This window comes from Oryza glaberrima, chromosome 3, assembly GCF_000147395.1.
Source record: "Oryza glaberrima chromosome 3, OglaRS2, whole genome shotgun sequence".
Classification (NCBI taxonomy): domain Eukaryota; kingdom Viridiplantae; phylum Streptophyta; class Magnoliopsida; order Poales; family Poaceae; genus Oryza; species Oryza glaberrima.
Window position 1 is genome coordinate 22,817,386 of NC_068328.1, and position 72,089 is coordinate 22,889,474.

The 72,089-nt window shown below is 40.6% G+C and overlaps 3 protein-coding genes and 1 pseudogene across 3 annotated transcripts in view; 1 reads left to right on the forward strand and 3 right to left on the reverse strand.

The window, feature by feature from the left end:
• Window positions 1-3,930: 3,930 nt before the first annotated feature.
• Window positions 3,931-10,763, forward strand: LOC127765900 (uncharacterized; annotated as a pseudogene).
• A 4,479-nt stretch (window positions 10,764-15,242) lies between these two features.
• LOC127765679 (LOB domain-containing protein 38-like) lies at window positions 15,243-17,989 on the reverse strand. The gene is made up of 2 exons (XM_052290621.1): window positions 17,484-17,989; window positions 15,243-16,144 (listed from the first exon to the last, which is right to left on the reverse strand). The coding sequence occupies exons 1-2, from the start codon at window positions 17,665-17,667 to the stop codon at window positions 15,621-15,623; spliced, it is 708 nt and encodes a 235-aa protein (XP_052146581.1). The 5' UTR covers window positions 17,668-17,989; the 3' UTR covers window positions 15,243-15,620.
• A 9,941-nt stretch (window positions 17,990-27,930) lies between these two features.
• On the reverse strand, window positions 27,931-34,228 carry LOC127767553 (BTB/POZ domain-containing protein NPY3-like). Its single transcript, XM_052292927.1, has 5 exons — window positions 34,118-34,228; window positions 32,806-33,296; window positions 30,723-30,792; window positions 28,900-30,084; window positions 27,931-28,813 (listed from the first exon to the last, which is right to left on the reverse strand). Exons 2-5 carry the CDS (start codon window positions 32,865-32,867, stop codon window positions 28,217-28,219), a joined length of 1,914 nt encoding a protein of 637 aa, XP_052148887.1. The 5' UTR covers window positions 32,868-33,296; window positions 34,118-34,228; the 3' UTR covers window positions 27,931-28,216.
• A 36,841-nt stretch (window positions 34,229-71,069) lies between these two features.
• The window catches only part of LOC127767811 (zinc finger protein 1-like), a 1,426-nt gene continuing 406 nt past the window's right edge, over window positions 71,070-72,089 (reverse strand). Inside the window, exon 1 of the mRNA XM_052293260.1 lies at window positions 71,070-72,089. This exon is cut by the window's right edge and continues 406 nt beyond it. Coding sequence (XP_052149220.1) covers window positions 71,351-72,067 — 717 coding nt within the window. The 5' untranslated portion in view covers window positions 72,068-72,089 and the 3' untranslated portion in view covers window positions 71,070-71,350.

Consider the following 72,089-nt stretch of genomic DNA (forward strand, 5'->3'; position numbering starts at 1 on the left):
CAATGGAGCTTCTTCCCCTTACGTACAAATTCTGGAGGAAGGATACTTATGGTGTTAAGGAGCATAGGAGGTTGGCTCAGCTGTCAGCTGGTTGTGGCTGCTAACTAGAGATGTGTGTAATTTGGTGGTGTTGGTTGTGGCCTAAACCTGTATCTGTTGCATTTATTTTCTTTTAGTTTATGGTGCTTGGGTGTGTGGGGGTGTTGTAAATATCCGTATACTTCTTCTTATTACAGTGATACGTAGTTCTCTTGCGTATTCGAGAAAAAATCATGGAAATTCTAGTGTTGGTACATTGTTGAAGTATGTGATGATCAAATATTCAAATATTTAGAGTGACATGTTTCTGATGTTATTATCTTAAATACTTGTGAGTTTTGATGCTAATTAAAAGAGTATGATTGATTACTCACTCTCTTACCAGTTCAACACTAATTCTTGTTGTTTCACGCTTTACATTTTATTATGTTTACGAACTTCACTTAGCAGAGGTTTGTGTCTATTATTTTTGTTATGTTCACTTCATGGTTTAATTTTTTATTTAGTTGGTAATAAACGTAAAGCAATGCCATTGTCTGATTCTGCCTATGCTTCCTGCGCTTGACCAGTAAAAGGAATTGTACTCTTAAGACAAATCAAACAAAATTATGAACCACAGTATGCCTGCAAGTGTACTTGTTTGGGTGTTCTACGGCCGACAAAAATGATTTATTGTTTGCGAGGGCGATAAAAGGAATTCCACTCTTATACTGTTGTGTTCCGGTTGTTGGTTGAGGTCATTCCTAACAGTAGTATTTGTTGTTGGTAGATCATTATCGTGTGGTATGACATATAATATTTTGTTGTGCTTTTGCATGAAGATCCAAGTAAACATATTGGAGTAACATGTATGATAATACACTTTTTTAAAAAAAAGGGCTCCTATATATAGCATGTTTAGTTTATTTTTTTTCAAATACATGTATTGCATGTGCATAATTACTTTAGTAGCATGTAAAGCTAGAAAGGCATTAAGCCGGCTAGAGTCCAGCGGTTCACATAGGGATCAATCCCCAACCTCCGCACTGAGTTTTAGCATTGCAAGGGTATTTTTTTCCTAGTTTAATCGCTGACCTGTTCATCTTTTTATTATTATGCATCCTACTAGAGTGATAACCTAGCTCAATTAAGATGTACCTATGTAACCCATTAGTGTTATGCACACTTCATTAGTATCATCTTCCTAGTTAAGTCAAAGTGGAACCAACTTATAAAATTACCTTACCTTGTCCCTTCAACCATATCACTCGATTAATCATTTTAGCTCTCTTCAACTTGCTCATGGCTAGATCGATCGGTTTGGGGTCAAATAGGAAGAACGTAAATCTTCCTGCTCTGGAAAACGCACAAAATGATGATGAAAGTGTAAGTGAGATGCTATGTATATATCTACCGTCACCACTTCATGAAAGCCAGCCACGGTGAGACATACTCCCTCCGTCCCAAAAAAAGACAAACCCTAGATTGCAGTGTCCAACGTTTGACTGTCCATCTTATGAGAAATTTTTTTATAATTAGTATTTTCATTGTTGTTAGATGATAAAACATGATTAATACTTTATACGTGACTTGTCTTTTTAATTTTTTTCATATTTTTTTAAATAAGACGAACGATCAAATGTTGGATACGGAAACCCAGGGTTTATCTTTTTTTTTTTTTGACGGAGGGAGTACACGCTGAGAAGAAAAAAAAAGCGTTTGTAGGCCAGCTGCCTCCGAGTTTGGCTTTAATAAATCTCTTATTTACAATGAGTACTTTTTTTAAATTGCTAAACACCGTATAAGTCAAGACGGAATTAATGCACGATCAATCAAAGTATTAACTATTAGAGCAAGTTTAATACTACAGTCAACTACAAGCTCCAATTTATCTATAGTCAATCTAATAGCTCATTCATACAATAAATACATGCTACGGAGTAGTACACTATTAATACCTAGTACCACATGTCATATACACACTGCGTTTTGGAGTCCGTGCTACAGCTGACTAATCTGTAGCCCTCTTCTCTTCTCTCTCCTCATTCATCTCCTTAAAATATGTTTACAGCTCCTGTTATTGTACCTGCGAAGCTCGATTTGCGGTAGGGATGGGATATGTGATATGTGAGGCGCACCACTGTTGCTACAGTGATATGGGAGGCGCACCACGCAAGTAGTCCGAAACGGCGTCGCGAGGGAGAAATTTAATAATTTGACGCCTTTTCCCGTTGTGAATTTTGAGAATAACATGTGTAACTATCTTAACTAGATTTCAAACAGTGTTAATTATCAAATCAACGCTTTTAGATCGTGAAAAGTCACATGTCATGGAGAGATGGAGAGAGAAGTATAATAGACCGCATCTAAAATAGGGTATCGTGAACATAATACACTAATACCTTTGTCCCATAATAATTATATTTCTATAACTTAAATTTGTCTTAAAATAGTTGAATAGTGTAGGCTGAGTTCTTTCTCCAACTTTCTCAACGCACTTTCCTCGTTTTCTACGCGCATGTTTTTCAAATACCATGTCCTATACGGAAACAGCCTGCAGATATAGGAGGAGTTCCGGATAAGGAAAGACAACCAGAGTTCTATATGGAAACGACAAGGACTACTCGGATTGTATCCATATTGGTTTCCCTAGTTCTACTTGAACAAGGGGACACCTATGGGTATAAATATAAGGCCCCCTAGGAGGAGAGGGGACACAAACAATCAACACACAATCAACATAGACACCACAAGCTAATACAAGCCAACATACGCCAAGACAAGACGCCAGATATCGACTTCAGGGATAAGCACGGCTAGTCCCCTACGGTGTCTCCAGATACAGTCAAGAGAGACATAGCATTGTCTCTGATCTCGCCGGGCACGGATTCAAGGAGGAAGACTACCCTGTTGTCGACTACGAGTCAGAACTACAGACCGCCAAGTCGACAACAGTTAGATAGGCTACCCCAAACATTGTACTAGTGTGATTATGGTGAATAAGAGCAATACCGGCTTCGGCTAACAGGATGTAGGGTTATTACCTGACAATTCAGGGGCCCGAACCTGTATAAAAATCCCCGTCTCCATCTCTTTTACCTCAGTCTCGCGTATACCCTAGTACCAACGATCCCCATACTATGCAAATACCGGAATCGCGACATCAAACTTTGACACACTTATCATCCAAATTTCTTCCTATTTTACGCTCGATCATCCTTTCAATCTTACTTATACATCATTTAATAAGAGTATCCCCGTCGACAGTAAGAAAATTTATGAAATTCCTCATTTATAAATATAGCACGTCTTATGCATACGTGCACATCACATTTTAATCAATACTAGAAAAAAAAGCCCGTGCGTTGCAACTGGTGAAAGCTATTTTAATCTTATTATTGTTATACATTTTAGTTAAGGTGAAATCTATTGTGTAAACTCGTTTGAATATATTATTTTAAAAAATCATGAGCTTCAATTAGGAGTCTAGGAGTCTGATCGTTATGAGTTTTTTAAAGAGATTTCTTATACGATTCCTTATATATTTCCAAAAACAAACCAACTTAGTCGGTATTTCCAAAAACACACAAACTTAAAACCGACTTATGCACGGATGACGTACCAAAGTACTGGCAAAAACATCTTCAATTTTTATAAGAATAGAGCTAAGTTAGTTAAAATTAACCTTGTTAAGCCTTTGTAGTCATGGTTTTCACGAATTAGATAAGTTTGTGCACCAAAACAGACATTTTATAAGTTTATGTATTAAATTACACCCATCTAATAATAAGTTTATGTATCCCCAACACAATTATATTATTCTGTATGGTAAATTGGTTTATTTGAGACGGTGGGAGTAGATGAGATTTTTGGGTGTGGGGGTTTTGGTAGGCATCGTATCGACCCAAACGAAGGCCTTTGTCTTCCCGTCCCCTCGGCTCGGCGTCCTCCCACCACCCGTCTCGCCCCTCCTTGCGAGTTCGCCCGCCGCCGGCGCCGATATCTATCCCGCGTTAGATCCATCCGTTCGTGTCCCGCGTTAGATCCGTCCGCCCCTGTTGCACTTGATTGTTGTTGCCTGCACTGCACACTGCGCGGAGATGTCAGCGAGGGATGCAGACACCGGCGAGCCGCCGGCGAAGCAGAGGGCGATCGACCCACGAAGCACCCCTGGAATCTCCCTGCCCAAATCCCTCTCCTCCACTGCTCCTGCCGCCCAGGTAGCCTGCTTGATGGTCGTCACCGGGACTAAAATTACTAATCCCCTGATTGAAATTAGAGGATCAAGTGTTGGTGATACCTCGAGAGGCTAACCTGCCCATAGACGCAGAAACTAGGAAGGTCGTGGCGCGGGTCTCCCAGGCGGTCGTCAGCGTCGTCTCCTTTGACGGTTCGTTCTCTCTCTCTCTCTCTCTCTCTCTCTCTTCTCGTACAAACTTGTTGATGCCACCTCAGGAACTGTAATACAATCTTAACTCTTAAATATTACATCATTATTATTATTATTCCCTAGCCTGCAATGAACTTCGATTTGCCAAAAGGATTTATATTTTGAACTTTTGACCAAGTTGGACAAAAAAAGACTACACATTTGTTAACTGTCGGATATGATGCTTGATTCTTCATAAGAACTGTTAAGCTCTTCTATGTTGTACACATTGAAATTAAACTTTTTGACAAAGATTACACCTTTTCAACGAGATACTTGGCCTGAAAACTTTAAACTGTTAATGATAAGACTTTATGATGCAACCAAGTAGGTTTCATTTTTTTGCGTGTTATTTTTCCCCTAATATATGAATATATTATGTCTTGTAGTTGATGGTGATCGACTGTATAAAGCTTCGGGATTTATTATAGACTTTGATAAATCTAGTATGATTGGGACAATAATTTCATCTGCAACTGTAAACATTCATGATCCTGCTTTCCCTGACGTTGAAAAGGTAACATTTTTTTTATTAATTCACATCTGTTTAGTTTTCTGTTACTAAACTTTGATACATAATTTATTGTAGATAAATATCTATCTATTTGATGGTGTCTCTTACGATGCTACCATAATAGCATGTGATCATCACTGGAATTTGTTGGTCTTGTCTGTTTTATTTGACCGTGTTGTCAAAACCATGAAGTTTGTGGAAATCAATGAGAGCAGAACTGCAAGGGATGCCTATCATGGTATAGCAATGCTGCAGCCTCACTCAACCCGTTACAAGCTTTGCCCTGGTGATACAATTATTGGACTTGGTCGACAATCTCAGGAGCCCTTTGGGCTTCAAGCGAATCGTGGAATTTACAGGTACTATAACAGCTAACTAGTTTCTTATCATGATCTTTATGTAAATTCATATTTCAGTTAATTTTTACATGTCACAAAATCAGTGGTTGTTTGGTTGCATGCCAAACCTTTTGTGCTAAGTTGTGGCATACCACCTTTTTGTGGCTAAGAAATCCTTGGCACAAGTTAATCAGAATTTGACAAGGAGTTGTGTTTATAACAAGTTGAGCATTAAGCTAAGATTTAGTTGCCTACCAAAAGGGTGATAGCAAACCAAACACTAGTCTAAGTTGATCAAACATACTTGCCAAAAGGGTGATAACTGTGGCTATGGACTAAACACCAACATTGTAGTTGGAATAGGCATAATTTATCTTAAATATGATCTTATAAAGAACGAATATATAAGAAGTGGTCAATACTTAAAGGAACATACTGAATTGCAAACAAAACGGTAAAACAAGTTTTGGTCTGTTGGATGAATAATTCTCCCCTTGTATATATCTTGTAAAGTAGGAATGGAGAATATAGGCAAGACTTAAAAAACATGAATTGCAAACAAAATAGTAAACAAACTGGTGGGTTGGAAGAATAATTACTAGTATTTTCTTTATATATAGTCGACTACTATAGATAAGGTTAAAGACATTATCATTGAAACAATCTATTTTTCTTATCCCCTTCTTTATTACTAGTGTTGAACGTTGGGCTGATCTACCTAAGATTTGTCAAGAAATGCTGAGAGCAACATTTATAAACACATTTGTAAGTATATTTTTAGTTTCTTCAAATATATTAGTATATTATCCTGTTCATTGCATAATACGGTTGTTTTGTTGTTTCCTTATAGACTGCAATAGGAGGCCCAGCTATAAACAAAAAGGGGAATGTCATTGGAATGCTTTTCCATAGTATGAGTTTTACTCCTTTCTTGCCGTCTAACATCATTTTGAAATGGTGGGACTATTTCAAAACAACCGGGTATGCTTTATGCTTTAAATTAATGATGATCTTCTTAACTGATGTTTGACTGGGGTCAGCGGCTCATACATGCTGGATGAGATGTCGTTCCTGTTTACTTGTGTGTGCATGTGTATGAGACTATCAATTTAGATGCAGGATGAGTGATGCAATTTAAGGAGTACTGCATAAACTCTGCAGTGCTGTGTGATGGTGCTACATGCCATGATGCCAACCTTCTTTCCTCCTCTTTTCCCTTTAAGGAAATGGCTGAGCATATATTCAGATGATTTTTGAACTTTAAAACTGGAAATATTGGACTGAAAAATTCGTCTTCAGACCACCATTCATATCAAAACTAAGGTCCTACATGCTTGTTTATTGTTTTATCTTATGCATGATTTCCTGTATATATAGTTTAAGTTTCTGTACATGATTAAAGGCACTAGGCGCTCCTTTAGTATGTAATTCAGCTAAGACTAGTGAGGCAGTGGCAGGGCCTATTTAAAATTAGTATACTAGTTGACAGAATTTCTGCTATAAGCACACTTCAAGCCAATTTATCTTTCAGTGGTTATGCTGAAACACCAAATTACCTGAATGGGACCTGAGAAGACTAATAATTGCAGCATATTTTTTTTTAGATAACTAGAAAAAATGCCCGTGCGTTGCAACGGGTGAAGTCTATTTTAATCTTATTATTGTTATATGGTTTAGTTAAGATGAAATTCACTATGGGAGTTCGCTTGGATATATATTTTTTTAGAAAATCATGAGCTGCAGTTAGGAGTCCGATCGTCTCAAGTTAGCATGCGAGTTTTTTTAAACGGATTTCTTATATGATTCCTTCTGTATTATCAAAAGTGAATAATCTTAAAAACCGACTCAAATACGGATATGTATTTCCAAAAGCAAACGAACTTAAAAACTGACTTATACACGGATGACATACCAAAATACCGGCAAAAACATTTTCAATTTTTATAATAGTACATATGTATATAAATCTGGCCTCTATATCCATACACATAGCCAAAAGTTATAATTAGGATATTTAGACCCTAAACCTCATAACTGAAAATAAAAGAAAAGCTAAAAGATTAAGCTTCAGATCTTCTTCTATGTCCTTGCTTCAAACTTGCTCTATCCTTGGTGCAACACCAACCCATTACATCACTTTTTTGCTTAGAAACTTTGATGTCAAAATCGCTCTGCCAAAAATATGCAATTTGCTGCTTGCTGAACCCTGTTGAACAAAAACCGCACTGAGGCAGTCTTGAGAAGTAGCTTGATCTACACTCCCTTAGTACATCCCACCCATCAATTGAAACACGCTGCCTCCCGTGGAGTTCCCCACCTTAGGCCCTGTTCGGTTACGCTTGGATTCAATCCGGACTAGGAATGACAAGTATAGTAAGAAATTTATGATAGATACAATAAGACCATGATTTATTCCGGGCCGGGAACCAATTTACTCATGATATGGAAAATAAGAGACCGGGAATTAATCCACTAGTCAAGAGGTGTGGAACTAATCCCGGTCTCTTATTGTCCCTATCATGAGTAAATTGGTTCCTGGCCTGGAATAAATCCTGGTCTCTCATTGTATCTATCATAAATTTCTTACTATACTTGTTATTCCCGGACCGGATTGAATCCAAGCGTAACCAAACAAGGCCTTAGGCGGCCAAACATAAGGAGGGAGGGGAGAAGTGGATCTAGCCCACCCAACCGCCACCTGCCTGTCGTTGCCAGATCCACCAGTGGACGTGACAAGGGGAAGAATGAAACTAGCCCTTCCTGTTGCCCTGCCGCAGCCAGCCACCAGCGACAGCGAGGCGGGGGAGGCTGCGGGATCCAGCAGGCTTGATGAACCTGCTGCTGCCAGTCCCACTTGCCGAAAGAAAGGCTGCACAACATAGTCCTTGAACTAGGAAGGCACTAGGCCCTTCTCCTTCTGGAACTTCTTCTATGCGGAGTACATCTTCCATTCCCTTCTATTGCTAAGAGCATCAAAGTGCAAGCAGACATAAGCGTGGAGCAGGGAAATGGAAGCGTCAGCTTAATGAATTCGCACGGCCAGCTGACAACGAGCCAAATCAGGCCAAGTGCCCTGCCATTACGTGCCGCCGCCTTCCATGTACACAGCCACCATGGCCTTGCCAGCATGCTGCCACGCTGCGGCATTGGACCCTATGCGCCACGTCGCCGCCAAGCGGCCACTGGTTGACTGGCCTCCTCACAGAGCTCTGCCAGAAAGCATCCAGATCTGGATCTGGAGAAAGGGGTAAAGGGGACAGGAGAAAAGAGAAGAGCTGGGGGAAGAGAGGCACCACCGCCGTTGCTGGCAGCGGTGGTATGAGCAATTCGGGGGAGCACTGGGGTTGGGGAGTTGTGGGGTTGCTAGACTGCTGGGGTCAGGGAGTCGTGGGGTCCCAGGAGCGTCTGGACTGAATGAGTCAATTGATAGTCATATATTATTATTCTGTGGCATATTTGATACTGTCCCTGTGATGTAGATCCACATACCTTCATAAAGAATGCAGGTAAGGCCTGTGGCATCAAAGGGTTGATGAGAAGCATCATGGGGACCATCTTGACCAGTCCTTTAGAGAGTTATTTGTGTTGGCCTTACTGCTATTTACTATTCTTATTTCTTGGAAAGCACAGGAAAGATGATATAATTGTTATCTGCAAATGTACTTCACTGGAACTGGGAGAAGGCATAACAGTGCCTAAGGCATAATGTTTAAGAAACATGAACGAACTGGAAAAATACTATCCGTGAAGACTACTAGTTAGTGAGTACACTTAAGTGAAAAAGAACAAAGAACTGCCTGGAAAATAGCTTCTTCCCAACAATGAGTAATTGAGTATGTACTGTCATGAAGGTGCTCAATGGTTGAAATGCAACACTTCTAAGATAAGCTTATGCCTCATATACAAAACAATTTGATGACAGGAACAACTAGGCCTTTACAAAACAATTCGATGACAAGAACAATGATATTAATGACGTAACAGTTCCTGTATTACCAATAATCTACTCGAAAGAGTAGAATTCAAGTTTCTTAAGTATACAGTGTGGTGAATGTTATAATAAAGAATTACTTTGTTGTTCTGACGATGTTCAGAGTAGAGTATCTGTAGCCGAGTCTTCTCAGAACAATCTGTTAGGTGAAGATAAGTGCTTAGTTTGAATAAATTGAGAAACTACGTATTTAACTGGTGCTAAAGTTGACTTAGCCATTTGCCGATGTTATTTATGGTATTATGCATGTTTTGTGCTACTTTATCACGGGGAAACTCTTGTAACATTTGACAATTTGTAGTTTGGTAGAAATTTAGTGGCATTTAATTATCTTGTTTATCGCCATGTTCTTTTACAGGAAGTATTGTCGTCCAATGATTAGTTTTGTGGGGTACAATTTGCATGTTGCACGGTCTTCACGTTGGGTGGATGTTCCAACTTCTTTGCATGAAGGCTTGGATGGGATTCTTGTTGAGATGGTATAAATGCACTCTCTCAATAAACAATATAAGTGCTGCATTTCATAGTTATTCTGTAATTGTCATCTTTGGTACTAATTTTCAACCAGGTATCTCGGGAGCTTTTATCAGCAGGGTTACAAGAAAAAGACCTTATTATTCGATGCAATGGGAAACGTGTTACTACGAATTTACAGGTACCAAAGTATCTTTATTATTATAGAGCAACTTATAGGTGTGACATTTACCACTCATTTATCTCTTGGCGTTTACTAGTTTTGTTGAAATGTGACCAGATATGTTATTTCTTTCACCTTGCAGTCTGCACTCATGCCCCTTTTTTTTTTGTCTTGGCTTTAGTTGTTTGAAGTCTTGGTGGAAAATATTGCGAAAACAGTGGAGGTAACAATAGTCAAGGCTGAGAACTGCAATACTCAATCAATATATCTTCCTGTGGAGGAGGCTATCGAGAAATGCTTCTACCAGTAGTCACTCCTACCCCACGCCCAAAAAAGATTATTTCAATTTATTTTTCGTGTTCTTCCTGTACTCACTATTCTAACTGTATCAGGTGGCTAATTTCACGGTACTGTTAGGATGGACGGCTCTAAGGACCTGTTTGTCACAGCTCCAGTCCAGCCAGACAGTTCACCTAAAATGGGAGTGGAGCTAGGTGGGGCGCTCTCACAAAATGAACTAGAGAGGTGGAGCTGAATTTAGACTGCTCCACAACTCTACTCCAAACCCAACTCCTGAAGTTAAATTTAAGAGTTGAAGCTCTACTAAATAGACCTGTCACTAGTGTAGCGGATTCGACTATGATTTAGGGCTAGTGGACATTTCATGTTTGCTGAATTATTGTTTAATAGCATATTAATAGTCCATGTGTTGTATTGGGATTTTAATTATCATTAACATGATATTACCATTTTTAATTATTGTACATATTTGTTATTACTCACATGTGGATCTTTTGGGCTCCACTCTTTTTCCCTTTCCACAAAAAATAGAGTTGAGTGGTAGGCGATATACCCGTCGACAGCGAGACGCCTGTGGTAACTTCGTCAATCTCAATATATGCCGGCCCAGTCTTTCAGAGGTGTTTATAGGGGTAGAGTGCGTGTGTGCGTTCATAGGGGTGAGTGTGCGCACGTTGTGAGCGCCTGTGTTTGTACCATGTTTCTAAAAGAAAATAGAGTTGGTAAGAGTAATTAACATGTGGGTCCTCGAACATCACATGTTATTTTTATTCCTTAAAAAAAGTTGGTAGTTGGTAGTGGCTGGTGAAGCTGCCATCAAAAGAGACGATGTAAACATTATTGTAGGAGCGTGAGATGAGATCCATGTATTACGGTGATACGGTCGTACTGCCATTTTGTTAGGGCTATACAACACTGTTTATGCCAGGTTGCAATATTGTTTTTCTTTCAACGTAAACCTCGAGAAGGGCATGGAGTTTGTTTTATACCAGGTGAAACCTCGCGTATTGCTGTGGGAATTTAACATGATAATAATAAAAAAATAACATGTAAGATAAGCTAGATAACATCAGATTAAGTAAATTAATGTGGATTATGATAATTTAAATTTAATTAGTATGTAGAATGGTGATTCAAACGTAAACAGTAAGGTGGTAGACTTTATGGAAGAAAAAAAAGTAGGGAGATTTATTGGACCGTAGATTAATCATCTAAAGGCTAAAAACAATTGATATGATATGACTTAATTAGAGGAAAAAAAGAAAAAATATAATTTGTACCATAAATTAATCATTTAAGCACTAACTAAGTGAGGATGAACTATATAATTATATAGGATATCATAAAACATAATAAAGATACACATTGAAATATTATGTGAATTATATTGAATGATAATTTAACATGTTTGTATTTGAAAAGCTCTTAAATTATAAAAACTATAAAGATATAACATGTTTGCATGATGTTTAAATGTGATGATTGTTAGTGGATGATGATGTGGCATCTTTGTATGTTAAGCTTAAGGAATTAGTGGGGGATAACTTTATAGTAAGATAGGATTAATAAGAAAAACGAGTTGACCTAGTTTATTATACAACCATACGGTTAATAATTAGTAGAAAACCAACACAAAAACCCAACTCAACTCAGGCACCGGAGCATGTCCTTACCGACCGGGGGAGGCTGATACGCCCCCTTCTCCAATAGTCGTCATGTACGTATGTACGTGTGTTTATGTACATATGCAAAGTATATAAAAAGTTTACACATATATATATACAATAGAAAAAATATCTGTGCATTACAACATGTGAAGACTATCTTAATCTTATTATTTTTATACGGTTTAGCTAAAGTAAAATTCATTATAGGAATTCGCTTGGATATTATTTTTACAAGTTAGCCGAGTTTTTTTTAAAGATATTTCTTACACGACTCCTTCCATTTTTATAAACGCGAACAAATTTAATAACCGACTCAAATACGAATATGTAATTCGAAAAACGAACTGACTCAAACACGGATGACATACCAAATACCGGCAAAAACATTTTCAATTTTTATAATAGTTCTAAAAGCGAACGAATTTAAAGACCAAATCAAATATGAATATGTAATTTCAAAAACGAATAAACTTAAAAAACTGACTCAAACACGAATGACATACCAAAGTACTGACAAAAACATCTTCATCTCTACTATTATAAAAATTGAAAATGTTTTTGCCGGTACTTTGTTACATCATCCGTGTATGAGTCGGTTTTTAACTTCGTTCGTTTTTGGAAACACAAATCTGTATTTGAGTCAGTTTTTAAGTTCGTTCGTTTTTGAAAATACAGAAGGAATCGTATAAAATATATCTTTTAAAAAACTCACATGCTAACTTGAGATGATTGAACTCCTAATTACAGCTCATGATTTTCTAACAAAATATATATCCAAGCGAATTTAACACCATCAATTTCACCTTAGCTAAACCATATAACAATAATCTCTACTACTTAAAAAATAAGAGGTGCTTCCATCGTCCGTAAAAAAACCGTGGGCGAAAAAAACCGTGCGAAAGAAACTGGGCAAAAAAAGAAAAAAAAACTCTGTCCGATAAAAAAAACGGACGAAACAAACGAAAAAAATCCGCCGGCGAAAAAAACCGTGTGAGAAAAAAAAACAAACATGTCCAATCAAAAAGGGAAAAAAACCATTTAGTATTTGAAAATGTTGTTTGAAGTTGTCATATTTTTAAATTCAAATTCAAACTGTTCAAAAAAAATGTTATATTGAAAAATGACCAAACTAAAATTGTAAATATTGATAAGTTATACAACTTTGTTGTTGATATTTTTTTCATTTGAAATTATTTACTACCCGTAAAATTATTTTGCTATAGTCAACTTACAAATATAAACATTTCATATGAAAAATGGAAAAATAGTCATCGGTGACGGCCTTTAGTTAATGCCCGATAGAGATTAAGTATATAGCCCGTCACTGATGAGTCATCTGTGACAGGCCTAGTTGTTATCTCAAACGGGCCTTAAGTTGGTGCACGTCACAGATGATGGTCATTTGTGACGGGCCACAACTTGAGGCCCGTTTGAGATATGGAATGTTATCTCAAACGGGCCTAAAGTTGTGGCCCGTCATTGATAGGTGTCATCCGTGACGGGCTTAAGTTTTATTCCCATCTAACATGTCTGTGCGACCATATCTCAATCGGACACTTTTCGGCCCGATTGAGATGACTTCCTTGTGACGGCCCGCTATTTCTAAGCATATTAGAGCCCGTCACAGATAGAAGGATCTGTACTAGTGATTGGTCAACTAGCAAAAAAATCTCTCCATTGAAGATTTCAATATTGGTAAGAAATTTAGTGAACCACAATTACTACATTTTTAAATCAGTTCAGACTATATATAACGAGCTAACATTTTTTTCTTCCTCGATAACCATTTCTAAGCTACTAATATTGAATATTTAATGGAACATTGATTCCATAGGTTAATGTTGTTTGCAGGGTGTTCCAATGACACTCAACTATTTACCCGAAAGAATTAAAGCCACAGGTACTTCTAAGTTCTAACATACGCAGTACCATCCTCGCTTGATCTGTTAGTCCATACATAATGACAATACATATGTGCCACCCCAAAGGATCAAAGTCTTCATATCTCTAACTATATTGTGTGATTCTCTTGTGTGACAATACTACATGCACTTCAAACAATTTTAGATGAGACATGCCATATGTTCCAACAGGGACGCACTGGGATGTTGTTTTTCTTCTGTACAAGCATTATTCCTGTTTTTGTTTTTTACAACTCTGCGTGGTTTTGGAATTTTCTAATGACCCATCCTTCAGGATTAATTATTTGCTTTGCAAATATGCCTACAGAGTTTTTCATTATAAGCTGACTTCAAGATATGATTTCATTATTTTTTTTGTTTAATTGATTAAATGTTCTGTTTGCCCCTTCTTGGAAGACATAGATATTTCAATACGGTTTTTTTTATGAGTGTTTTGTCCTACTTGTCATATATACTCATCACGTAGAAATATTATGGATGGCATCCAAACATTGCCCTTAGACATGATTATGTAAGGGCTACCTAAGTATTCAGTGGCAAGGAGGTACCACTTCATGTACTAAATTGTTGCAAGTACATTATGCGATGTGGTGTTGTTTTTATCAAGCTAAGCACTAAAATTTTCTTTGGGTTGCAGTGCTATATATGTGAAAAGATTCAATTAGTTTAAGATGGAGATATGTATGAGAAAATATTGCAATTCTCTCATCACCTAATGAGTGTCGTTATGGCATTGTTTTTTCTCCAATCAATACCCCCACATTATGTAAGCACCATTGTCCTCTGTGATTGCTACTTTTCTGTAAATGTGTATGTTTGTACAAACAATTGTATGAGCAAACAGATTATATTCACATCTAAATCTTGCTGATATATAGTTGTAATGTGTATTCATATGCAAGTATGCTTCTCACATAATGCGTTTATATAATGTGTGGATATAATGCTTAAAAGTTACAACTATATATATTGTTGTTTCGATTATGATATCACGTCTTCAAACATTTATTCCCACGCACGCAACGTAGCGCGTGACCTTTTCTAGTTAGTTTGATGTCCTCTTATATACGACACGAATTTATAGGGGGATTGCAATTTATCTGTCAACTCAATTTAAAGTTGTCAACTTGTCATCATCGCTCCCTACCCCCGACCATAATCTTAGCGAATATAGTCCTACCGAAGTTTGGATGTCACCTGTCTGAGGCTCACCGAGGAAGTCATTGTTGCAAGTGAGTCCTCGACATTAATTTTCCTCTCTTTTACATTAGTTTCAAAGAGAAAAGGACATCTTCCGATCCTCTCTTTCACCATCGGTTGGAGGTGGACGATATATGATACTCATGCTTGTAAGCACATTCATCAGTCAACTGGAATTTAAGGAATTTTAGTTTATTGATGAACAGCAAAGCTGTGGATTATGTGATTTAAATACATTATTATGGTTGGTTTGTTTATTTGTTATACTATGGTGTATAAGTTTCCAATGCAGCTGGTACATACATGCACTCTGTAGCCACTGCATCTTAGTACTACGTAGCGCTACAGAAAACCGCCCACATGTTAATCCACAGTTAATAGTCTGCAGCTAGCATCGATCACTACAAAACCAATTAAGTTGCACATGACCAAAAAAGGCTCAACTAATCAACACAGATGCAACTAATATAATTAATCACCACACAGCCGACCTGGTGATCGATCGATTGAACCCTCACCCTCTCTGCACAGTTGCCACTACAAATTAAGCTTAATTAATTAGCTTACAATTACGTACGTACAGCTCTGGATCGATCGATCAGGATCAGCTGAAGAGGTTCAGCAGCGTGGGCGCCCCGGCGCCATCCCCGTCGCTGGCTTCCTCGCACGTCGTCGTCGAGTGCTCGTCCGACGCGCCGCCGCCGCCGCCGCCCCCACCCACCAACTGCACGGCCGGCGGTGAGACGGGCGTGAGGCAGAGGTCCAGCTCGCAGGACTGGAGCACCGCAGCCACCGCGTGCGGCAGCTGCTGCTGACCGACGCCGGCGCCGGCGCCGTTATTCCTGGGCCGCTTCCTCCGGGGCGCGGCGGAGGCGGAGGAGTTGTCGTTGTCGGGCGAGGAGGAGGAGGTCCCGGCGGCGGCGCCGACGTTGCCGTAGAGGCCGGCCATGTCGCGGTCGGTGAAGGCGGCTGGCACGGCGGAGAGGGCGCGGAGGGAGTCGCCGCGGAGGACGGCGTCGGCGGCGGCCTGGCAGAGGTCCCAGTTGCCCGTCCACATGAGCCCGATGGCGCCGCTCACCGGGTTTATCGTCCGCCCGCACGCCTCGTACAGAAGCGACCGGAACAGCGCTGCATCCATCCATCCAAGCGACACAACTTCACACGTCAATATATTCATCCATTTAAATTTAAATTCAGAGATTAACCACCCAAGTTTCAATCAGGAATTAATATATGCCTAATCTATCAAGTGGTTCCTACTTCACCAATTTCAACCTCATGATTTATCTGGACATCATAAATTGTCTACAAACAATTTATTCAGAGATCAGTTCACAGGAATTAATTCAGTTCAATTTTGATGTATTTGGCAAAAATTCATTGACCTACTTCTAAGAGATTTGCTCTGGTTCAAAAAAAAGTTCCTCGAGATACCGGTACCTCACGGTAGTAAATTGTTTAGCTAGGCAGGATCCAACAAAAATTCATTGGCCTAGAACCAACGATTGGAAACAATCTAGTACTGTGAGTACCGGTACCTCGAGATACTTTTTATTGGACCGGAGCAAATCTCTACTTCTAAAAATAACTTCAGAAATACCGATAATATTAATAAATATGTTTCTGTGTTTGTTTATTGTGTTAATGCAGAGTAATAATCTAGGTTCATTTCAGTGTGAGGATCAAAAGATACCAATTGACCTGATGACAAAAGCCGAAAGCAAACTACGCCAATTGGGCTCTAAACAAACAAAAGAAAGAAACTGTCAACTAAACTAACATATCTCTTGGCACTAGGAGTCTCTGAAGAGGAGTTTAGTTTGGTGAAGTACAGTTGGGGACATGGCTGAAAAAGATTCTCTATTCGGATTGTCCCCTGGAGGCGTCGGAAGGCCGCATAACATCCAAATTAAAAGGGAACACCAAATATATATATATATATAAGTACTGGTATCACGACTCCATCTTTGGTGTTAGGTCAGCTCTAGTAGTCACAAGTCTTTCTGCACTAATTGTTCATCTAGATAAAACCTGAGAAAATATTTTTTTTCTAGTTAATTTCTAGCCTTTTTCCTTAACAAGTGGAGTAATTTACTGCAACTACTACATGATAGAGGTGTACTAATTGTGACCGATGAACAAGCCCGGCCTCTAAGCTAATTATAAGCAACGACTTAATTAGAGCTAGTAAACCGAGAACTTGCACTGTATTTCCAAACACAGTAATTGACAGCTTAACTGTGATTGATTGTCTGGACTGTTTTCAGAAACCGATATCTGAGAATTGCTTAAATTACAAAGTACACAACGAACATTAGATTTGTAACCTCGTAATTTACCACTACTGTACCTAGTTAAGTTTGCGGACACAATAATTAGCTCGAAATGGAGGCAAGAAATTAAGAGTTAAGGTAGGCCTTAATTAAGGGGAGATGAGGAGCGATGGAATCGATCGAAGGGTATATACCTGGGCGATGGTGGAGAGGGACGGCGGCGAGGGAGGCGACGAGGCCGGCGCGGCCGAAGAACTTGGCGACGAAGACGGTGGCGTTGGCCTGCGGCTGCGCGCCGTCGATCCACTCGATGCTCGGCCGCAGCACGCACGCGTCGCTGCACCCCTTCCGCAGCACGCGGCACCCGTTGCAGCTCATCTCTCTCTATCTCTCGCAATATAATACCCAATACCCAGCTACCTAGCTAGCTCACTCTCAGTTACACAAGCTTAGCTAGCTAGCAACTTGGATCGCGCGCGGCCGGCCACAGCTGAGCTGGTGATGAGAAGACGGGGGCCGAGCTGAAGCTGAGAACAAATGTCCAATGATCGATCGCGCGAGCGGGGGCGAGGAGGTTATATAGGGAGGAGGAGAGGGAGACCGAGGCGGCCGTTGTAAGTGTGTCGTCTCGTCGTCCCGAATGGATCTATCTATCTCTCTCTCCTCTTCCCGGGGGATGCCGATGCGATGCGCGGCAGCGTGTGGTTGGTTGGTGCTCCGTTCCATCCCGGGCCACTGGGTGTTCCAATTACATGGGCCGCTGGCGCCTCCGTGTTGCCGCAACGCAATGCCCCTTCCCCCGCTTTGTTTTTTTTTTTTCACCTCCGCCGGATCCTCTACGCGTGTTACCACCTTATTACCGTGAATGTGGCGTCGCCAAATCAGCAACTGCAGGTGTCGATATACATGACTCTTGTCAACTTTACCACCTCCAAATGTGCCGTGGGTTTCCGTGTCCAATGTTTGACTGTCCGTCTTATTTGAAAAAAAATATGAAACCCAGAACTACACTTATATCGAAATGGAGGTAGTACTAATCAAACATCGAAAATACTTTACGTCGGGCAACCAGCACGGGGGGAGCCGGATCGGGCGCTCCCCCGCGCGCCCCTCCCCCCACGTGCGTATTGTTGGGCCCACCCACTTCTTCTTTTTTTTCCACAAAAGATGTTTCACCTAGTGTACTTATAATGTTTCACTATTTATAGATCTAATATTGCAGTGAATTAAAATACTTTTTTGCAAAAAAAACCCACATATTTTGAAAACTCTCTATTAAGGGAATTTGGTTTATTTTTTATTCTACCGAAAAATGTTTCACCTAGTGTACTCACAATGTTTCACCTAGTGTACTCACAATATTTCACTATATATAGATCTAATGTTGCAGTGAACTGAAATATTATTTCGCTATTTGCTGAAACATTGTTTTTATATGAGGTGAAACAACACCCAATTTAAACGAGTGAAACATTTTCGATCTACTTAGTGAAACAATTCCGATATATCTGGTGGAACATCGTGCAACATTTAAAAATAATTCAATAATAAGCTAATTTTTTTCATCGGAATATATCCATGTGTGGTCTTGTTTTGAAGATTTAATTGCAACGAATTTAATGGTGCAATCGGATCATGATTTTGATAAGTAATTGAAGAGAAAATTCAGTTTAAAGTAGTTTTGCACGTAAATCGGACGCTGACATCATGCTGACGTCAGCGCCCGATTTTACCCCCTCCCGATCGGGTGCCCGACCGGGAGTCGTCTCCATCAAACATTGTCCATCATATCAGTGGCATTACCGCTGATTTACCATCTCAACCAAATTTTGGTTGTCTAATTAAGAATGGTTTGTATCGGTTGTACCTGATTTGTACTTATATATATATATATATATATGTTTATTTGTAATGTGTTATATTTTTTTTCTATCGAGATGTAAGTTGTAATTTTATTTTCTATTTGTACTGTGAGGAGCAATTCAATTTAGATTTTTTTCTCAAGGAAATATAATGATAGAGGACTATATTTATTAAAAGAAAATTAGATAGTAGATTTTGCTATCACTATTAACAAAATTATCCTTCCTTTCCTCAATGACTTCATGCCCTACTTACTATTTGTGCTTTTTTAAATCTATAAAATGAGCTACATAAATATTAACCATAAAGAATAAGTTTTTTCTAAGAGTAATGAAAAGGAGGCAATATGGATTATGGAAATGGAGAGTTAAGTCAGTTATGGAGTTAATTTTTATCGCAGCAGCAACTTTTAGATTAGGAAATATGATTCACATATATATCTTCTCGCAATTTAATTTTGTATGTCGATCAATATATAGCTTATAAAGAAAACATGATGTGTGGCATTTCTAGTGAGAATTGTTCTAGCTATTTCATGATGGATAGGATCGAGATATTTCAATTAGCTTCCTTTAAACCACATAACTATGTCATCTAATATATCACAATTAAACGTTTTTAATTAATGCATAGAACCGTTCCATAATTCCAAAAAGAACACTAACCATGTATTGTATTTTTTTTTCAGTTTTCTTGTACAATACCACACAGGAGCACTACCTAAGTAGTTTTTCAATGTGGGTTTCTTTTGCTTAAACTATGGGTTTTAGACAGTATATGTATCACACAAAAACCGTAACAAACACAAGGTAGTGTGGTGTGGGAGCAGAGGATCCGGGAAGCAAGCAGCGGCCCCCCCCAATTCGGATGTTGGCATTAATTAAAGCCATGGAAGCAGGGTTGTGGATAGGAAGGAGGCAAAGCAAGCAGAAAGAAGCAGAGAGAGAGAGAGGGGGAAGGAGGGCAGGAAAGAAAGCAGCTTCCCCGGGTCGGGGGCCACCACCAGTACCTTGACTCCGCCCTTTCGCTCCCGCCAAGAGCTGAGGCCGCTTCGCTTCTTGTTGTACCCCCACCTCTAGCTAGTCGTTGTTAGCTTCTCCAACGTCTCAGGCAGAGGCAGCCAAAGCCAAGCCAAACCCAACCCCAAAAGCTCCTCCTCACGAACCTGGCCCTTCGGCTTACCTCTGATGCATCACCCAATTAAGTGAGTCATATACATTCTCTGCTGCTGTAGCTAGTATACGTGGCTGGCTCATGGCTCTCCCGTCCCTTTCGCTCTCTCCTCTCTCCCGTGTTTCTGGCGCAGGTGCCTGCTGCAACTTGAGCGTTCTCATATATTTAAGGCGTAGGAGGAGTACGTATATACTCGCGTGCTGATCGCTCGCTTTCGGCTGCCTGCCTGTTTCGGTATACTACATGTTTATTGTTATGGCCAAGTGGGAGCGGCAATTGTTTGTTTTAATTTGTTTTCAAGTACTAGCTACGTGCTGATTCAGATCATGGCTTTTTTTAGTTGGTTCCTTTTTTGGTGAGGGGGAGAGGCCGGGCGAGGCGAGGGTGCGTTGGATGGTGTGGCTGCGGTTGCTCGTGGTGGACGGCCGGAGTGCGGCGTGACGTACGTACGCCGCCGGGCACCGGAATATATATCGATTGCTACTAGTAGCTAGCTAGCTTCTCCCACTTTCGACCGAGATCGTGCCGCCGCAAGCAATATCTGATTCTCGTGAGAATTTTCAGAATATGCCACACAATTTGCACCACCTTCAGGATTAACCACTCAATTCGTAACACTTTTAGAGCATGACACCAAGCACACGAATTGTTTTACTCCGTGACACTTCCGTCCTTCCGAAGCAGAGCCCGATCGGCCGTCCGTATTGCACCGTCCGTTGCATCATCTTGCCACCACCGGCGTGGGGAAGGAGGAGCTTGGCCGGCGTTGGGGAGCTCGCTAGCATGTGCGGAAGAGAACATTGCCGACGGGGAGGAGGAGCTCCGCCGACGCGGGAGGAAGAGCTCACCCACATGTGCGGGGAAGAAGTTTGCCGGCCTGGGGAGGAGGGGAGGAAGAGCTCCGCCGGGGAGGAGTAGCCGCCGGCATGGGGAGGAAGAAGAACTCGCCGGCGTGGGAGGAGTAGCCGCCGGCGTGGGGAGGAAGAAGAGCTCCCCAGGCGTGGGGAGGAAGAGCTCCTCGGCGTTGGGGAGGAGGAGCCGCGGCCGTTGGGGAGGAGGAGCGGCCGCCGGAGGAAGAAGAACTCGCTGGCGTGGGGGAGGAACTCGTCGGCGGCGCCCAGATGACTCGGACAGAAGTCTTGACGCGGGCGGGCGACGGTGCTCTGCTTCGGAAGGACGGAGTGTCACGGAATGAAACAATTCACGTGTTTGGTGGCAAATTCTGAAAGGGTTACGAATTGAGTGGTCTATTCTAAAAATTCTCGATTCTCGTTCTCCGGTCCACGCTCTATGTACAGGAGAAATTAACCTTCAGCCATACAATCATGCATCGTCCCCCTTCTCCAGGTCGCGCGTCTCTCTCTCTCTCTTATATATACGCGCGCGCACGCGGCCCATCATAATTTCTTGCCAACAATTACACAATATATACACTACTAATTGCCAACCGGGGATGAAATTAGGATTTCAAACCAGACGATGCCGATCGAGATTCCTTTTAGGGATTCATCGAGCGACATGGTTGAGTCTTGGGGATTCGGTGAGACGGCAACACCGCGACGAAGACGCGATCGGCTTTCACCGCATTGCCTGTTGGCGGGGCGTGTTTCCCACCCATTTGCTAAGCGATGAAGCGAGGCATCTCATATATGCCACAAAGAAATCAATGAGGCGATCAATCAAACTTGAAACATATACTCCCCCTGTCATTAAATATAAGAAATTTTGGTTAGATGTATAAGTTTTATTGACTTGTGAGTTATACAACTATCTCATTTTGGACTACTAGCAGAGTAATATTGGCTCTGTTCGGCAGCCATACTAGCTGCATCAGCTGCGGCGCTGCATCACAAATTCGCTGCAAGCTGCAGCGATTCTTAACTACTCTAGTTGCAGCTACAAAAATACTAGCCGAACACACCCACAAGTATTAGGCTCCTACAAGAATAAGAGTCTCTTAGCCGACTTTGATAGGTGCCAGGCCCACTCTACACCCTATCTTCGCTCTTCTTTTTTTTTGTTGGCAAATTTTACTACAAGACACTACGATTTCATGGTTTTAGTCATGAGACACCGTCCAAACTCACTTTAGAGAAAAACACTATATTAATATGGTAATTTACCAATGGACATCGCGCCGATTAAAATAATGATTTCCGATTGAGGAGGAGAGAGAAATCGCTAAAATGTCAAAAATACCCTTGGGCCACATGTCAGCTCTCCATCTCTCTTTCTCTCTTTCTCCCTCCTCTCTCTTCTCCCGGTCACGGCTTGCTCAGGCGGCGGCGGCGACGCCCAGAGCGCGCGGCCTACTCGGTGGCCGAGGCACTGCTTCTCGCGGAGGTGCTTTGGAGTTGCGGCGGTGATCCACTCCAAGATCCGTCGCCGCGCCGTGTGGTGGCCAGGAGGCAGGGTGGGCGCCGGCGCCACGAGGCCGCCACGGTGTCGACGCGGGAGCGGGAGGGGTGGTGCCATCACCGGAGCTTCGCGCCGGGCGGTGCGGCTAGTGCGGCGGAGCGAGGCCGGGTCCGGGTCGACCTCGAGGCCGACGAGGAAGAGGAAGAACGCCGGCGTCGTCGAGGACTCCGGCAGCGGCGTCGGCGAAGTATGGCTGGAGGATGGCGCAGCGGTGGAGGAGGCAGCGTGGTGGACGGCGACAGCGTCGGGCGACGCCGACGACGAACGAGCCGCCGAGCAAGGCCATGGACGGCGCCGAGAAGAACCACCCGGGAATCGCGCGCGCCGAGCTGGAGTCCTGCGCCACCATGGACATGAGCACGACGTCGAGGGCGGTGTGCCTGGTGATGAAGTAGCCTTGTGATGTCCATGGCAACGTTGCAGAGGCGTTTGACAGGGCCGTTGCGCGCGGCGAGCAGCTCCGGCAGGCCGTGTAGCCACCACCCTGTCGTACCTGACCGTGCAGTCGTCTGCGTCGTCGTACGGCGTGCCGTCCGGGTGCAGCAGCTGGGACAGGTACGCCGCCGTCGTTGTCGCGTTCTGCACTTCTGCTTCGCGAGCAGCACCGCCGCGCGCGCCAGCACGCGCGTGTCCGCCGCCACCCTCTCCGTCAGCGACAGCAATGACAGCGACTCCACGCACAGCTTGTGGTCCTCGATGAAGCTGCAAGTCTCCGCGATGCTGGCGTGCGGCAGGGCGGTGGTGGCGCGCGTGCACGACACCGGAAGACGACGACGCGCCTCTCTTTGGGTTTGGGTGTCGATGAGCTGCTCGGTTCTTGCGAGGAGGTGGCCATGGCGTCCTCGGCCGCCGAGTAGGCCGCGCGCTCCGGGCGTCGCCGCCGCCGCCGCAGCCGAGCAAGCTGTGACCGGGAGAAGAGAGAAAGGAGGGAGAAAGAGAGAAAGAGAGATGGAGAGCTGACATGTGGGCTGAAGGATATTTTTGACATTTCACGTGATTTCTATCTCATCCTCAACCGGAAATCATTATTTTAATCGGCGCGGTGTCCATTGGCAAATTACCACGTTTATGGAGTGTTTTTCCTCAAAAGTGAGTTTGGGCAGTGTCTCACGGCTAAAACCACGAAATCGTAGTGTCCTGTAGCAAAATTTGCCTTTTATTTTTTCAACCCCTATATTATTTTATCAGTTATTTTAATTGCTCTTATGAGTATTAAAAATTTCAATCATAATATACTGGATATTTTTGGAACTGCATAGTATCTTATATTAAAAGGAGTAAAGTATAGTTATAATTGCTAAATCTTTATTTTTAATTTTGGAATTAAATTAATAAAACACTAAATTAAGAGTTCAAAATGGGTACTTTATATCCATCTTATTTTCAAATTCCATAGTTGTTAGATTTTGAAAAAATAAACCCGAAGGGTTCGTCAAATCTTATATGTACACATGGTTGGGTTCGTTGTTTTTATATCTTAACATGTTGATTGGTTTTGAATATACAGGCCAATATATATTGTCTTATAGTTACAGTTACAGGAGGTGAGGGGGGGGGGGGGGGGGGGGGCTAGAAAAAGTTTGAATAACAATATTGTCCTTTGGAACATATGAGATTGTACAGGAATTTCACATGTATACGTTAGATTTATATGAAAATCCTTTAAAATACATTCAAACATAAGAAGGCTAAATGTGTGCCAGTGTGCACTTGATCCAATTGGTTAAAAAGAAGTAAAATACATTGCCGGCCCTTAAACTTATTTGCGGGTGTCCTCCAAATTCATAAAATTGAAAAATGCATCTTTTATATCCCTAAAGTTGGTAATAAACCAACTTCGGACAAATATCAACTTGTCACGGGAATACTGATAGATCCAGTCGCCTAGAGTTGGTGTGGCTCTAGATCTAGACGCTCTTAGCATGGAGACGTCGGATCTGACTCCATAGGAAGGACACACTTCCTCTCTCGAAAATGGTGGGCATCCTAGAGTAGATCGAGAGGAGGATGGCGATGGGGCTGGAAGGATGACGTTGGCAGCACCGAGCATAGATGATGGGTTGACGCCAACACCGGATCCCCTCTCCCCACCATCGTTGGTGTCATCCATCCGATATGCTCACTTGCCGTGCTGATCTCTCTATGAGCTCCACAGTAGCAGCAGGGCGTCAGGACGAGAGTTCGAGCGCCGAGGCTATAAAGGGAGCTCGACGACAATTTTTTTTTGAAATTACGATTTTAATGAAAAATCGTAAAAATATAAGTTGGTTAGACGAAATCGCAAGTTTAACACCCTATCGAACAACCGTGGTTCGATAGGTACCTATCGAACTTCAGCAGTTCGACAGGTGATAAAAAAAATTAAAAGCGAAAAAACATTGTGCACTACTCTATCGAACTTAGTCTGTTCGATATGTGCCTGCTGAGCACTGTAGCACACTGTAGCATGCTGTCCACGCAACCCCTGTCGTACTTTGGCAGATCAATGTCCTGTAAGCGGTACTGTTCATGTACTTTTTTATTTGTTTTTGAACCACCTACCCTGTCGAACTGTCGAACTGCGGTTGTTCAATAGGTACAGTGCTAAACTTGCGATTTCGTCTGACTGACCTATATTTTTGCGATTTTTCATTAAAATTGTATTATTTTTAAAAAAATCGCTCGACGACAACTTCTTGGTCCAAAAACATGGTATAAATATTGTGGGTGGGCTCCACTTGTTAATAAGTATGGAATTGGTAAAAATGTTATGTCAACACATCCTAATGACACTTCATGTCAAATTTTAGACCGATATTAGTACATTTGGCAAGTTTAGTGATCTGAAAGTGCATTTTTCAAGTTTGAAGTGCATCAATTGTATTATACTCTTTTAAAAGTGAAGCCTTGATGATTCTTGATTTTAACTAATCTTCTATGAATCATGGAGCTTAATACAATGTAGTCAAATCATATTGTACCTGGGAAAAAAATTAAAAAGCTGGGATAATTCAACAAAGTCAACGGGCCAACTCCCATGAAAAAAATATATTACCCACAGTTCCAGAATCCTAAAGGCCTTTCTTAATTACAAGGCATGGGTTACTTGTATAGTAATGTTACCATACCAACCCCAGTAGAGAAAATAGATATTGACATTGTTCTCAAAATACAATTTAACAACTAATTTACATGGTAATATATTTGGAAACACAAAAACTTGTAATATCATGGAAATACTTTCAGAGACGATCGAATCTATATGTATGGTTTTCATGCAAACAATCTGAATATTTAAAAATGCATGTTCGACATTTTGGAAGTTTTACTCGAAGCATGTCCAAATGGCATTTATTGACCTACACCATAGGCACAGATGACATTGACTGCTTGCAAAATGAGAGCCTTGTCGGTTGCCCATATCCCTAAAAAATAATTTATAGGTAAAAAAAATACATATTTGTTCATAGTAATTGAAAAGCTATGCTAAAAAGAAATTACGTTGAAAATATCTTAATATCAACTTCAAAATCAAATTTAAAAATTCAAATTTTAACTTTCACTTTAGCTTATTAGACCAACCAATGCGGCTAATTATACTCTGCAGTACATGTACATGGTTGTCTTCAGAATCTGTAGGGTTTACAGCTGGACAATTCCGTTACCTAGGATCAATTAAAGAAGTGGTAGTAAGAGCAAGTTTAATAGTATAGCTCACTACTAGCTCCAATTCATCTATAGCCAATCTAATAGCTAATTTATACAATAGTTGCTTACTATACTATTAATATATGGTCCTACCTATCATACACACACTGCGTCTTGGAGTTCGTGCTGCAGCTGGCTACAGATCTGTAGCCCGCTCTTCTTCTCTCTCATCTTTTATCTCATTAAAATATGTTTATAGCTGGCTAATAGCCTGCTATTGTACCTACTCTAAGGTGTTGTTTGGATGGGGCTAAAAATTTTTTAAGTCCCTATCACATCGGATGTTTGGACACTAATTAGAAGTATTAAACGTAGACTAATGACAAAACCCATTTTATAATCTTGGACTAATTCATGAGATGAATCTATTGAGCCTAATTAATCCATTATTAGCCTATGTGATGCTACAATAAATGTGTGCTAATTATGGATTAATTAGGCTTAAAAAATTGTCTCGTGAATCAGCTCTCATTTATGTAATTAGTTTTGTAAGTAGTCTATGTTTAATACCCTAATTAGTGTCCAAATATCCGATATGACGGGACTAAGTTTAGTCCCTGAATCCAAATACCCCCTAAAACCCGAGATTGCTAAGGGGCGATCAATCGCCCCTAGCGATCAGGTAATAGTTCCCCCTTCCTTCTACCTGATTTCCTTTTTTGGCACCGCATTACTTTCCTATTTTAGTAAATTTATACACCTAAAGTTTTACACCTCAAGTTTACACATCTAAAGTTTATACACCTAAAGTTTAGAGATCCAAAGTTTACAAGTCAAAAGTTTATATATCCGATTCAAATTAAAATTTGAATTAAAATATTTTTATATATAGTATTTCTATACATCTAAAGCTTATAGACTCAAAGTTTATAAGTCAAAAGTTTGCATACCTGATTCAAATTTGAATTTGAATTACATCCGATTTAAATTTAAATTTGAATTCAAATATTTTATATATATAGTATTTCTATACATCTAAAGTTTATAGACCCAAAGTTTATAAGTCAAAAGTTTACATACCCGTTTCAAAGTTGAATTTAAATTCAATTTTTTTATATATAGTATTTCTATACATAATTTTTTTTCTAACTTTGTTTATTTATTTATTTTAAATTTATGGTGTAGTAGGAAGAGAAGAAGGGGAGGAGGAAGAGGGGGGGGGGGGGGGGGGGGGGGGAGTATCGGGGGGATGGGGATAGCCACACCCCCTAAAACGTCCACTTCGATTGTGTTGTGGGCCGTAAATCAATCTTTCCAGAGAGAGGCGCAATAGACATGGTATAAAAAAGCCCATCAAAAGGAGAACCTTTTTACTAACACATTTTGAAGTGCTAAATTTTGTTGAATAAGTACCAGTACTCCATTGACGTAAACAAAAAAACATATCTCCAGGCACCTCCCCATGGATTCGGGTTTAAATTCAATCCTCAGAAGTATTCAACTGTGAATGATACGCCATTAATTCAAGATGAATGACAGCAAACAGAACAACATGAAAACTGGTCAATAAAAGATCTTTCCTTCCTTTATCTTTATATTTCCACCAAAAAAATTACAAGACTATATCATGAAACGTTCCTGAACAAATTTACCGATGACCAAACCTATAGCAAATGCCAGCATAATAACAATGCTATAAAAAACACTATCTACCATCGGAGGGACTGCCAGTCAGTAGTATTCCACATTCTAAAGATTGCTAGTACTACTTTTTTTTATCTCATCTGAAGGCAAATCAAAGCCAAAAAAGAAACAAAAACAAAAACCATGGCTGGCTCTGTTGACACTAGGTTACCAAACGCCTTGTATTCCTGGACGTTGTGGACTTCACCTCCTCCGGGTTGAGTGACCCAGGGCTCTCCGACGTGTCCGAGCTACTGTTCTCGCTGGCGTTTGTTTTCCCGGACCAGAGCTTGCTCAGGATCTTCTTGGGCATGAGCGATCCCTTGGACTTGCTGGAGCTCTTGTCGTCACAGCTCTTGTTGTTGCTGTTGTTGATGTCGCTGCTGCCACTGCTCCTCTCGCTGCCCCCGCTGTTGTTGGCCAGCCTCAGTGACCTAAACGAGTTGATGTCGCTGGAGGTCGGGACCCCGGTCCCGTCCTCCTCGGTTGTCGTGGTGGCCGCTGACCTGGAGCTGCCATAGGAGTTTCCATTCTCTCTGGGGAGTAGTGAGTGTACAGCTGAGGTGAGCTCTGCTGCGGCATCGGTCCGCCCCGAAGCGGCTGATGCCCGAATTTGCTCAAAGAAGAGAACCTGCACAACCACACGCAGAGGAAGGCGCTCGTTCTGCACGGCGTGCAGGCACGCATCCTGGGACAGTTTCTTGCAATCCATCAATCTGCATAATGCTTTCTTTTCGCTCTTTGATAGGCTGGGGTGCTCCTGTAAGCATAGTAAAGATGTCTAAGTTTATACGTCCAACAAAAAAAATGAGTACTAAGCGTAGAGATTTCGTAAATGTATATTACCTTGAGATACATGTCAATGGCACGATATAGACCATCGTGATTTTTGCGGGATGCAGGGGGCACCATTTCAGCAATTGCGATGAACTTTGAAAGGGGAAGATTGGTGTCTTTAGCAATCTCAGCAAGATACCCATCAATAAGATTTGCAACAGCCAGATTTGAGGTGCTGGAAACAGGAGTAAGGTTCTCAACCTCCACAATCTCATCATCATCTTGAAATTTCATCTTGCCAGTATCACTTTGTCGCGAAACAAACTCCTCCACTATTGCAATGATCAGGTTTACATTATATAACGTGTTTTCGCTAGTGTTTGCCGGTATAAGGAGGTCCGAAACAGAAGCACCATCCAATTGTGTGCCTATTCTCTTGATCAAGATATCATGACAAGACTCCCCAGCCTCCAGCAAGCATGCAGCTTTGAGAAGCTTAAGAAGAAAACCACATGACACGGAGCCTTTCTCAGTGGGAAGCAGAAATATGATGGTTTCAAGCACGGCACGGCGTTTAGTGCAATCAACTCCATTGCTCACAGCGTCTTCTAGGGAACCCAGCAGCCTGCGGTATGCATAGGCTCTCAGCGCCTCACCAATCACTATAGGCGATGTTCTTCCCTTTGCTTTTATCATCATGATCACCCGCTTGTACAAATCCATCTCGAGATCACAAAGGTCCTCAACCCACCAGTCCTTAGGGACTATCAATTGCTTCCTGACACCATTCCAATGAGAATCATGGCCATTCTCTGATGGCAGTTTCTTTCTGTTGTATGTGTATGACCACTCGACCTCTGATGGATCAATTAATGCCTTCGATGCAATTGAGTCAATGCAATGGTTGATTACTTTCAAATTTTCAGACCAAGGTAGCAATGACTTTGTGCTCTGCAGTACTATGATTGAATCCTTCCAGGCACGAAATATGCTTGATGTCAAGAAGACATCAATTTTGTAAATGAGGTTTCCTTTGTCAATGGTTTCAAACATTTCTAGATACTCAGCTGCACAGCGAGCAGCAAGGACGTTATACGCATTGAGTGTTACAATCATTCCATAGCAGAACTTAGCACAGATTTCAAATGCTGAAGGTCCACCAGGGATGTCAGAAATATCCAACTCTTCATTGCCTTCCACATTGCTTGAAGCGACTAATCTTTGCAGGCAGGAACTCTTTGACAAAAGAGGAAACTGCAAAATAATAAGCCAACTATGTAAATATCTTTCTACTCTTCAACATAAAGTATCTTACTTAGTAGTTTAACATAAAACGTCGTGCAATAGATGAGAATAGTTGCCAGGCTAACTCTATTCAATTATATTGGATACAAGACATGTAAACAGTTTCTTCAAACTGGCTAAAAGATACCAAATAAGAGTAATGGATACTTTAAACTTCAAGCATATCCAGGGGTCAATACATGCATTATACATGAAAGTTTTTTATTCAAGAGGACTCAGGAAATAATAACCATTATGCTTAAAGAAGGATATCCTGAAAATTGCGCTATTCAAAATGAAAAGAATATCATGCCCATTTGATTAATAGAAAAAATAATAAAGGATTACAGTCATAAATATAGCATATACCTTCCAGATTAGCAGTGCTGAAGAGTCTAGTTATTCATATATAAAAATTATACTATTTCAAGTACTAACTTCTGTTACAGCCTTAGAAAGATTTTAGCAGTCAGTTAACAATTCTATCAAAAATTAGTACAACATAGGAAGATTTTAGCAGTCAGTTAACAATTCTATAAAAAATTAGTACAACATAGGAACTGTTTAGTCACTATGGTTCAAACAATCTTTGAATACTAATGTGATACCTTGTGAAGACAAAACTTGACATCTCCTATGGAAATAACAATGTCTGTTGCCAGTTCCGTTGCAACAAACCTGAAAAAAATGTTACCGCTTCACAAATTAGCATTAAAGCTGCGCAGAAGAAATTGAGGAGAAGAACAATACACATGAGAATGAGACAAAGAAAACGCACACATTGATTCACTAAATAAAACGAATACTATACAATAATGCTCATTAGCAATCATCATTAATAGTTTACTTGATCTGAATGTATCTTGACAAAAATAACAAACCAAATTTTGAACAGCCAAACAGCCCCATATATTACCCTTCCCTCCTAGCAGTGCGTGCTATTATTTGATCAACAATACATATCATGGTATGAAAGCTCCTGTGCATGTGCATCCTAAAAGGAGGACTGTTAAAGGTGACAGACAGTACACGGAGATTTCGGAAGGTTCAACAAAATCACACAATGTCTGAAAGTGGCATTGTTCATAAAGTAGATCCAGAATAATTGTAGACAAAGATGGTCACAAATATGGGAAGATAAAAGTCTAGTCTTGTCTTATAGACAACAAAGATATTATGATTTTAAGATAATTTCACACAATCCAAAATACAAGTAATGCAGAGCAGAAATGACATGACAAAACCAAATCCCCACCCACCGAATCAGCTAAAAGTGAGATGACAGATCATTGGCCTAAGTAAAGTGCTACAATCAAAGTTAGGAAAAGGTGAGAGAAAAGCAACTTCACAACTAGTAGCAGTGTGTATGACAGGCAATCAGGGCATAACTAACTGAACTAATAAGTGGTCCTAGAACAAATATGTAAACAACAGTTTTGACACATCAAAGCAAGAAATAAAATTGAGCTCCAAGAATTTAATTAACATGATGGACCACAATGTCACAAACCAATCCATTCATCTAAAAAGTGAATACTAAACAAATTAAGGAAGCCAACTCCTATCAGCAAATGCACACATGCACTCAAAGTACAGAGGAACCGAAAGAACATATGCTGCTATCAATAGGAAAGGATGAATTGACATACGATACAAATATGATTAATTAGATGGATAACTATCTGTAAGCCATCATAAGATGCACTACGTAGTAGGCTAGAAAGCCAGCATTGTGGAGAATGTTATCTGAGAACCAAACCCAAAACATAGTGTAAATGTATTACAATTGATTGGCACTGTTACATATAAAATTGTGAAAGCTATGAAACTTGGATTAATAATATAACTTTAAAATGATGAAATAATAAAAAATATCACAGGGAATAAATTCAAAATCAAAATCAGCAGTTGTTGTTTGTCGATAATAAATGAAGCAAGTAGTTCTGAAAATTTGTAGCAGCAATTATTAATTGTTTATAATTATTGGAAGTTCATGCAAACTCCTAAACTTTGGGAACATTCTAGTCAAGAAATGGATCACAGAACTACAGAATTAAACCACCTTCCCCACACAATTTCCTGCCTTCCTGGTTTTATATGCCTAGTTACCAGTATGATTGACCCTATAAGCAACTTCTCATTGATGTGGATACTATTTCAAGAAAGAGTAGTGAGTGAATCTCCATAAACTTGACCAAATTCCATATTAATACACGTTTATACCAGAAAATGGGCACTTATGAAAGAATTATCATTGTGGAAGACCTATTTCTATCAAGTCAGATAGATATTCACAAACTCACTAGAACAATCGACAAACTAACATCCATGTGCCAGAAGAGGCAGTGAAGTCGAGAATAAGTTGATGGCCATAAGTTGCCACACTTTGCCATACTTGAGGTTAGGCAAGTTTGACCATGTTAGGTGAGTGTTTGGTTGGCTCCCACAAGTGTGGTAAGATTCCTCTTTTGTAATCTAGGTCCCACATGTAAGTGACTCTAAAAAGTGTGGCATGGTTTCATTTTGATGGCTAGAGTGTGGCTTGGATTTTGATGGCCTCACCTTTGGCAAGTTTAGCTAAGAAAGTATGGTAAGTCTAGGCAATGTTAGTATGTGAACCAAACAGCCCCTAAAAGCAGAGAGCAGAACAGTACAATTACAAAAAATTTCTGGTCCAGGAGAGGAAAATACCTGATATTGCCGCCTTCTGTCTGGAAGAGGTCTGGCTTTGATCCAAGTTTCATATGCTTCATTGCGCCGTACTGAAAAAAACAATTAACGAAGAACTCCTATCTTCTTTTTGCTCTTTCTATCTCTGCCCCTTTCCCTTCAACACATACCGTCCACCCCAAATGGGAACCAGGAAGAGAACTCCACAACAAACCCACAGCACTTAACCCATCAAGAATGTACCAAACCGGTGGCCACTGCCATGTGAATGCTTGCTAGCTCAAAGGACATGACCAACAGCTAGTGATAAAGATCCAGGCCAAACTGCCTCCCTTGCGTGGTGGCAAAGCCCCCACAAAATCAGGTCAAGAACCCAACCAGACCACCTCTATCAGTTAAAAAAAAAAAGTAGTCGGCAGTTGCATCAAGATCTGGGTCCAGGAGACCGCAATGCCAAGAGGCCAACAAGCTCTTCCTCCCCCAAGCTGGATCACATCACACACGCTGAGAACCTGCAGAACACAAGGTCAGCATCTTGAGGTGAGGGGACAGTGGGAATAATTGGTGAAGCAATGTTGGGAGACCATGGGAACAAGCAGCAGTGAGGGGAGGGAATCTTATCTTGGTTAAAATTGCAAGCAAGCAACATGAATAACAAGAGTGTAAACAGGATGATTTTTTTTAAGGGTGTAAGCACATGAAGGCAGTCAAACTGGGATTAAAGAATTGCCACCCATAGTCCACAGTTTATGTTTTTTTTTCTTCTCCCATCTTAGCTGGCAACAATATTGAATTGTGCATATGGAAGTTCGGATAAATTTCTGATAATTTTACCATAGGAGCAGAAAGACCAGTAAATGGCAACGGAAGATTGCAACATGAAACTAGCAGTACCATTCCCTCCAAAAAAAAAAAGACAACTAATTTATGAGGAAAAAAACTAACTTGATGATACCCATTATGCATTTGTGAGATCAAGCCTAAAGAATCGACATGTAAGGACACACATCTCAACAAAACACACTCAGTTATACTATTTTGCAACGAATGTGAATTAGAATCAGCTTCTGTAAGTTGTAACACGAGAAGGGATTGCCACAGCAGGAGCGGATCCAACTTGGGACATGGGGGGGTTCAGTTGAACCCCAAAAACTTTTGGGGGAACAAACAAAACTGTTACTTGTCTTAAGAATAAGGCTCTGGAATTAAGACAAGAGCTTCTTCCAGATCTAGAAGAGAAGCAAGGGTGGACGAACGGAAAGCAAATTCCAGACAAAAGGCACAGCCGGTGGGAGAGTGAGAGATGAATCAGAAAGAGGATGTGGATGCTCACCAGGATCCCCTTCCCCTGCCCTGCTCTGCTCGCCAGATGGAGATCGGCGCCCCTCCCCTGTCCAGCCGCGAGATGGCGCAAGAACGGAGGAGAACGACACGGGACATTTTCTTTTATACGCCAAGGGAAGGGGGCAGACACTCAAGTACACTGTCTTTATCTCGATTTTTTCTCTATTACACGCCTACTATTTTTTTTTCGCTATTACACGCTCGAGATAAAATGAACTCACTCCGTATCCCAAAATATAAGTATTTTTTTTTGACATAGTAACAAATCAACCATTTTTAAATTTGACTATTAATAGTAATAAAATAAAAAAGATCAATCATGTAAAATTGATCTTACTGGATTTATCATTAATCAAACTATTATAATATGCAACTCTTTTTATTTAAAACATTTTATTTTTATAGATGTTGTTGATCAAAGTAGCATCTCAAAAACTGTGACAATGTCAAAAATAGTTATATTTTGGGACGGAGGGAGTATGTATTTATCTTAGTTATTATTAAATTATAAGGCTTATATTTTATACGATCTCCAATAATATAATATATTTTAACCATTAATTTATTTCATGTTATATTTCCAATAAATATAAAATTAGCATAATATGAAAGTACTTTAAAATATAAAAATATAAACATAGTGATATAACTAGCATATATATGTGGTTAGTATGATTATTAGTTACAAATTACTAAGTTTAATTTTTCTTAAAAAAAAGAGCGCCCTGTAACTTGGGACGGAGCAAGTACTACTTTAAATAATGCCTTCAATGTTACAAGCTAATATATGGAGCCATGAGATCCTCACATGTAAATATTTTGGTTTTGTGTATGGTGTATGCCTAATCAATTAACTACTAGCATATTATGGGCCTATTTAAATTCCCTGGCAAAATTTTACATCCTATCATATCGTATATTTAGACACATGCATGAAATATTAAATATAAACGAAAAAATAACTAATTACATAGAATCGCGTGTAAATTGCGAGACGAATCTTTTAAGCCTAGTTGCATCATGATTTGACAATATGATGCTACAGTAAACATTTGCTAATGATGGATTAATTAGGCTTAATAAATTCGTCTCGCGGTTTACAGGCGGATTCTATAATTTATTTTGTTGTTAGACTAGGTTTAATACTTCAAATATGTGTCCGTATATTCGATGTGACATACCAAAACTTTACACCCCTGAATATAAATACAACCTATGTTTACGTGTTGTTGATAGTAATTAGCTGAAATTTATGATAACAAAGTAAATAATGAATTACAGTAAATGAAAGTCAAAAAGTTTAGTGAGAATACAAACATATTTTTGTTCCAAATACATGCATGAAAAATACGGACACACATATCACTATTTTTTTTTTCAAAACTCACACACACTATACTTGTATCCCTCCTGTGTCCTAACACACGCTCGTCGTTGTTGCTGCCTTCCCGTAGTACTCACCATGCATGGCCCTCTTATCGTCTCTTTATATTTCGTTGGTGCTCTAGCCATATAGCTCGTCCATATACATCTATATGTAAAATGTAAGCTAACAAGTTTATTTTCACTATCTAGTTAAAACGAAGAATTAATGTGTTGTATCATTTTGAAATTTAGTGTTACTAATTTTTTTCTGCGCCAAACCAAAATAGAGATTCATTGTACTTTTTTTAGGGGGAGATGCAATTTTTATAGAGGAAGATGATTTTTTTTCAAAAGGTTTAGAGATTGTGTTTTTAAAATAACTAAGATAAATACATATATTTTATCTTATCTTATAAAGCTTAAATTTAACGATAATAGTGTGGATAATGATATTTTCTTTAATTTATAAACAACAAATGAATAATTACATATAAAGTTTAATATATACATATATATAATATAGATAATAATAAGATATGTAGTTAATTTTTTTTACATATAAAAATAATAAAATAACTAGAAATGTTTGGCTATATCTCTAGTAGAGTAATTAACTCAGCCAATGCGCGAACGGTCGTTAACATTGCACGGCATGACATATTTTACAAACAAAGATAGGTTAGCTGGGATCTCTTGTCAACATGCTGTCGCGATTTCTTCAGCAATTTTCTCGATCCATAATCTTCTTCAGTGTAACGTACCACAAAAAGTAACTGTAGTTATCCTTGCATATGTTCTCAAAAAGAAAAGGTTATCCTTGTATATCCTTTAAAAAATCTCTAATTGTTTTCTCCATGAGGGACACGACATGAGTGTAGCAGTCAATAGACGGACAAAATGTTCCTGGCATTATCAGCGGGGGAGAGACAGGTTTTCTTGACATTTACTGGCGACCACACTTGATTTGACACCTGAAGTTTATCAGAAATGGTTCCATTTTTCCTGAAGAAAATTAGTACTAGTAGTATAGACGACACACCTTCTTAGATGTACTCCCTCGGTCCTATAATATAAACGATTTTAACATTTGATCACTCATTTTATTAAAAAAATTATGTAAATATAGAAAACAAAAAATTATGCTTAAAGTACTTTAGATAATAAAGTAAGTCACAAATAAAATAAATAATAATTCTATTTTTTTTAATAAGACGAATGGTTAAATAATAGAAGTAAAATGTCAAAATTCTTTATATTATGGGACGGAGGGAGGATTGTGGTGAAGAGCTTGGGATCACACATCAGTATTTGCAAACCAGACGAATTGAATATGTCAAAGAATTGAATTCTGTGCAAATAATACTACAAATCAACTCTTTTCAGTGGAAAACCTGGTCTCGTGCCTGCTGAATTTCTCTCGTCTGATGTGCTCTATGCACTGTATACCTCAGCCCCCTAGTGGCATGCAAGTGCGAGTTATCTGCACTGTTTGCCTTCTTTTGTTTCTCTCGTGATAGATCTTCATGTTGAATTATGCAATGCGTAATTAGAAGAGAAACAAGAATACGCTAGTTGGAGAATTATATAGCCCAGACCACACGTCCGGAGGGATATAATTTCTGCCAAATACTTTTATGCAGATTCTGATATTGTCTCTGAAACTTTGATCCTACCTATTTTTTGTGAGTTGACAGTTAACTTTGATCCTCGCTCAATCTCTTTAATATCTTTAAATCTCATCCTTTTTATATCTCTCAGTCTCTATTTTTATCTCGTTAATATTTGACTGTGAGTTGTCAGTTAACTTTTGCCTTCAAAATAACTATGTTGTCCTATCTTATATTCATGTGCTAGCTTATTGTAAAATACAGTTACAAATATGAAAAAGAATATTCATTTGTAAAATAATGAAGTTGATATAATTATTTGACCACAAATTTGAAAACTAAAACGTATTTTTTTTAAAATAGCTTAAAATCAAATTTGTTGAAACTCATACAACATTTTCACCAAAATTTAAACCCGCATAAAAAATAATTTTCATTTTAATTTTTTGTGAAACTCTTATATAAATTTAATGATACTAGCTTAATGCCCGTGCGTTGCAACGGGTTCTAAATAACATTTATTGACATAAAAAAAATCCTAAACAGTATATCACAATTAGATATAAATGATGAAGGAAATATAATCATAGAAATAACGACATGAAACTGCAAATAACTTTGGCCGGAACCATAATTCAGTATCATGAAAATTATATAACTAAATCCCCATTTTTTATTTATCTATAAATAATTCAATATAGAGAAAAATTATAAGTTTCAACATTTTTTAATATATCAAATAGTGCTAAAACTAACGGTGTAAATGGAAAAACACTGAAATTAGCCAGGAACTCAAAAAATATTTTAGCCCATAGATGAAAATTCGATCCACTAATTCTAAATAGTTACCCGTTTTATTGACATAAATTAGAATTTCCATGTTCTATTCATATTCCTACGGTCTCAATATTATGTAAATGGTCCAAGTGCATGGTTGGGCTAGATCAGGAATGAATTGTGTTTAACATGCACTCTTTATCGTATTCCCTAGCCTAAGGTGAGAAACACAGGAGAAGGGAAGACGTGGTCTCAAAATTATGTGAGTGGTCCAGAAGCATGGTTGGGCTAGAGCAGAAAGGAAAAATATCGAACCGGCACTGTTCATCGTGTTCCCTAGTCATTAAAGGCGAGAAATAGAAGAGGAGGGAAGATGGGGCCAGTGCTCTGGCAACCAAACAACGATGATGAAGGTGGTAGGACGTTTCCCACAATGTGACTAGTCCATAGATGGTGAAGGTTAGCAACGAAGAAAACAGAACAACAGGAACATACCAGACAATGATGTGGCCCTGATAGAGAGAGATAGAGAGAGAAACGACAACAGCGAGCTCTAGTGGTAAACCCGATCGGATGAGTATGTCAAAACGCGTTCCTGAACGAGAGGGTTCCGTTTTCCTTGAACGCATATGAGGAACAAAAGACGGGAAAACAAAGACTAACACTATTCATCGTATTCCCTAGCCAAAACGAGAAACATAGGAGGGGAAGCGGGCGCTAATGCTTCGACAACCAAACGCTAATGATGAAGGTGGTCAGATGTGCCGCACGATATGACTTGTCCATAGATGGTGGCGGTCGGCAACAAAGAAAACCAGAACAGCGGGAATGCGGCCAACAACGATATGATCCCGATAGAGAGAAACGGCAACAACAAGCTCTGGTAGTGATCACAGCCGGGTGAGTGCGTCAAAATGTGTTACTGGATGAGGAGGTTCTGTTCTCCTTGAAAGCGCATGAGGGATGGAGCGCAAAGGAGAAAAGGGGCACTGGGAGGAGGAGGCGATGGGGAGTAGCACTAGGGAGAGGGAGGGAGGCGGAATAGGAGGCGTGTGCGGAGTGAGGGAGGCGGAAGCGGAGGCACGCATGGGAGGGAGGGAGGAGTCATGTGCGATGGGATGAAGACGTGGACAGACGAAATTAGATGCGGAAGCCTTACGCATTTTTTAATTAGGTACAGAAGTAAATTTGTATGCAAATTTAAATTCTGTTTTTTTAAAATTTGCCATCAAATATTTTTTGTCCTATTTGGTGTTATTTTAAATTAAAAACATTTCACATTGACATTTATGTGTTAAAGTAACACATAAGTACGAGACTAATAGAGGGCACCATGGTCATTTAAGAAAAATCTATCAGTCAACTAATGATCAAGTAAAGGAATGAATATAGAAAATATCAAAATAAAAACTCGGGAGCATTCACGGGTTGGGACAAAATTCATGAGCATAAAGGAAAAAGAGCAGAAACTCATGGGCATATAAGGAATTTGCCCAGCTTTTTAGAGGTTCAGGCCCCATGACTGCCTATTTTTTGACCGGGACATGACTGCCTATTTTTCCTAGGGGTGTTAAGCGTTCCTTTCCAATCAATAAAATGGTTGGTTAGACATGCTTCCCAAATTACTAAATGGTATAATTTCATTTTAGAAAACTTTGTATATTTTTTTTAAAAACTATTTAAAATTCATTTTCAACTTTATAATAGCTTTTTAGACAACTTTGTAATAGTAATTCATTCATCTATATCCTTCAATATTGATCACAAAATCATTCATGTCTTAAGCCGTTTATCTATTCAGCATAAAATCAGGCACGGTCATGTAGATGAAGGCCTGGAATTAAGAAAAGTCTTGCTAAAATACATGGTACATAATTACATGCAGCAAGATTTAAAACCCTGATTCATGCGGGCTAATACCAAAATCTTCACGACGGGTTTCACACCATGCAAATATTTGTATGGATTTTGTTTTAAACCCTCCATTTGAACATACTCAATTTAACCTGCTCACCGGCCTTCTAATACACTGGAGTTTGGAGACCGTGGCCAAAGCCAAAGGTGACCTCCGTCCCAAAGTATAACATATATAGAATTGTCAAAAAAAAAAAACATATATAGAACAGGATAAGATATATTCTAATCCAACGAATCCGGACAACTTATGAAGGAAATAGGTTGTTATATCTAGAAATTTTTATATTTTAGGATGAAGAGAGTATTCATTATGCTGATAATTTTGTAAGTAATACTAATGCAGTAGTACATATTAATTGATATTGCATCTTTGCAGTAGAGTACGATGTTTCACTCTCGCCTTTGAGACTCCAGCTGACGTCAAGTGAGGAAAGTTCAACCCCATAGAAAAAGAGACATGCACGATAAAAAAAAAATGACAGAAAGGGAGGCTATTAGAATCTCATCATATCAATGATGATGATGCTTCCGTTTTGTTTAGAAACACAATATGCAATCTTACAATGAATATCACTCACGTCGCATTCATTGGTCGATCTGGTCTCCAAGATCTGATGTCCTTTTCTATTATCACTTTAATGTTTCTTCTTTATACACAATTCTTCTCCTTTTCATCACCTTTGTACATATTAAGAACGAACTGAAGTGCACGTATTTGCATCTAATTTGGGTATTAAGTACATGGACTCTAAATTTCAACGCATCAAAACTTGTACTCATGTCCTTAGCCTGAATATTATATGCTTTTATGAATTTCTTCTTGGAAATAAACAGAGCGGTCGGGCGGTAGAAAAATGTTAAAAATACCTGTAAACATACTACTTTTTTTTTCATATTTCAAAGAAAAAGGTGGCATAACCAGATAATCCCTATATAAATTATGCAAATTTTCCCCAGTGGAATATTAAATTAAATACTCTATGTGAAAGATTAATGTAAATAAAACTGATCATTTTGCCATCCATAAGTGGATGTTCTTCCCTTAATATCATCGTACCCATCATATATATGCACATTTATAATAAGATGAATACATTAGTTTTCTGCATTATTTGTAATATATTTTGTTACATGTTATCTTCTACCATCTTTTTGGAAAAAAAATCCGAATTACCTCCTAACTATTGCATGAGTTTACCCCGTCAAATTATGAAACCAAACATGCAACACACACCTTCAAACTCATGTATTTGACTCTCGTAGTGGTAATTTATATGGTTTCAATTATCAAGAGGTATCGGTTTAAGGGTGAAAACTGTATGAAAAATCGCAACCATATCAATACCATTTCATAAAAATAATATTATTTTCAACCATTTTCGTTTATAAATTTAGTATTTCAAATTTCTGCCGGCGTTATATTGAAGTCGCCACTAAATTGTCATATTCTAATTAAATACTCTTTCTAAAAGATTAATTAAAATAAGCATTCATTTTGCCATCAATAAGTGGAAGTTCTTCCTTTTATTAATGGTGCCCATCATATAGACGCGCATGTATAATAAGGCCCCGTTTGGCACAGCTCCAACTCCCAACTGCAACTTACCTAGAGTTGCAGCTGTGCCAAATGGCACAGATTCTTTATTTTTTAGAGTGGAGTTGGTAGAGCTGCTCCTCAAATTTGTACTACGGGGGTAGAGTTGGGTTTTTCTGCTCCACAGCTCCACTCCACCTAAAAAGACCCACTACCCTTTAATTTTTTTGATATATTTACACAAAAATACCACTAAACTACCCCTAAACACCACCTCCTCCCATTCTCTCTCATATCCTCCCTTCATCGCCGGTAGGCTGGGCGGTGGCGCGTAGCCTAGGCGGCAGCAGCCCGTGAGCTAGCGGCAGGCGGCGGCGCACGGCCTGGGCGGAAGCAGCGTGCAAGCTGGCGGCATCGCACGGGCTAGCGGTGGCACGCGGCTAGCGGCGTCGACGGTGGTGGACATGGGCGGCGTGGTAGTGCAGCGTCGGCGGCAGCAGCACAGGCTAGGTGGTGGCGGCGCCAACAGGTGGCGCACGGGGTGATCGGTCGTGGTGCCGGCGGCGCGGCTTGGGTGGCGGCGCGCGGGCTTACCGGAGGGGTGACGCCAACCAAGTGTTCGACGAAATGACTACAAGGGACGTGGTGGTGTGGAGCTAAGAAGTCTAGCCAAACACTTTCACACCCACCTCAGCTCCTATACTGGACTTGGAGTTCAGAGTTGGGAGTTGGAGTTTGGAGCTCTACCAAACGGGGCCTAAGATGGATACAGTCAGATTTCTGATGCGGCTCTTATGCCATTATTTGTATGCTTTGTTACATGTTATCTTCTACTATTTTGTTTCGGGAGAGAAGTCTGATTTACCTCCTAGAACTATTGCATCGGTTTACCCCCTTGAATTATGATACCAAACATTCAACACACACCTTCTTCGAACTCCTATATTTGACTCAATAGTGGTAATTTATATGGTTTCAAGTATCAGGAAAAAGGAGACAACTGGGGATCGGACGTCTGATCCCAGTCAAAACTCCGGACGGTGTTTCACCGTATTTAGAAAAATGTTTCACCATTAACTAAAAAATGTTTCAGATGTTTCATTGTCCAATGAAAAATGTTTCATCACGTGGTTAAAAATGCTCCAATTATATACAACATTTAAAGAGACTGTTTGTAACAACGAAAACACCATTCGTGCAACATCCAATTAGAAAAAGATGAAACACATTGGAATCGAAGATTGAAACATTTATGTCTTACACATGAAACATCAAGTTTATGCCGTTGAAACATCAATGGGTCCTCAAGAATCGATGATAAAAATGTGAAACACCATTAAAATATGCAGTGAAACATTTCGATTTAACATAGAGAAACATTAAGACAAAATAGACTAGAATATCGAAAAATCACATAAGTTAACCAGTCTAGATTTGGCTTCTTCCTCCACCCTGATGGCCAAATCTCTAACGGCGCCAGCACCGGCACTGGAATGCCGTCCTCCTCGGCCACGGCAACAACCACCACCATGGCTACAAACTCCGCTGCCGCCTCCTCCTCCCCATAGCCTCCGCGCGGCGGTGCTCCTGCTCCTCGCGCTGCTCATCCTCCTCCCTGTCACACCGCCGAGATGGCCCCTCGCGTTGGCGAACCCGCCTCGCTCCTCCGCGCCAGGAGGGACGACGACACCGCCACCACATGAACGAAATCCTGCTACAGGGTGTATGGGGGAGGGGGTGGACGGCTGGAGAAGAAGGTGCTAGAGAAGAAGGCGCCGTGTAGCCTCTAGCTTCTCTAGCTCGTCTCGAACGCCGCCGCCACCGCTGCTCTTGACGCCTCTCCGCTCGCCCTAACTCCTCGCCTCCTGATCTCTCCCCAAGTTCCACTCTAACTCCAGTTGTGTCGGAGAAACGGTAGTTACGGAGCAAAAGGTGGAAAGCACGCTGTTGCCTTTTCAGTGTTGCAACGGTGCGAGATGGAACGGCAAATCCAAACCATGCGATCTAAAATAAATGATCCAGCGACTTGCGCGTGGGTCCGACGCTACCTGCTTGTGTCGAACGACCGATTGAAAGCAAAAATAAATGATCCAACGGCTCGCGCGTGAGTCCGACGCTACCTGCTCGTGTCAAACGACCGATTGTAAGCATTTTCCCAGGAGGGTGTCAGGGGATATAAACCGCCTTCTTCCCGTCCCGGAGATGGAATCCACGGCATCCAGAAACTTTGTTGGATTCCATCCACCGGAGTTCATAGTAGTAGTGAAAAATATCAAGGAAAGGCACCACCCAACATAGGCTTCGCAAAGATGAGCAAAAATGCTCAAAAAAGAAATGGAGTTAGGGTTAAGGTGCAAAAGAGAAAGGCCATAGAAATTCAGAACCAGAAGGAGGAATTTGGAAGGCGGAGGCAAGAAACTGCAACAAACAAAATCTTCTACAATTACCATCCGACCTAAGATAGGTTTGAGATGAGTACCTCCTTTCTCCCGCTCTAGGTGCTCACGGCCGGGGAGAGCTCCTGCCGCCACCAGCAGCTTCTTCATGGCTGCGGTGTCGGTGTTGGATACCCCGAGATCCATCTCCGTCGTAGGATCGCCGGAGAGGAAGAAGAGAGCTAGGGTTTTTCAGGATGATTGGAGAAGCTGAGAGTCTGGACGTAAAGAGAGTTGGAAAGGCTTTTTTTTTTGGCAAAACAGACTCGAAATGGATCCAAAAACTGCCTTATATAATCGCACTACTTGACGGTTCGTATTTCGAGGGAACGAGAGATTGCCCGTTGCTGACAGTATTGATTAGACTTCAAAATAAATTCACTTGTGGACCATTGAACTTCTTCCAATATTATCGAGAACTTGATGTCTTTTCGGTTTTTATCGAGAACGATCAGAAGAGTGTGATAATGTTGGCAGGGAAGTCGTGGATGACATTGTGAGTTCATTTAAATTAAAGTCGGGGGCTACTATCAGGGTTACGGATAAGGCATACCTCCTATCCTACGATTCATCATATATACTGGATTGGCATACCTCATATCCTACTATATGTTTCCGTACGCGATAATGAAATGTACAAGATATTATGAAAAATATTCTTACAGGCTGGAGACTATTAAAGTCCTACTCGGAAAGGATAGGGACTGTTCTTTATCGTGCAGGTTTTGTTGTCTCCGAGTTCTACTTGGAGACTAAGGCAACTCACGGTATAAAAGGCACACCCCCGGAGGGGTTCAGGATCATCAAATCATAGCGCCAACACACCCACCATAGCCTACGAAGCCGAAGGACTCAAGCCGAAGCCGCCGAGAGATTTCGTCGAATAGCCTAAACAAGGATATCATCGGTATCAGCAAGTTCATCTGTTCTCTTTTGTACATTGTGGTTTTCCATATCAACCTCATATAAACTGGATTAAGGCTATTACCTTGCGAGGGGCCTAAACCAGTATAATCCTTATCTCTTGTATGTTTTGATGTCGTATCGTGTAGATCCTCATACCGGCGTACCACAATACCCTATTTATCCGGCCTACGAGTATCCCCCGTCGACAGAAGGTGCTAGAGAAGAAGCCGCCGTGTAGCCTCTAGCTTCTCTAGCATGTCTCAAACGCCGGCGCCGCTGCCGCTCTCGACGCCTCTCCGCTCGCCCTAACTCCCCGCTGCCTCGTCTCTCCCCAAGTCCCCCTCTCACTCCTGTTGTGTCGGAGAAAGGGCAGTTACGGAACAAAAAGTGGAAAGCACGCTGTTGCCTTTTCAGTGTTGCAACGGGCGCGAGATGGAACGGCAAATCCAAACCATGCGATCTAAAATAAATGATCCAACGGCTCAAGCATGGGTCCGATGCTACCCGCTCGTGTCGAACGGCCGATTGTAAGCATTTTCCCAGGAGGGTGTCAGGTTTAATTTTTAGAATTGTAGTTCGGGATATGTGATATGGAAAATTGGCCCTAGGCAATAGTTTAGGAAAATAATTAAAGGGAATGTTCCCCATTTATTTTCACTTTAGAAACTCGAATCTCTAATCTTTCAAATTCACATTAAGTCAAATCGCCAAGCCAAACTAGATGTAATTGATTTGAAAATTGTAAGGGGAAAATGCAGTCGGCTTTGTATAATAGTACGTACGTACTCCAGATGGTAAATCCGTATTTCTAGAAGGAGATCTAGTGGAATAGGGGTAGAATAATATCAGTAATAAAGAAGACAAAAATTAACCTCCCCAAGAGCAGCATATCATGGAAAATTCGCTTTAGGTTGGAGCTGTCAACCTTTGATACAGTGCTGACTCCCCCCATTTTGTGATCAGGAATCTGTAGTGCAGTGTTGCTACAGCTCGCCTTGTACTCCTCCTTTCTTTCTCTCTCTCTCTCTCTCTCTCTTTTTTGCATGCTTATCTTTTCTGCCCTTTTGTACCAGTTTAGATCACAATTAACATATACTACATATACAAGTGCATGCATATATCCATGAACAAATCTATCCTTCTTGAAGAGATATGAACGAAAATTTGCAGGAATCTCGCATGCATTTGGAGGGCAGCACGATCAATGTTTACTTTTTCCCTGATATGGGTATATATGTATAGTACACCTAGTCACCTAGTGATATGCCACGGCAATTTAGGTGCACCTAGTGATGCTACTCGGTAATAGTACAACAATTTAGCATAGTATCTTCAGTTAGAAGGTTACTCGGTGTACTGCTATATTCGAAATTTCCAGTATAGAAATGCACCGCATATGCTGTGGTTACATCCTACAACAACTCTCTTTTGCGAGGATTGAGAGCACAAGCACGTACACGTGATTTTCTCCGATTAACTATGGGCTGATAAGTCGTGGAAAAAATAGACGAATTAACTTTAAAATTAAACTTTTATATGTATGTTCTTAATTAAATATTTAAAAGCACTAATACTAAAAAAATAAACTACAATGAGATAACCTAAATAATACTTTAAATTCCAAAGTTTAAATTTTGGTTGCGGCTAATAAGCCATTAAGCAAACGGTATAGCCATAAATCTCACATGGTCTCTAAAATAGGGTCACACGTAAATTATATGATGACTGGCGAACCCATTTTTCAGGATATTTGTTTTAAAGACAAAAGGGATGGGATGATCAAAGAATATACTCGGTAGATTTGGGTCACCTCCATATCTAAAAACTGGTGGATCAATTCAACCCACTTTCTCTCTCTCATTCCTTAAAAGAAAAAAACCATTCCATCTCTCATGTCAAACGCATAGATAAAATCATCCCATAAAAAATAGGAATAGACCTAACCCATCTTGCCTTATTTCTAAACCAAACACATGCTAATCAGGGGTGGAACCACCTATTGGGCGGGGTTGGGCGACCGGCCCAGCTACGGCCCGCGTCGCCCCACCCCACCCCCCCAGGCCTCAGATACCACCAATCACGGAAATAGCGACGCATCGTATTCCAATCGGCGACCTGTTCATCTTCATTCTTTCTTTGCTAGTTCATGCCGCATCGCCGCAAAGTCGTCATTGTCCCGTGCGTGCCGCCACCGCCTGTTTGCCTTAGCCCACCGGCGCGCTTCCCATCCGGCCAGGCCAGCCCGTTGTGCCGTTTAGGTGTATAAACTTTAGATGTATAGAAATACTATATATAGAAATATTTGAATTATTTGAATTCAAATTCAAATTTGAATCGGATATAATTCAAATTCAAATTTGAATCGGGTATATAAACTTCGGGTATATAAACTTTAGGTCTATAAACTTTAGGTGTATAAACTTTAGATGTATAGAAATATTATATATGAAAAATATTTGAATTCAAATTCAAATTTGAATCGGATATTTGAATTCAAATTCAATTTTGAATCAGATATATAAACTTTAGGTCTATAAACTTTAGGTGTATAAACTTTAGATGTATAGAAATACTATATATAAAAATTATTTGAATTCAAATTCAAATTTGAATCGGATATATAAACTTTTGACTTATAAACTTTTGGTCTCTAAACTTTAGATGTGTAAACTTGAGGTGTATAAACTTTAGGTGCATAAATTTACTAAAATAGGAAAGTAATACAGTGCCAAAAAATAAAACAGGGGGAGGAGGGGGGGTGGGCGGAATGGATCGCTCTGCGCGAGCGAGGGCGATCGCTCACCCAGTAGCATTTCCGTTCAAAATAGGGTCAAATAAGCAATTATCCCCATCCTTTTATGTTGAATTGTCATTATATAAAATTACTTGTCGTCCTTGTTTATCTTAGGTCTAACATGTGTAACTTTAACCATTAATTTTTAAAAATCTATGTAGTTCCACAACATATGAAATATATATATCATAAAAGTATTTATTATGATAAATCATAAAATATAAATCTCATGATATTAAACTATATGAGTTTGTAGAAATTAATGATAAAAAATATTTGACTTAGTGCAAATCTAAAATGATAAGTAATTCAAAACGAATAAAAAAAATACTCCATCTGTTCCATGTTAATTATCATATAACCAAATTGATTATTAGTCTCTTTGTTTGATGTGCATTATTTATTGCATTTATACATGCATGTAGGCATTTAGGATACTTAAGCTCTCGTTTCTTGTGTATTCTGGGGAGTTAAAAGTCTCATTTTTTTTTATTTTCACATACTTACATTTAATAAAATATAGGAAAGTTAAGTTTTACCAGGTCTTTGATTAAGAGAGTATTAGGAGTATTATAGAACCGGTAAATGCAAACCAGCTTATCACTGTCAATTACTCCCTCCATCTTCTACTTTTGATTGTCATATTTCATCTTGACACACAGAACAAGGGTTCTACTTATCATTTATTTAAGCACGCTACTAGTCATTCCTTGTAAACAAGCGATTCATTAATATTTACATTTCTCAAAGCCCATGTAGCCAATCATGTATGGAAGAATGGAGAGTAATGCATTAAATTCGAGAAAATCATTAAGATGATAGGTTGTTGGATTGAAATATACCTATCAAAAAATAAAATTTTCAGATTTAGAAATATTACTATCAAAAGTAGATGGGGGGAGTATTAATTACTCTTAAGACAAGCGATAAGATCGATCGATTAACCCCGTGAGACACGGCAAGATGCATGGTGTACGTACAGTGAAGTGAGGGCCTTGTCGTTTGTCTTTGGCATGCATGGAGTGGCTCAAAGTCAAACCGAGTGATTAATTTGGATCAATCGCTCTTCCCTGTCTCTTTGGAATAAAAAGGCAGCTATCGATACACAAAGCAAGCAAACAATAGATGGATATGCATGCATTGATGGCCTTATGTTTTTACATTGTGCTAGCTAGCGGTATCATATGGAATAATCCATGTTCGCTGGGTAATTATTTCAAATGATTATGATGTGAGGATTATCTCTTCCGGTGATAAACCCTGTCTTCCACTTAAAACACTCACGGCTATAATTGACCCGATCCTTAAGTGAGTTGATGATAATTATGACTTGGAAGAAGCGTTGACGATCCGACTACAACTATATGAGATGTTGTTGTGTTGCGCCTTAGCGATCGATACACCACTCCGTGTGTTATTGATCTTGTCGATACAGATCAACCTTATTCCTTTAAGCAAATCGACGAAACAAGCAAGAACAAGATAAAAACAATCTGAATTGCAAATATGAATTAAATACAAATGATAAGTTAGGGTTCCGTAATGAGCAAACCGGTGATCTAACACGAGAAAAGTAGCGAGAAAAGTAGCGAAGTTAAACTTCAATCTAAACAAAACCCGAGAAAACTGAAGGGGTATATAGCTATTTAAGGAGGTGGGAGGATGACAAAGGGGTCCCTAGTGTCGTGCTCCACCTGGTTGGGGCGCACCACACTTGGGCTCCACATGGGCCGGGGTCCCAGATGAAATTACAAGCACATAAGCCCATTATAGGTGACGTAACACCTTGTTTCTTTAATTGGTAGCTAACTGAGATGGAATTCGAAGATGTGGCTGGATCCGTTCGAAAGAGGACTCAGAGAACTTTCCATTAAAAACTCACGGGCTGAAAATGAAACTTGTATGCAGTTTTGCTGCCATCTGAAGTCAGCAGTGTAGTATGAGGCCGAATCGGATTCCAGCACTTGGAGGATTTGATCTTGATGTCTTGTTGTTGATCCATGATGTGAGCAACGGTTGTATCCATAATAGCCACGGTTGCACCATCCGGTCCCTGTAGTTTTTTTAAGAATCACAGTACAAACATAGACGCTTATAACAACAATCTAATTAGTTGAGCTACGTTTATTTGGATGCCTTTTAACATGATTGAATTACGATGCTCATGGTATTACAAGTAGCTCATATTATTTTTGTCCCAAAAATATGTACGCAAAAATGTTGGAATGCGATAAATAACCAGTATTCAAATATTAAGATTCGTGACTAGCAAATTAAAATTTGCACTTTGAAAAATACTCCCTTTAATTTTATATGACACTTTCACTTTCGATATACCATGTGACCATTCATCTTATTTAGAAAATTGTGTATTATCATTTATTTTTTTATTACTTATATAGTTGCATATTAATTGAATAGCACCAAAACAATTGCTGGGTACAAGCTAATACTAACACATTGGCCACCTCCACCTAAAGGTCCATTGCCATCTTCCCTCAAATACAAGACCCTCTAGGAGGAGAGGAGGGACGGAACAATAGATCAAGACACAAGATAAACATACAAGTCAACATACGCCAAGACAAGATGCCGGATATCAACTTCAGAGATAAGCATGGCTAGTCCCCTACGGTGTCTACGGATACTATCAGGAGAGACATAGCGCTGTCTTTGGTCTCGCCGGATGCGGATTCGAGGAGGAAGACTACTCTGTTGTCGACTACGGAATGGTTTTATGGCCGCCAAGTCGACAACAGATAGATAGACTACCCCAAATATTGTACTGGTGTGATTATGATGAATAAGAGCAACGACCGGCTTCGGCCAACAGGAGTAGGGTTATTACCTGACAATTCAGGGGCCCGATCCTGTATAAAAATTATTGTCTCCATCTCTTTTACCTCAATCTCGCATATACCCTAGTACCAATGATCTCCATACTATGCAAATACCGGAATCGCGACATCAAACGTCGACACAAGTAATTCTACTTTTATCTTTTATAGAATACTAGCTTAATGCCTAAGCGTTACAACGGTAATTAAAGAAGAGAACCATGACGTACACTTCAAAACCTAAACAATAAAATAGAATTATTCTCATTGTAAAATCTTTAGGTCATATTATTTGTCATTATTTCTGGCCTTAATTTAAAATATACTTTCCTTGAATGGAAATAAAACAGAGATCCGCATAGCAATGATGGTGGGTGGTGATAGATTCATCATCATTGAGGTCTTTGAAAGTAGCATTAATTTTCTCAACTCTTAATGAAGGGAAAAAAATTTGTTAATGCTTGCATATTAACATCTGTGAGTACGCTCTTGTAAGCTCAAGCAAAAAGGTCATTGTGTGCTATTCTCAAAACGTGAAGAACCAAAATAGTACTCCTATATATATACTCCTTTGGTTCGTCACATTATAGTACGGGCACATTTCAAAATAGGAGTACAGGCTAAAGCGTAATGTTCTGATGATTATATTGTGTTTCGTATATTTATTTGTTCAGAACAGCATTTCAGGTCACATGAATAATACCCCGATCCAACCTGTCTATTGTCCGTGTACATGTACTTCTTTGGCAGACCAGACTGGTTTTCTCTCCTGGTCCAATAAATTAATTAATTGGACAGCCCATTTCTAGGGACCTAGAGAAATATTTTATTTCCTTTGTCGCAAAATGAGATAATATGTCTCCTCTTAATTGTTTAAAATAAATTTATTTTTAAGTAAATAAGAGTATTGCATTAGAGTTTGTAAAAGTAGGAGAAAATTGCATTGTAACTAGATAAAGTAGAGGATAAATGTATTTGTGATTTAATAAAGTGGAGGTATTCTAATGTTTATGTTTTTTATTGATATGCGTGAGATTTATGAAAAATAAAATTATTTTAGGATGGATATAATATTTATTAATGACAACAACGTATGTACTCCCCAGAGATAATTAGTGACCAGTAAACAGACTGTATTTTCAAAAGCAAGAGGAAGTGTACTGTTAAGTTATTTAGCAGGGACAGATAGAGTATACATTACCCATCACTGCAATATATTGCAGTTATGATGAATAGATCTCGAAGGACTAGGAGTTACTAGTCCTCGGTTTTAAATGTGTTAAATGTGACACACATAATTACTCAAAGAACAGGCTAGTTGGACTTTTTTTAAGCAAAGGCTAGTTGGAGTCTAAGGCAAAAATAAACATATATCCTTTTTTTTTAACATAACATATATCCTTGATGACTATTCCTCTAATGGTCTCAAAACCACTGTATGGATGGATTTATCACAATTCATTTACCACACGTGGCAAGCCACAGAGCAACTCTAATAGCCTACCCATCTCACTCTTCAAACTAAAATTTAGCAAACTTAACAAAGAAAAAGTCCTCCAACAGACTTGTCATCCAGCTTGGCTGGCCAAATCTAGCAAGTTAAAATCACTTGCTAAACATGGGTCACACCACTTGTCAAAGGAGAGGAAGGGGGAGTATGAGACTGATATATGGTCCCACTGTCATAGATTCACAGTGAAGAGTGTTGAAGCATAAATAAAATATGGAGAGGATTTTTTCTTTCAAATTACCAAATACAAAGATAGTGAGCCTGATTTAGGTAGGTTGTTAGAGATGCTCTAAAGTGGCTAGAATTGCGACAAATTTAACTAGAAAATAAGGGTGTGATGGGTGGGCCAATATACAAATAAAGTATGACTTGGCTTAACCGTAAGACTCGCCAAACATTAGTTTTAGTTTTAAGAAATTGCGACTTGTCTTTGTTAACAATAAAATTTGATACGATTTTTTAGTTGATTCGATTAAGGAAAGAATCTAATTGGTAGATAGAAGTTTTATCCCGATCAAATTAAATTCAAAGAGGAATCGTGAAGACCACGGTAAAGGTAGTTTCATATTTTTACTATATCTCTTAAATAGGCAGGATTAGTTATTTTCCTTTTCTTGTTAGAAGTCTAATCTCATGTTCGATCAGGACTTGTATCAACCCGAGGGTATAAATATCAACTATTAGTCATATCGGCTAGCTAGCTGATATACATGCAAATCTACTTGCATCGGATTCCCAGTCAATGTATGCTTTAAGCCTTTAATCATTGGATCTGAATCTATCACATTATATCAATATCAGTCGATTGGTTTGTTCCCATCATATTTGTTAGTTGCAAGATCAAACTAACTGGAACATCTTGAACCCATATTTAGAATCTGCACTAGAACTAAGTAGATAACCTAGACCTTCGTGTATCGTGACGTAATTCCGCATCAGCACACTTTTGGCGTGACAAACTTTAGTCACCAACTAAATGACCCCAATGTCTTATTTACTCTCATAAATCCAAATAATAGAAATTATACATGTACCTCAGCAACCAAATTACAATTTTCAGATCCACTCCATTCTATCCATGCAAAGAGTGGTTTTAAGTTTTAACCGTGCAGCCACATAGGTAGTTTTCACTACTAGTAAAACAATTTTCGTGAAGGTCCTTCCCTTTTTTCAGGCGGGCAATTTTTTTTGGCACCACACACATCCACCTGTGAAATCGAGAACGGGGGAAGACCAATTTTGGTTGCCTGCAAAAATGGTTTTCGTAGTAGTGTTTAATCCTATGTGAAATATGTGAACAGTTCTTTACACATGGCAGAATAGCTAGCAACGTTTGCAATACAATGGAAAATATTGTGAATGTGCATCCATTTTCTATTCTTCATCTGAATTCTCCGTATCATTTTTTATTTAATTGAAAACCTTGCTTAATCCTATCTTACTATGAAGTTGTAACCCACTAATTCGAAAGCTCAACATGCAAACATGTCACCTCATCATCGACTAGCAATAATTACATACAAAACTTATGTAATTATAAATATCATATATATCCATCATTTTTATAATACTTATCATATATTCATCCATATAATTAAAGTGCGGGATATCATATTTCATCTTCAATCTCATACAGACCAGTCTACTAAATTTATTTCTCTCTTAACATAGTTAGACAAATCAGTTTTATTTGTTGTTAATAACTAATATAATTTATACTTTTAGCTCGATTATTAAAAAATATTAAAAGTTAGTAATTTTCACAGTAAAACGCGGGGAATCACCTAGTTATATTAATTAGACTGCCACATCAACACCATATGACCGCAAATTATTACAAAGTGAAGTCAACCTATCTTGGTCGTAGTTTGCATAAGAGGGCTTGATGCATATGCATTTGCATTTGTCAACATATATGATTAGATACCTCTCTCTCTCGCAAGCTTCAAGTTTACACAAGATCAAGAAAAGAAAACGTTGACATTTACTTAATTTAATTTGCTTAGACAGTTAGAGTTAGGCCCACCCAACTAACTGTACCTGCCCACTTTAACAGTTTGTACCTATTATTATAATCCCATGGAGAAGCAATAGCATTCAAAAGTTTTGAGAAAGAAGCTAGAGTGATCAAATCCACATAGGATGCCACTAATCTCTTAAGCAATTAACACTTGCTTACATGGTAACCACCCAAATAAAACAATGGTCTAGTAGTTTTTATATCCCACAGAAGAGTCCTGCAATGTGAGTTTGGATTAGTTGACATCACGTGTCATTTGGGTTTAAACTAGGAAGGTTTTGTTCCCTAGAGTGGGCAAACCTGGCCGGAAAGGGCGCCCTGCCTAACGTGTCTGTCGGCTCTGGTGGCGTGGTGGTGACTGGTGAGAGAGAGCATCCAAGTCTGTGGGTGCTGTGAGAGACGGTGGATTATATTATTGTCAAATTCGTGCTAGCTAACACTCTGGTGTAGTGATTTCTCTAGCCGTCGTTACAGCATGTGTAGAGATCGATACATTGTACTATGTGATATCTACTTATATACATGTCCTTGCTTGTTTTGGTTGTGTTGAGTTCGCATGGCTGGATACCGAAGAACCAACTTGGCTCGGTTCGGTCTGGCTCGTTTGGATACGAGTTGTTCGTTAAAAAAAAAAAAAGAAATACCAGCAGGAGCTTGCTCGTTCAACTCGCGATCGAGCCCATCCAATCAAACAATAAAAAAGTCTGCAAATAACTAAATCGCTAATTCCAAGTTCAAGTTTGCAAATATTTGCAGACCAACAAAACGATGGTTCAGCAAATGCATCGTCATCAAATCGATCGGGGTCCTCAAGCGTTTGCTCCACGATTCGGAACGTGGCAACGGTGGAGTTGCTTGCTTGTGCTCGGCCTTCTTGTCCATAGGGGCGAACCCTATCCTAGACCTGGGATTGAAAGCCCATTGTGCAACACAAAATTTTACCATGTAAAGACAAGTTTGGCCCAAACTGTAATGGGTAGGCCCAGGTCTTGAGCCAAGCTATGCTGGGTCTAGCCCTGCTTGTCCATGGACTCAAGAGGATTGGCGGCTATGGAGGGGATAGACTGGAGAGTAGCGGTGGAAACGAGGCTCGGCTTGCAATAGCTCGCAACAAGCTAGGTTTGGCTTGGCTCGGCTTAGTTAGGGAAATAAGCCAAAATTTGAGCTCGGCTCGACTCGGCTCGAGCTGGCTTGCAAGCCTTCCTGTTGAAACACCTCTTTATATGTATTTTGTAATTATTAAAAAAATCAAGAACAAATCATCAACATGTAAAACTTAAATAAGTTTATATATTCAATTCTTTAAAATATTAATGATAAATTTCAAGTTAATAAATAATAACTTCATATAAAAGTAAAGTAATCGATATAAACACATAATGGCCTAGGCTCGCAAGCCCAAACGGCTTGCGAGCCGGCTCGGCTCGGCTCGGCTCGTTTCAGCGAGCTGAAAAGGAGGCTTGGCTTGGCTCGTTTAGCTTACAAGCCGAGCCAAGCCAACCAAGCTCGAGCGAAGTCCGAGCTGAGCTCACGAGCCCGAACTTTTTTTCCACCCCTACTGGAGAGTAGAGACGACCGATGGACAGTTGAGTAGAGTTGACCAGCGAACCCAAGTATACGCTAAATAAGACTAAATAAGTGGGGTTATTTAGCCTATAAGTAGGTTTGAAGGTCGACTACTCTACCGAGTAAACACAAGTAAGGAGTAATTCGGTGGTGTTCAGTTCGTATGGCTGGAGGTTTAGAAATAGGATTTGCATAAGTTTAAATTTGGTATTTCTTTATCTTGTTAGAACGAAACACTTGTTGCTTTATTTTTCCTGAACTCCGTTTAGCGAAAACAGTTGTAACAATGTACCTTTGTGTTTTGTGTCTTTGAGAGAACGGTTTGTTTATTCATTACTTTAAAAAAATTAATGTCAAGATGACAATTAGCAATAAACAACGAAGCACTTACAGCGCATTCAGGCAACGCCACGACAATTTTAAAGTGTCTTAGGGCAAACATCAACATCCAAGTGCTGTGCCTCTGCACTCGGTTTGCCTAGAATTTAATTAAGTTCAGACGTTTTGAACAGTTTTGTGATGTACGACATAATAATGCAGCCATTAACTCATATTTGCTGGCCCAGGAGGAGATCAAACACAGAGGGCCTGCAGCAGCGAGCCTGCTAAGGCCCATAAAGATCAATCAGTCTGCTAAGGCCCATAATGTAAATTCAGCCCATACCAATTTGAAAGAAACAAACGGAAAACAGTTCACTTTAGGTTTCTTGATGATAGGTCGAGTTTGATTATATTTGTGCCCGTTAACCAAAAACCGGGAACAGAGTGTCTCCTAATATTTAAATACAGTGTAAATCTAATCCTCAACAGTTTTATAAGTGGTTTTGCTGATATGATTTTACGTGGCACATTGACCCGGTTTTTGTCTAACGTGATGTACTGATGTTTACGTGGCCCTTTGTGTGGCAATCCCATGTCCCATCAGAAAAAAAAATTTAAAATGGATAGACCCCACACCGTTACTTCCTTCTGTACCCCTATCTCTCCGCTCTTGCTATTTGTCGCAACGACGGCGAGGACTCAGCGGCGATGGCAGCTGGCTTGCTAGCTCGTCGGGAAGGAGGTAACTGGTGAAAAGCTTCCGGATCCTACCAAGATGCCATGTTCCTCCCCCATTGTGCCGCTGACCCCAACCCCTCCGCCTCCTCGGTGGCGGAGAAGGAAGGCAAGATGACTCTATAGCTGTGAGAATGACATAGAGCCAGATGCATCGCTGCCTCGCTCGTGCACGGAGGTTTGGCTCACATGGGCTTTCTCACTGGTCGCCATGATGTAGGGAGAAGGGAGAGGAAGCAACGGCGATGAGGATGACGTGGAGGTAGACGCATCACCAGTGTGTGAAGGTCCAACTCACTTGGGCCTCCTGACTTCCTCTATGGCTTCCTCTACGGTCACCGTGGTGTGCAAAGAGGGGAGAGGAGGAGGTGGTGGCGAAGCAGCAGCAGAAGAAGAAGCTCGACAACATGGTCGGATAGAGCTCGGGGGTGCCGCCGACTGTTGTCAGGGTTGGAGCTCAGGGAGCCACCACTGCCGGAGCTCAGGCCGAAGAGAGTTGTGCCTTTGATCCAGGGTGGCAGGGAACATCAGGTCAGCATTAGGCGAGGTTCACTGCCTCCGTCTCAATCTTGTGTCACCAGTCCACCTCAATGTCGCTGCCTTCACCTCCATCTCGTGTGTCCGGTGAGAAGGAGGAGGATAGAGCCTCCATCAGTCTGACTGTTCGATGAGAAGTGGAGAGAAAAAGAAAGAGGAAGGAGGAAAAGAAGAATAGGGTTTGACATATGGATCCAGTAAGGGTAGGGCCAGTCCATATGATGACCTAGTACAGTCAACATGTGCCACATAAGCTAAAACCAATAAACCGTTAAGAGATTTGATTTACACTAGTTTGAGAAATTGGGGGACAAGTTATACCCAATTTTACGGTTAAGGGACGCAAGTCAAACTCGACCCCTAAATGAAGGACCTAAACTGAACTTATTCCAAGCAAATGAGACCAGTAAAGCAATTTCCTATGTGGCCCAGCAAGCCGTCATTTCATCATCATTTCATCCTGGACCATTCTATATGTGTGGCCAATTTAGTTTGGGAGCTCCTGGTCCATACCGAAAAATGCATAATACGAAGTTCAAACCTCTTAGGCTCTTACTTGGCGTAGTGATTGAATTTTAGGCTAAGTTCTGTCCATTTTTTTTTATGTGGACATATCCAAGAAAAGAAAATTAGTTAATCACCTGATGTTTCAGAAACGATTATTGTACTAAAGAAAGAGTCCACACAGAGGTAATTTCGTTACAAAGAAAATGAATGGAGTGAACGTTTTGGTGCGTCTACTATAGATGTTATTTAGTAATTGACAGAGTAAATTGTACTGGCGGTACTTAAACTTATAAGCAGGTTTTACCTAGATCCACGAACTTCCAAAACATGTATCGAGGTCTCTATACCTACTTTATTATATCATTGCCTATGTGGTATGCCACATGGACAACAACTTGGAACATTTTTATTATTTATTTATTAAGTTGCGTCTTCCACGCCGCCACCACCATCTCCGCCTCCTTCTCTCCCTCGCCGCGGCCTGCTGCTGCTTCGGGAAAGGCGGGGATGAGGGAGAGATCCTCCGTAGCCACAGCCGGCTCCTTCGCGCGCCCTCCTGTGGCTGCTGGCAAAGAGGTAGATCCAGCGAAGAGGCAAATCCTACAAAGAGGCAGAGGAGAGGAGGAGGCGCAGATCCATGGTGCAAGAGGAGTGGAAGGTTGTCTGGGGATTAGGACCTCAAGCTACGGCAGCCATGGCGCTGCTCTATTCCTCCCACCGTGGTGCCACTCCGTCCGCGAGCAACAGTCGCTCCGCGTCATCTCTCCGCCTAGGGTCGTCGTCGTTCATCCCCGCAAGCTCCCAATGCGGCACTTCCTTCTTATGGCTAGCACCAGTATATCTAGAATAAGATCTTAGCGTGTTATTATTATCGAGCTTTGTCACACTCTAACAACAAAACAGCTCCGACTCTATGCTACAAAATCAAACTAAGAAAGCCGGTCACCGGCCGAAGAAAAGAAGCGTGACAAAAAGGCAAAGTCCTCGTCAACCATCCTAGGATCGTCAACAATATGGATCTTTCTAGCTATGCAGCAGCAACCTGATTAGTGGCGAAAAGCCGAAAAGTGCCTTTTGAGTGTACTAGTTTAGTGCTAACTTAATTAATTAGTGACTATACGCAGCAGGCAGGCACGAAATTCCCGTGCCCTTTCTAACTTTTGGACAGTGTATGAGGTACAAACACATCGATCTAAGGCCCGCTTTGGTTCCAAGAAATTCATAGTATTTTTAAGGATTTTATTTCTATAGAAAATTTTCCTATACAGTCTTTTAAATCAAAGGAATGGATTCTATGAAATCCTATAAAATTCCTATAAAATATCTCTTATCATGTAAATTTTGAAGAAAATTTAACATGAGATAGATCCTCATGAAAAGAATCAATTGAGTCTTTATCTTTCCTTAAATTTGTGTTTATCCTATGGTCCAATCAAACAATTATTTCTATATTTTTTATTTTTATTTAATATTCTGTTTTATACTTATATTTTTATCAGAATCCTATATTTTTTTTATTTCTCCATTTCTTTATTACTGTGACTTAAAAGGAGTCTTAAACTGGATTGATAGTCACGATAAAAACAGGAGACACATGCACATATATATATATCGTGCTTGTTTTTGCTACCATTTCCAACCTTATCAAGTTTTGGCAAAGTTAAAAAAAAGTAGTTATATTTAGTTTGTTGCCAAATTTTGATAATCACATTTGAAATCTTGCCAAACAACCTTACCAAAATTTGCTTACTAAAATTTGCAATGCCAAAACTTGGTAAGGTTGAAATGGTAGAAAAGTGAACAGGTCTCCAATCTAGGGGATCTTATGAAGGCAAGCCTGGTGTAACCCCCTTTGCTGCATTAGGGCTTGTTCACTTTGTTACCAATTCAACCTTACCTTTTTTTTAAAAGTTATAAAAAAAGTGGCTACATTTAGTTGTTGTCAAATTTTAGTAAGTACATATAAAATCTTGTCAAAATTTTGGCAGCCTTACTAAAATTTAGTAATGCTAAAATTAGGTAAGATTGAAAATGATAGCAAAGTGAACAAACCCATCGTGTCGGTCCTGACCTGGCTGCCACCACCTGCACGCGTTCTCGCTGTCCAATTAAACGAACGACATCTCATTAGATGCATACTACGACAGTACTATGTATTGATATATATCATCCTTTTGTGATTGATTAAGCGTTAAGCATTCACGAAGTATGTTAACCAACCTAACTAGTTTAATTGCCAGAAAGAAAATGGGAGGTCTTCATGAACGAATTAATTAATTTTTTTTCTCCTTGTTGTGAATCGATGGGTTCCATGTGGCATACATGGTTCACAAAGACTATTTCGGCTGCGTTCACAAGTCAAGGTACCCTATCTCTACTCCCTCGTTTTTTCCACGAATACGTTTCACGCGCTATTAAATTGTGATTTTTATAATAAGTAAATTACACCCATGGTGTACCAACTTAGTAGGTGAGTGCAATTTGGTTAAATAACTTGAGAAATGAGCGTTCTAATGCAACAACTTGACAGCTAAGTGTAGCTAAGTGTAATTCAGTATAAGAACTTTATAAGTGATCGTATAAATGCAACAACTTGCAAGATATGTATAATTTTGATACAATAAGTTAAGAAGTTATGCGACAACTTAATTATTTGGAGCATTATTTATACATATTCAATTTTTAAGTACTTGTTTTGACAATATACTAGCGTGGATGTGTATATAAGCATATTTATATTTTTATCCTAATAACTAATAACTGAAAGTCAATTAAACTGGATGTAGAAATTATTATATTTCGGTTGAGATTTGGGAAGGTGAAGAAAACAAAAATTCTTAAAGGTAATTGGATGTACAGTATAATTCTTAAAGATTAAATTCAATATTATAAGGTAATATATGTAGGATTGCTATGTAATGGCATATTGACATCGTGAAAAAAAACTCACCTAGCATATGCTTAAATAAGTTGGTCTCGAACATTCAATTCTCAAGTTCTTGCACTATATCGCACCCACCCGCCAATTTGTTGTACCGTGGATGTAATTTACTCTAATTTTTATAAATAATTTCTATAGAAAAGTTATTGTAAAACATATTAATTTATTTTTTAAAGTTTTTTAAGCTAACACTTAATTATTTATGCGCTAATTAGCTACCTAGTTTTCTGTGTGAAATGAAAAAGTTCCTAACCACCACTACTGAGTACAGTCTAAGAGCAAGGCTAATATACAGCTGACCTGTTGGCTATAAGGTTCTTTGTAGCCTTCTCTCAGCCTACCTATATAATAGTTAGCTCTTTACAATTAATACAGGGCCCGCTTGTCTCTCTCACAGAGTTTCTTGGTTCTTGTATTCAAGCCGGCTGTAAGTTTACAGCCCGCTTCTCCTCTCTCTCCTCTCTTCTCTCCTCCACCTCAGCATTTAGCGGGCTTATAGCCTACTATTATACTTGCTCTAAGTATGAAGAATTAAATCATGCGGGTGATCCATCATAAGATCATCCTTTAAAATTTGAGTAATTAATGACTCAATTCTTCGTCCAATAACTTAGCATGTGCTTTCTGTCGACGTTTAATGTCACGATTCCGGTATTTGCATAGTATGGGGATCGTTGGTACTAGGATGTATGCGAGACTTTAGGTAAAAGATACGGAAACAAGGATTTTTATGCAGGTTCAGGCCCTGAATTGTCAAGTAATAGCCCTACATCCTATTGGCCGAAGCCGGTCGTTACTCTTATTTACCATAATCACACCAGTACAATATTTGGGGTAGCCTATCTATCTGTTTTCGACTTGGTGGTCTGAATCGCTGACTCATAGTCGACAACAGGGTAGCCTTCCTCCTCGAATCCGCATCCAGCGAGATCAGAGACAGCACTATATCTCTCCTGACGGTATCCGTAGGCACCGTAGGGGCTATCCATGCTTATCTCTGAAGTCGATATCCGACGTCTTGTCTTGGCGCATGTTGGTATTAACGACCAAATTTAGTAATCTAAATATCGGAGATGGAGATGGAATCAAAGTAGAATTCGAGATGGATATCGATCGGGGAACAGAGTAAGATCGGCTGAAGTCCGAATCGGCTACGGCTAAGATCGGTAGAGTTCGGGTCGGACAAGGTTAGCTGATTGAGTTGAATCCGACAATATGACACAGCAAACGTTGTCGGTTTAAGTTGATGAGCTTCATGATGATTGCCGCGCACTGATAGAATCCTGAGAAGGCAACTGTATCTATTAATTAGGATATTTTATGTAATTTCCTTAGAGATATGTTTGAGCAAAAGTCTGCCGCAAAGACTTATGGTATCTTAGAGTTCGTTAGAGATAAGAGTCGTGTCCGATATGGACATGTTTTGTAATTCTCGGGTATAAATAGACCCCGAACCCCATGTAATAAAAAACACACGTTCAATACAATCTCGGCGCATCGCCACCCTTTTACTTTCGTTTTGTTTCGACGAGTTCTTGCTTTCGGATTGAGCTGCATCAGTTTCGATCTTCAACAAGAGGTAAAACTTGTTATGGCGGCTTGTGTTCTCGGGATTAGTGCTTCCATCTTTATGATATTCTAATCTTGTTTATTTAATTCGTCGAGTTACCATTTATCTTACATAATCTCTGGCAATATTGCTATCTAACCTACAATCGGCTACATCTGTCGGTAGAGGGCAACCGATTAGGTTAGATATCGATGTTGACATAAATTATATAGGGTATCCACCACTCTATGAAACTTCCAATGGCTTGATTGTCTAGATATTGTCCTTCTTTTCATACTTATAGCTGCATCAGTTAAGTTTGATCTTATAAAGTCATGATTAGAATCTCAATCTCTAGCTTGCTTCTTGGTTGCTGATTAGGGTAGTATCGGGGTTTCAGCCAATCTTACCTGATTTAACTATATTTACTCCATATGTTTCGTTGATATGTTAAATATGCCCTTTATGTTCATATCTCGTTGCATTTAAGTATATTAGGCCTTTGTTTGATATATTCTACTTGCTTTAATATCTTAATATAGAGTGGTATCAGAGTATTAGCTGATACATGCTAGATCTATCTGATCGGCTATGCTATGAACATATATAGTCCCATTATTAATATATATTTCGATCTAAGTGGTTTATACTGTCTCGGCATGGTGACCGATCTATCCCAATCACTTGATTTAAGTATATATCGATATAAGGAGTATATATTGTTAATATCTACAGCCGATCGAGTAGATTTAGTTCCTTCTTATTTATTCATGACTACCGATCGATACATATATGACATCGGCTCAAAGATAAATGATATGTCATCGACACTTAGCCGACCGGCTATCGTTTATAGGTTTAACTGTGGTTTCTTTGTCTTTGTTTCTTGTTGATTGCAGGATCAAATCAACTGGCATGTAGCATACCCGAAGGCGAGTTTTGGACCTGCATTGGAGTTAAGCAGATCTCCCAGGCATCGTGTTTTATGTCAACAGTTGGCTTGTATGTTGATCTTGTGTCTTGATCTATTGTTCCGTGTCCCCTCTCCTCATAGGGCGCCTTGTATTTATACCCATAGGTATCCCCTTGCCCAAGTAGAACTAGGGAAACCAATATGGATACAATCCGAATAGTCCTTGTCGTTTCTATATAGAACTCTATTCATCCTTCCTTATGCGGAACTCCTCCTATATCCGAAGGTTGTTTCCGTATAAGATATGATATGTGGTGGGTCCTACCGAGATTTAGTCAACTACTATTAGGTATGTGGTATCCATAACCCTGACACTTTCGATGGCGTTTCTATCCATTTCTTTCTTCTTAGCTAACTATTTCGATATTCATCGGCACACCGATTAAAAAACCCACATAGATATTGATTTTTCAACTGACACCGCTAAGATGGAACTAATGAGGAGGAATCATCAGCACCTATAAGGTTCCACTGAAAGGGTCAATTAGACCTAGAGGAGGGGTGAATAGACTAATTTAAAACTTTATGCAGAAGCTAAAACAGAAATAAGGTCAGAAAGTCTGATCCACACTCAGACTTTCCAAAAATATCAGATAGTCTGATGTTGGATCAGACTGTCTGATCCACTAATGAAGCACAACAAGTAGATCTATCACACTAACAAGAGTAAAGCACAAACAGCAACTAGATCTATAGCGGCACAATTAAGCAAAGCTAAAAGGAGGATGAAGGGAGATCACCAATGATGAAGTTCACTAAGTGTTCCCGGAGTTCAAATCCTTGAGGGGATTCTACTCTCCATTGAGGAGCTCACTAAGAGTCGGGTCTTTGCTAACCCTTTCCTCAAGAGATTGCACTAAGCACTCCTCCTTCCACTAAGGGGTATCTCTTTTCTTGCGGAGGCGAGATCCGGCCTTCACAAACTTCTCCTAGCCAACCACACATAGATCGGTGGCTCAGGAGTGACACCTAGCCGTCTAGGAGTCTTCAACCTCCAAGAGTAACAAACACCACACAACTCTTGGTCAAACCCTAGTGCTCAAGATCGAGTGGAACACACACTAGGCCCTTAAACACCAAATCCACAACCACCAAGATCCACCACACAAAGAACGAGGAGAGACTTGAGAGAGGGTGAAAGAGCTCAAAGATCCGAAGCACCTTAGCACCAAGCTCAACCCAAAATGAATGAGAATGAATAAGTTGGGTAACCCTAGAAAAGGGTTAGGTGGGGAGTATTTATAGATCCCAAAAAGTGGCCGTTGGGAAGGGAATCTTTTCATCCCACCTCGGAAAGTCCGAGATGACATCGGATAGTCCGATGTTTTTGAGTCCCAAACAACCCAGAGACAGAGGACAAAGTTCTGAAGAATTTCGAACTGTCTGACATGTCGGATAGTCCGAAGTCATGTCGGATAGTCCGATATTTTTGAGGCAAGAACTTCATCCTCATAGAGACTCAAGTTCCATTGAATTTCGGAGTCTCTGTATCATCGGATATTCTGATCACATCGGATAGTCTGATATGAAAAATCACTCAAGAGAAAATAAAAAGCATTTCAAGACAGAGAGTGAAGTTCTGAGAAATTTCAGACATTCCGATGCATCGGACAATCCGACCTTATATCGGATAGTCCGATATTTTTTAACAACAAAAGAGTACAGAGTACAGAGGAGGATGTAAAAGGAGAGAAGGCAGATGTCGCCACTGCTCACCGTCTCTATCTACCCACCCGCCTACCACCATCGAGACTAGATATGCCCGCCCTCAAGCTCGTGGAGGCCGAGGAGGGTGTCAGTGCTCGGATTTGGCGTAGGGCGATGGCACTTGCCCATCCACCACTATCGAGGCCTCGTCAGTCCACCGCTTGCCAGCTGGGGAGAGAGGAGGCATTGGTTGCACTTGCTGGCTGAGGAGATAGGAGGTCGCGGCCGGAAGTGGTTGGGGGGAGAGACGGCAGCAGCGATGACGCTAGCTAGCTAGGGAGGTAACAACAACACTTGATAGAAGAGAAGCGAGAGAGAGGAGGCACGTCTAGGAAGATAAGAGAGGAAGCAGATTGATTGGAACAGGATAAAATCGAGTAGGAATATAAACTGATGGCTCGCCATGTTTGGCTCGGCTCCATCCCTAGTGCTGCTAGTTTTTTTTTTAAAAAAAGACTAGCACTGTATCTTCTTATAGACACCGGTTTATGAAAAAGTTGATACATATATTTATTAGTGTTTGTTTAATAAATCGTATCTATTAAGAGGTAAGTGTCGGTTTTTAATTTTAAACCTATTAGAAAGGTTGTGAGGAATATGGGAAATGTCTCACATGTATAAGAACGGTCCTTATACTATGTTCTGTACTAGTGGCTCGTCAGAAACAAAACATAAGGATAACTAACGGGAAGAGATCGAGTGCCAGGCGTGTTTAATTAGTTACTAACGAAGGATTAGTAGGACTCCGACTTGGCATTGGCAGTGTGTGGGAGATAGATTGACATTGACCTTGGAGCTCTTGTTCAATTCCATGGGCCAACGATACATACATCCTCTATCTTATAAAAATTTATTATAATTTATTATAGTACTGAATATAACATATTCTAATACTATAAATCTAAAATAAAATATGTTCATATTCGTAGTATTAAAATATATTGCTTTCAGTATTATGTTGATTTTTTATAATATGGAGAAGGTTTTTTTTTTTGTCAAGACTGTGACCTGACATAAGAGGTCTACGCAGGACACGTTATTGCTGCCAACAGACGAGTTTAAACTATACTCTTTTTTTTTTTGAAAATGTCACCGGGTGGCGAAGTGTCCACCTGAATATATTACGTCAAACAGACTTACACAGGGCAAAGCAATGACCGCACAAGCGCAGGCGCCCTGAAGGATAATAGAGTGAATACATGGGGAAATAAAGGGAAGAGAAACACACAGTGCAACATAACCACCCAAAACACATATTGATGTTTTCCATCAACAAGATCACACCGCCAAACACCCAAACCTAATGCTAGCACCCTAGCTTGACACCATCTACTCCACAGGTGACCTAGAAACACCAAGTGTTGAGAAATACCGGGAGGCCTTCTGCCACGCACACCGGCTCGGCTTCTGGAGATCAAAGGTTGTGGTTGTCGAAGACCACCCGCATAAGCCATCAAGAGTCAGATTTCATCGTATTGCAGATTCAGATCAATGTCCACCAACGTCCTTTGGGGTAAGGAAGCCCAAAAGGAGGGAGAACCATTGAAGGTTGCGGAAAAGGCCGCCGCATCAAATCATCATCAATCCAGCATTATCAAGTTGCTAGCCAATTCAGCACCCACCAACATCTCCCAGGGGAAGGAAGCCCCAAAAGAGGACGAGACGCTGAACGTATGCGGTCAAGGACACCCAAGCAAAGGAGATGAAGACTAGACAAGGAGCCAGACAAAAGAGATGTGGTGAAAGGTAGCAATCTTGCTAGTGGAGGGGAACATCAACGACAATGGAGGAGTTAAAAATCGCCAAGGAAGCCCGGAAACAAACCAACTTGTAGACCCAAACTATCAGTCACACGAGCATGCCAGAGAAAGTAGATTGAAGAAAGAGGGTCAAGGAACCGCATACTCGTGATATATGGTGGATCAAGGGAAGGCTATTTAGGCCGAACAGGGAACAGCGACCGAAATTAACTCCAACCATGAGATGAACAGGGAGAGACACAGGGGAACAAAGGAGGGGATGAGGCACAAGGAAGCTGGAGTAGGCAAAAGGAGGAGAAGAACAGGAGGAGACGAACGCCGGAGTAGGCAAAGGTAGGACAAGAACAAGAGGAGACACACGCCGGAGGACAAACAGTGAGACAGCAACGGATTTCCAAATGTGCTGCCTTCAACAAGGGAACGACGTCGAGAACGACATCGCCGCCACACCCCAAGGAAATCCAGAGAGGGTTTTCACCCCCAAGATGAAGTGGTGCAGGGACAAGCCACTGCATACCACCACATCCAGCAGATCCAAGCGGCGGCGGATCTGGGAGCCGCTAGCCCTGTGGCATGGAAGCCAAGGACCAGCATTGCCAGCGCCGACCAAAGGAGGCAGAAGTCGAGGCAGACACCACGGCTGCAGCTCTCCTCCCATCCTGCCCCGCCGCTTGCGCTCCGCGCCGCCGCTCACCGCCGCGCACGAAAACCGGGCGAGATTCGATCAGAGGAGAGGTGGAGTTGGTCGCCTCGCTCCCGACCTCCCCTCCCTCGGGCCTCCTCGTGCCACTCCGCTTCCGCCGTCGACGAGCCCACGCAGGCGAACAAACTCCGGAGCCGGGCTAGAGGCGCCAGATCTGGCCGCCCCGCCGCTGCCTCCGAGCCAAGTCCCAACGCCGCCGAGCTCGCCTAGGAGAAGCAGGGAGAGGGGAGCAGCTGCCTCGCCGCCTCCACGCCACCACCACCGCGCTGCCACAACCTCGCTGTGCGCCGCCGTCTTACTTCGTCTCGCGGCACGCGGCCGCCACTGCACTGTCTCTCCCCGCACGGGAGACGGCCGGGAGAAGGCCTCGCCGCCACCATCATGGCTCGCCGCACGGTTGTTCGGCGACTTGCTCCGGCGGTGGCAAGGTGGGGGGCAGGGGAGATGGGGGCGGCGGCGGCTAGGGTTTTCGCCCCAAGCCGCCCAGGCGGGAGACGATTCGGGTCCCGCCTGTTGAATTTCGATGTAAGCTGCAATGAGGAAGTAAGAAACTGCCAGTTCCTTAAACTATACTTTTGCTGGTCATACTTTAGTAATTCTGTTAATTAGTTGCATATATGTACCTAATTAAAGAATAATTAATGTGGCGTGCTCGGAAAACAGTTTTTTGAGGCCTCTTTAGATCACAGTAGGTTAATTATTCAACCTTTCATTTCCTTCTGATCACAAAAACCTGTCCAAGGAAAACTGAAGTAAACTTTCCGCTGTCCATTTTCACGGGAAAAACACTTGAAAAAACAACTCATGCACTCTGATCTCTCTTTCTTTTTTCCGTTTCCATCGCCGACATCTGGATAATTGTTCCCTACCCTCCCCGTTGAAACAACCTCTTGGCTTAGGTGTTCGTTATTTGTGAAGAAATGGGAAAGGCAGAGTTGGTTGTAATCAACGGGAACGAGATTAGATTAGCGAACGATGACACAGTACATAAAATGGGTGTGTTACTCTTTACTTGCTACGTTGGTTGGTTCCCATGCCCATCCAAAAGCTCCCGTCTAAACTCATCTGTTTTACTCCGTCATTTCTCCTTATCAGCTGCAGCCAAAGTTTACATTTTAAAACTTAATATAAATTGATTTTAATGATTTTATTATAATTTATTTTTCAGTATTAACCGGTTAACTCGCTAAGAATAAAAATATAAAAGTTTCATCGATAAATGATTTGTAATGGCCCGCCCTCCACAACCATATGGGCTAGTGGAGAAATGCTCTTTACTCCCGGTTTACAACCCATTGTAGTCCCGGTTTTCCAACCGGGACTAAAGATTGCTATTCAAATAACCGGGACTAAAGATTGATCTTTAGTACCAACCGGGACTAAAGAGGGGTAGCGGCAGTCCCTCGAGATCCTTTTTTTTATTGTTGATTAGCTAATGGCTAGTGTTAATCCCTGTATTTTCTCCCGAATCGAGTGGGATGCACATCCCCAAATCAACATCCCAAATATTAAGTTACTTATACACACAGATCAAATACATCACAAATCCTAAAAAACTATACACAAATTAAATAAATCATAGATTATACAAGATTATACATCTCAGATCCATGCAATGCAATGAATCAAAAAATCTAAAAAATTTATACATCCAGTGAAACACAAATTATATATAAAAAAAGCAAACGAGTCGGCGGCCGGACGCCTGCCCGCACGCGGCCGTGCCACCCGCCGCCATCCTACCCCGCGCGGCCGCGCCGCCGCCGCCGGCCGGCTGATGGAAGAGGGAGTAGAGGGGATGAGGAGGAAGGGCCGGCTGATGGGAGGGAGGAGAGGGGAGGAGGAGAAGAGGAAGGGGAGGAGGGGGAGGGGAGGAGGAGAAGAGGAAGGGGAGGAGGGGGAGGAAGAGAGGGGAGGGGAGGAGGAAGGGGATTGGATCTGAGAAGAGGAAAAGAGGGGATGATCCAATCTTATCTAAATATCTGTCTAGGACTTAACCGATCAGACGTGGGAGAGAAATATTTACTCTCGGTTGATAACTCTAACAGGGACTAAAGATCGATCTTTAGGTGGTAATCTTTAGTCCCGGTTGGTAGTAGATCCTCGGCCCCCTGACATACATCTGACAGGGGATGAACCGGGACTAAAAATCATCTTTAGTCCTGGTTTTTTTAGTCCCAGTTTTTAATGGAACCGGGACAATTGTGGAATTTGGTCGACCGACCAAAGATAGTTTCTCCACCAGTATCCCAAGGGCGGGCGCATTTACACATATCACCTCATTTATACTTTTGCCATCACTTCGTATAAAAGGTTTAACTTGGGAGTGATATGGCTGGAGGAATAAATTGGTTTCAACCTTGGTAAACTAGTATTGCAATACTAAACATGCGCACGTAAATCTTATGGGCTACATAGGCTGAATCCAAATTGGACTAGGATGTACAAATCATAGCATGAACAAGTCATGTATTGATTGTTTATTTTGTTATTCCTTTGCACTGCAGCATTATGAAATCGACAACGTCCAACTCTGGACTCACTCGATTACTTCCATATATCAAACTTCTATCCATTTGCAAATTATGAAAAAAAAAAGATATAATATACTCTCTCCGTCCTGAAAAAAAGTAATCTAGCTAGGACTGGATGTGACATTCTAGTACAATAAATCTAGACAGAGATATGTCCAGATTCGTAGTACTAGGATGTGTCGCATCTATTACTAGGTTGGTTTTTTATGGGATAGAGAGAGTATGAAGCTATATATTATACATAAATTTTGATTTTTTTTATTATTACCTAGGGAGCCTTTTAAAATTTTTACCTTCAAATAAAGAGCGAAATTCGCCCATCTAGCCCTCCCTCTCGAAGTGTAAACAGTACAATGGGTTGGGATAACTATTACATGAAGGTCCTAGAGTATTTATAGTGTCACCTATCGGTAACGGCCACAAATGGAGCCCGTCAAAGATCAACCCTCATCGGTGACATGCTTCAGAGTCATCTTTGTTGGGCTTTTATACCAGCCCCTGCACCGATGACGCTCATCGATGACAGAGTTTTGTTGCGGCTATCACCGATTACCTTTGTCTAGCCGCATTCAAACCTCGTCACCGATGAGGGTTATTGGTGATGGGCTAGGTCCCGAGGACGCTGATCGGTGCCTCTTTGACGGGGTTTTTCTTGGCTCGACAAATATAACTATCTTTGTGACGGGCCGCAGGACTCCATCATAAATGTGCCGATTTGGATGCGAGTGCTATACTAGTGTTAGCTTATTAGTTAGGGAATTTTGTATTAATTATTTCAGTAAACCTTCTATTTTATATTATAAGACGTTTTGGTTCTTTAATTAAACTTTTTAAGTTTAGCCAAGTTTATAGAGAAACATAACAATATTTTTTTGAAAAAATACTATCAAATAAATTTTATGTTAGGTTTAATAAAAAACACTGACGTTATAAAAGTGATATAATTCTCTATAAACTTAATAAAATTTTGATTTAAATAAAATCAGAAGTGCCTCATAAAGTCATAATATGAAATTAAGGGAGTAACATTTCTCGTTTGCAGCTTCAACAAATTAAAATGCTTCCGAAATTAGATATTCAATCCAAACTTATCACAACAATGCCAAACGGGAGCTCAGTAATTACTACATCTCGGAGATACTAATGGGAGTTAAATCGGTGTCTCAGAGGAGAAAAGGATAGCGATTGGAAGTCGTCATGTAGAAAGATTAACTACAGTAGTTAACCTATTGCATTACCAATTAATCGAGAGTGGCCGACACGGCAAGCAAAGCAAGTGACGAGACGAGCAACTAGACACCTTGCTGCTCTCACTCAAGTACTCAACGACTACCAAACTACAAGTAGCCAGCTAGTACAACTACTTGTACTAGCTGGACATACGTACACATCAAAGCAAATTGTATTGATTATATACGTGTCTAAATTATCAAAAGGAGAAGTGGTATAAATCCGTATACCACATGATACACACACCAAACCAATCAGTGAAAGAATCATTCTACACGGAAATTTAAATACAAGAAATGAATTATACACACAAACTCCACCAATAATATATCGGAGACCAGCTCGCCTGAATCTACAGTATTTCACCAGCAAATTACTCACAACTAATTAATCACTAATCCAACAGTTGCAGCAAGGATGAGTAGACTTGTGGTGCTAGATTAATTTTTTTTTTTAATTAAGCAGGGATCATTAGCCTTGGCTTCTTGAAGCTGGCAAGCGGGCTGAGCACCTCCTCCTCCTCGGCCGCCGCCGGCAAGCACCGCTCCGTCATGATGTCCGGCAGCGCCACCGCCGGCAGGTTCAGATCGAACCCGCGGCCGGCGACAGCGGCGCCACCGCCGCTTCCGATCGGGCCCTCGTAGTGGCACCGCTTGTGCCCGCCCAGCGCCTGCCCCGTCGGGAACGTCTTCTTGCACACGGAGCACTCGTGCACCTTGTTTCCGCCGCCGCCGCCGCTGCCGGAGCCGGAATTGGACGAGGACGCGGCCGGCGAGGCCGTCGTCGCCGCCGGCTCGTCTACGACGACAACGGCCGCCATCGTCGGCGGCGTCCTGGGGCGGTGGCTCGTCTTGTGGCCGCCGAGCGCCTGGTAGGACGAGAACACCCTGCCGCACACGGAGCACCCGTGCTGCTCCTGCGGCGCCGGCGAGGGGTCGCGGTGGCCGCGCGCCAGCATGAGGAGGCTGAGCGCGAGGTGCTCCTCCTCCGAACCGTGAGGCGGCGGCGCAGCGGCGCGGTCGCGGTGGCGCCGCCTCGAGCGCTTCCGCTTGGACCACCCCTCGGCGCCGCCGCACCGTTGCTGCGGCTTCCGCGCCCCCACCTCCTCGCCGCTCGCCGCCGGCGACGACGACAGCATCGGCGCGGCGCCTTCAAGAACCTCCTCCACCGCCATGCCTAGCTAACTAGCTAATACT

Excerpts from the sequence above, each read along its gene's own strand:
- LOC127765679 (XM_052290621.1), bottom strand. The coding sequence starts at position 17,667 with ATGAGCTGCAACGGGTGCCGCGTGCTGCGGAAGGGGTGCAGCGACGCG. Across the intron at positions 16,145-17,483 it reads CCCTCTCCACCATCGCCCAG|CGCTGTTCCGGTCGCTTCTG; the intron begins GTATATACCCTT and ends GGATGGATGCAG.
- LOC127767553 (XM_052292927.1), bottom strand. The coding sequence starts at position 32,867 with ATGAAGCATATGAAACTTGGATCAAAGCCAGACCTCTTCCAGACAGAA. Across the intron at positions 30,793-32,805 it reads ACAGAAGGCGGCAATATCAG|GTTTGTTGCAACGGAACTGG; the intron begins GTATTTTCCTCT and ends CATTTTTTTCAG. Across the intron at positions 28,814-28,899 it reads CCATTGACATGTATCTCAAG|GAGCACCCCAGCCTATCAAA; the intron begins GTAATATACATT and ends CTATGCTTACAG.